This window comes from Cylas formicarius, unplaced genomic scaffold (assembly GCF_029955315.1).
Source record: "Cylas formicarius isolate icCylForm1 unplaced genomic scaffold, icCylForm1.1 PGA_scaffold_1__22_contigs__length_36826433, whole genome shotgun sequence".
Taxonomy (NCBI): domain Eukaryota; kingdom Metazoa; phylum Arthropoda; class Insecta; order Coleoptera; family Brentidae; genus Cylas; species Cylas formicarius.
The window spans coordinates 2,294,209-2,366,297 of record NW_026844264.1 but is presented as its reverse complement, the minus strand read 5'-3'; the positions used below and the strand labels follow the sequence as shown (position 1 = coordinate 2,366,297).

The window sequence follows — 72,089 nt, the reverse complement described above, 5'->3', positions numbered from 1 at the left end:
TAAAAGTATAAATTAATTTAACTTACAGAGTGCACTAGTTGTTCGGCATTTAAAGAAATGAATATATTTTAGAGTTTATACTTTGGGCATTAAATCTCCCCCTTAAGCCGCAGTGGTTCACTGAGGTCAGGTGGTCAAGGAGACACTGTCACCGTGACGTCGGTGATTACGACGAACTGGACAACTCGTAAATCTCCGGGATACACAGCTAAGAATTTATTTTATCATTGATTTTGCTTTTACCCTTGTTTTTCTATCCAGATTTACAATTGCGGATTACGAAACCTATATCCTGTTGTCACGCATGTCCGTATACACAATAGACAAGTAAATATAAATAAGTTGACAAGCGTAAGGCCTACCTGATCACAGCGGCTACATACAACTTTCTATTTTAAATAGAAATGGTTGTCGTATATGATCCTACATACCTTTAGTAAGGAATATATACCCATTTTTCCCTTTTTTTTCCTCCTGAGTTCTACCGCTTCCGTAATGTAAAGACAAGAGCCCGACTCTTGTGACCCGATCTCTACTGTTCATTTTGGGTGTGCTTTGGAGTTAAACTTTTGATCACTTGCTATCTCGCACTCCCTATTTGCCATCGATTACGTTTGCGCTCAAAATAACTTGGCAAAGTGATATTTATATCCAGATAGTTATATCCTCTGTAATTTTTCTCCGTCTACATAGAGGTGTTTTTGCGAGGCGTTGTTTTTTGTTATAAAGATATAATTGGTCTCTATTGTGTTAGGTGTTAAAACAAAATGTGGCAGTGTGTCACAGTGGCGTAGTGTCGTCTGCATAGCGCAAGTTATTAATTGTCTTGCCATTTACTGCGAATATTTCTTCAGATTAGATGTTGAATAAATGCGGCGAGATAACCCAAACCTATTTTACTCTTCATTTGATTTCTTGCCGCGGCCGGCCTTTTGTTAAAGGTAAGGTTGACAATTATCCTGATATCTCGCAAGTCTCGGTTTTTCTTGTATATCAATTTTACCAGCTGGTCATCCGTCACTTTATTAAAAGCCTTAAAAGCAGTTGCCAATTTCCTGATTGACATCGCGACTGCGTTGCATGAGCATATATGCAAATAATGTGTCCCAGGTGTTGTATTCGTTTCTACAACGGAACTGGGTATCCGAGATATTATTTTCCATGTTCTGAAGTACTTAGCGGTGTATACTTTCCAGAATACTTCCAGTGTGTGACTCATCAAGCTGATTCCACGACATTCATAAAATTGCTTCGCATTTTTCTTTTTGGGTAAGTTACATATATTCTGTTAAATAAGGCTGTTATAGTCGATGTCTCAAAAATTATTACACGGGCAACATCATCATCATAAAATTACTTACATAAATTAAGAATAGGTACATCCAAAGACGTCAACTCCAACGCACACAGTCACAAATTGGAATCCGTTTGATTTTAGCCATATCTAAAAAATGAAATAAGAAAATAAAAGAATTAAAAAAAAATAAGAACACCAAACAGGTTTTGATTATTTCTAATTTCTCCTGAAGATCAAGTTTTTGACTTTTTGGGCACTCATGTAAAACACTGACATTTTAATTCGGGAAAAAGTTAGGCCGTGAAAACAGATTTGGTTTCTGCCTCCTGGTCCTTGTATTTTTTCACCATACTGCGATTTTCGCGAACCCCGATGGATATCTTCCTGCCAGACTAACCCACAGTTCAAAGAATATACTCCTGATATAGAAAAATAATCTAGTGGAACGTTAACTTTTATTATAAATTGTTCTAATGTATTGCTTGTTTTAAATGTAATTTAGCTAGGTGTAACGAAATATTACCGAAATAGGTCAAGAATTAGAATTTACGTTCTGGAGATTTAGATTTTATAATAATTTCTATTTCTTGACAAATTTGTAAAATAATTTGTTGATTGAACACAGATCACCTTTATTCACATAGTCGTCTCAATCCCTTATTAAGTGCTTCTCTTTTTAGATAGTATTAGATAGTTTTAAGATAACTAGTTCTTAGATGAAAAAGAAAGATTGAATGCTGAGAACCTGAAGAAGATATGTATATCAAAAATAATCAGATTCTTTCACCAAATGGTTTGCAGAAAAGGAAACCATCACTTTTGACCTAGCAAAAGTGCACGTTCAGGAGCACTTTAGTTAAGCATAGCACTCAAGTACAAGTGTTGTCTGAAATCAGAAAATTAATTAATCTTAATGCATTGTTACATCACTATCCGGCCCAATAATCATAGGTTACTAACTCTCTTGTTTACAAAGCCGTAAAACTATATGAATCCGAATCACTGAACTAAGAATTGTATCCGTTTTTCGCTCTAATAATTTTCATATTAGAGATATTAAGCGTTCCATCATAAAATACACTGAACCATAACCTTCCAAAGAAAATGAATCCGAAAGCAACCCGCACTTGCCACTGGGTATTTCCTTACATCACTTAACACATTTCAAAAGTTCTTACGAAATATAACGTCAAAACCAAATTTAGCACTTGTGCAAAAATATCTTCAATCCGTCAAAGACAAAATTTCGTCTGAGATACCAGGAGTTTACAGCATTCCATGCATAAGCGGCAAAGAATACATTGGAGATACCGGACGAAAAATATCAACTAGGCTCAAAGAACATGAAAGAGCATTAAGTCTAAGACAAATAAACTCATCAGCAGTTGCCAAAACCGGACATCAATTTTATTCTACAAAGCTAAAATGTTTGCATGTAATAAATTCTACCAACAAGAAACTAAACAAACTTAACCTTTCACCAACATAGGAATCCGAGACAATGTTTATGTGCTCGGTAAGCTCGGATAATAAAATAAAAAGCAATTTCTGGAGAAATTACAGTAAAATTCCACAGAAATTTTCCAGTTTCCCCACAAGATCTCAAAAAAATTTTACAAAACACTTGATAATTATAATCCTGGAGTTTTTGAACTCGCCTACTCATATTCTCTTGCAACACAATATCAAAGTATTCAGTCAATATTACTTGTCCATGTGACATAAAACGAGTTATTGGAAGGTGAGGATATTTCCAGGTACTATAGCAAATTTATCGATACCAGAAATACCACAAGTTTTATGCTATTTAATAAATAATTCCATGAAGGAAATCTAAACGATTTAGAAAACTGTCCCTCAACTTTTGCCCAGTTTTTCTAAGCTGTCCAAATGTCAAAACTAGCACCGCCATTTTCTAATTTACTAAAACTATTTTGGAACAATTTTAGAAAAAAACGTAGCAATTGGTTTGGCTAGACCAAGAAATTGTATTGCATAAAATTGAGACATATAGCACCGGAAGTAAAGCATTCAATTAGAAAAGCTGTACCTTTCCAATAGAAAGCGGGATGTCATTGTCCAACATAAAAGCAAAGCTATGAAATCTGAAATTTTAGAAAAGAGGGTAGGAACACCACAGATACTGGGAACAATTTTATTCATTCCTTATTTGACCGACCTACCAATGAGTAGAGATAATTTATGGTTACAAACATTGCGAATGACAAAAACATCCTAGTACCTGGAGAAAACCTATCCGACGTAACAAAGAAAACTAAAAAACCTCTTAACGATATAGTTTTGCAGTTTTGGCAAAACAAACTTATGGTAAATAGCAAGAAAACGAAAATAATTTTATTTCGAACAAAACAAAGTGTATGCAATCTATATAATACATAATAATAATAATACACGATCCCAGAACATCATGGTACCTAATCACACACTTTCGATAAATAAGAAAGGATTTTATTAAGTGTCAATCAAATGCTTTAAGAAAGCTGTCAAGGAAATGTTAGTGAAACCAGAACCATATTTACTTGAAGGTTAATTATATAGATTAATCGTTCTTGTCAACGTTTTTTCATTTTTACTTTTTTTTGTAAAAGCGAAATGAAATTAAAAAAATTATTAATTTTTTTATTGTTATTATTTTTATTATTATTATTTTTATATAATAACCATAAAAATGATGACTTTGGGATGACGAAATTAGAGGTTGTGGATGCATTAGATGTTTTTTAGAATAAACAAGAAAGCAACGACTCAAACAGAAATACGGTAACTCTTATGTTGTTTCTGTCCACATCAATTTAGAAAAGTTAGGAAAAAACTATAAAACGTTGAGATAATTGTTTTTTTTGTATCACTTCAAATAATAAATAAAGTTAAGAAGGGTATCGAAATTTGAGGAAGCACCCAGTACAATCAAATAACGACAAATCTTTACTTTTTAACTCATCCAGCAATATTTGCTGTTTTCCAAGGGAGTACAGGGAGACTTGATAAGCGGTGGGTAGCTTCAAAAACGTAAAGTAAAACAATGCCAAATTGAAATATGCAAAAAGTGGCATTGGCATTGGTAATTTTTGGAGCAATTTTTCTAACAATTTCAATAACACCCTGTATAAACTCACTCACTACTTTGCCCAACCGTCGATTGTTTATGGGATACCAATTGGATTCGTTTCTTCTTCCAATGAAAAAAAAACGAAAGCGTAAGGCAGAGAATTTTTGGGAGGTCAACGAACGGTTGAAACGGAATGCATTGACTCGTTGCACAACACGAAGGCCTATGTGTTTATTTAGGACTCAAGCCTAGTGTAGCCATTGTTATTGCGACTTAAAAATAAACATTTTTCACAAACATTTTGTCAGCTGGTTTAAAGATAGCGTCGTTACTACAATCCAATTCGATGGTTTTTGAAAAGTAAATGCAAATAAAAGAGGTCTCACATATTTGCGTGCTATAATCTTTTTCGCCGTTCTCCTTCTTTTGAAAGGTACAGCAAATTCGGAATATAGAAAAGTTAGTTCAGAAATATAGAAAAGTTAGTTCATTAACAATCATTTACAAGAAGTTATTCGTTTCATATAAAATAGATAATATATATCGCCAAAAGGATCAATATATATGTATACACCTATACACTAAGGTGTTCGAAAAATTGGCGGAGATCTTTGAAAAAATGGTTTTATTTAGATCTAAATCAATATTCACTCGATTTTTGTAATTTTTTTGGCAAAAAAATACACGTCACTTCCTTTTTAGTAACTTTAATATTCATTGCTTGATTGGGCATCTAAAACTACAACTTCTTTGCTTCTTGTATTTTTTTTGCATATCATTCCGTTTTCAAAAAAAAAAAGTTCTATCACTGGACAAAATTGGTTAATTATTTTTTCATAAAAAAAAATCTTTTCTTCATAGACGTTAGACAGTTTCAAGTCAGCTCTTTATGTCGAAAAGGATTACTCGCGTAATTTATTTTGAGAAATTGCGTTTGCATTGCGAATGATGCGTTTTCGTTTATCACCTCATTTTTTGCTCACGACTGTGTGTGGCCAAGAAATTGGTGTAATTTTGTTAGTCTCTATAAGGTTTTTTTGGTAAACCTTGTCTTCTACACTAATATCAATGTTGTCGTTAGCCTTTCGTTTTGTTTTCTTTCTTTCAATTTTTCAATTTTTCAATTTCAATCTTTGTTTCGCACAATGTTGTATGTTATTTAATAATCAAGTAAGCCCTGTTGCCAATCAGATTTTTGTGATTAATTGCTGCTCAGGAAACCTTTTAAGAGATTTATCGAATTTTCGAATTTTGATCTCTTTATATCTAATAAAATAATAAATAATGGTACAACCGGCCTTCCTTTAATGAGGTGATGTGCAGATGTGGAAGGTACCAAAGTGCAGACTCAAAGGCCTTTTATGTCTCTTTTTAGAGGGATTGCAATTTGACTTCATTTTAATAAAATACCATTATTAAAGCAAAATTTGTCTTGAAAGATACTACAATTTTCAACAGTGTCCTTCCAGTTGTTCTTTATATCATCCGTTCACTATTCGCGCATATTATATTAATTGTCCTGGAACAAAGACTTCTCATTAAAAATGAGAGCATTCGTGGATAGTTTTTCCATGCTGATAAACAACTTTATAATTAATATATTGTGACCTTAAAACCCAGCTTTCTAGGTGAGCAATCTTGGTCCAAAAATGGGTTCTAACGGTTCATACAAGTACCAGCGTTTCTTTCTCCTTTTGACAATAATCTTTACATCCATTAAGCTTTTATATCCAAAAGCAGTTCTTCGTGTTCATTTACTTACTAGTAAATTTTAGCCTCCAATCGTTTTAAATGATAGTAATTATGTCTTAGGACTAGTAAATATGAAGACATTTAATTAATTTCGCAATATTGACAGTACCAATAATAAATTTCGTTTTATATCTCAGTTTGGAAATAAAGGAGTTATTAAAATTCCGGATGAATCTTACGAAATGAATGACATTAGCGATATTTTAAAGAGAAGACTGAAACAACACGCGATTAACGAAATTGAGATCTTTACGAAAACTGAAAATTTTGCTAAAAAGGGTAAGCTGGTCAATGTACCAACGGTTCTAAAAATGTCTGGAAATAATAACACTTTCAAAACTTCCATTAAATATTGATTCTTCCAAACCAAATTCATTTGGTAGCATATTCGGCTTCAAACCAAGAATACTAACAGCAATGTGACATTTCTGACAACAACAAAATTTTTGAAAGTAAATTCGTTGTTCCTTGAATGTAATATTGTAGCAGACTCATATACTGTACCACCTGCTTTTCGAATAGTTGAAACACCTTGCAACGTTATATATTTACCAATTAACACCCAGCAAATTGATGAAATAGTACTTAAAATAACGGATCAAGAAGGAAATCTGGATAATTTTGGAAGTGGTACCGGCAAGACTACATTTGAAAAAAATTGTCTAATGGGAATAATATTTAAAAAGAAAGTATTTAATGATCCGTATATAACTAGAGTGAAACAAACTAATAAAAAAAAGTTTCTTCCTTGGTTTTACAATTTTAGTATAAAATAAATAATGAATTTTGAGATTTTGAATGTTAATGAAAAACCCGTATTTGACAATTTCCATTATCTATGTCGAAAAACGTACTTATTAACCGTATGCTTAAACTTCGTTTAACAATAACAATAAAACTAGAATACCTATTCAACAGCAACACGCTTCTTTGTACATAGAAGGCAAAGTTAATGTGTACGATGGAAAAGAACCAGTACAATCTCCAGATGTTAGATTTGCAAATAACGGAATTGATGGTTTAAGAAATCCTGGTTTTCCGAGTGTCCCAACCAAAGTAAAGCGCTTCAAAATTCTGGTTATTTTCCCAAAGAAAATTCTAATTATATATAAAATTTCAAGTTCATTTAATGTAAGTACCTTTAAAAATGAGTCTAGGACTTTTTGAAGATTTTAGGAAAATTATATTAAATATTAGGTAAGAATTGGTTTTAATTAGAAGTAACACGGACTCAAATGCAGTCATATTATCTGATCCTACGGTAACCGTTAAGGCCGAAATATATAACATTAATTAGAAAATACCTCTGTATCTTTAATCTGATGTGGTCAGATTAAAGTTGCTTGACTCCGTTGCTAGCGGTCGAGAATTGGATATACCATTCAGAAGTCGCGAATTTCATGAGAATCCTTTTCTTCTACAAACTCAACGTCATACGTAGTCAATTAAAACTTCGGTAGAAAAACCCCATTATATATTCTTTGGTATACATTTATCGAAGAAAATTATTATATAAAGATTATAGTCGTTTCGATCACTGCAATTTGAGTAATTTTAAAGTATACTTAAAAGATGAGTGCTATCCTTACGAAAATATGAATTTAAATTAAGAAAAGAATCAATTTGTTACAGCTTACAGACTTTCCGTGCTCATTTTTGGACAAAGAGAGTGAACCGATTTTTACTCCTGACGAATACGAAACTGTTGCGCCTATTATCACCATTGACTGTACGAAATAGAATGAAGCTTTAAAACGGTTGTGGTGCGGTTTGTCTCATACTTCAGGATAGGGTTGGTAAATATCTCTCTCTTCAAAATATTGTTCGATTAGTATAAGAGCAATAAAATTTTAATATCCATTTATGTTTAATAATGTTTAGGGTAGTAGGTACATTTTATAAATAAAAGCCATTAAAAAAATAGTTTGCAAAAGAGTTTATTGTTAATTTTTCTAAGAAACTTCCACAGGCTACTGTAATACTTTTTACAAAACTTCTGGATTCCTCCTGCGTCGGTGTCGAAATTGCTGACGTTTTGCCAATCATCCTGTTGGCTTCTTCAGACCTTGACTGAAACTGGGTCATACACAGTACAATATATTGTTTACCTTTTTTTTCATTGCAGGGTTTGTATATATATATATATATATATATATATATATATATATATATATATATATATATATATATATACAAACCCTGCAATGAAAAAAAAGGTAAACAATATATTGTATATATTGTAAACGGAAATCTGGAAACATCTGTTAAAAACAATAGAATGTGGGAGCGCGAAATCTACTGCTCATTATATTTTGAAAAAACAAAAATTTCACCCGTTCAAATTTAGAATTTGTCAAGCGCTCAGACCTGGTGACGAAGAAATGCGAAGGACATTTAGTGAATGGTATCCTGGGAAGATGAAAACTTTTCCCATAATATTATTTGGTCAGGCGAAAGTATAATAACAAATAATGGAATAAAACCGGCGAAGTTATCATTGCTGGGCATCCTCGAGTACACCCAATATCGTTTTGGTTTTAATATGTGGGTTGCAATTTTTGGAAAACATTTAATAGGCCCTTTTTTAGAATGGTTCTCTTAACTCTCGGCTTTACCACGACTTCCTGGAGCATGACATTAAAAAAGATTTGGACAACTTACCGTTTGAGAAAGTTAGAAATTGTTCGTTTAAACAAGACGACGCACCTGCGCACAAATCCGTAATCATGCACAAGTAACCATCGAACCCATTTCCGGAAAAATGAATAAGTACCTACCCAAATTGCAGAAATTCTTTTTTTCTACTCCCTTCCGTAGTGCACCGATCTCGTGTTCGGAAAGAGTCATTTTACCAAGTCAGTTTCATTTCCCACGGATCCGAGTCAATCCGAATCAAATAAGAGTTTGGGTATTTCTTCTAATTCCCACATTTTTTTAAATAGATTTTACAGTAAAATTGTATCGCCTTTCCAATCGATGAGAAAAATTCATGTGTTTTGTAATTCGGAGGTGATGCAATTTTTCCAGAAAGAATGCAACCAAAGGCGGTCAGAATGGCGACTGGCTTGTTTGGTTTACCAATTACACGACCGTCTTTTATATGTAGGGGAATAAATCTGCACCAACAATAATGTCGATCCTTGCAGACTTATGCCAGTTATTGTATGACAACGAGATATGGGCAATATGCGACCAAGAGACTTTTTTAGTACTTATGTGAAGGAAATCAGGGCACAGTGTTTTGAGAACAATTGCATCCACCGTAAAAGTAGTTAAACCGGTTTAAGGGTGCATGTCACACCACCTTTAGAAGTGGCTTCCATCATACCGCCTAAACCGTAGATTGAGAGAGAAGCAGTCAAATCTTTTTAAATTAAGTTTTTTAATGTATTTTTCCGAAATATGTCAATTGGCTTTCGCAATCTAGTAGTATTCGGACTTTATGAAAAAACCCGTTGGTATCAGAGACCTCAGCAATAGCAGTTGACAATAGATATTAGCAATGCTAGCACTAGTACCGCAATACGTAGGACGGAATTTTGGTTTTGTGATTGATTCTGAGTTTGGACATTAGAGCTGACTGGCCTAGACGAAATATTTGTCGGATTTCGAATGATATGGATTAAACTATGAAGCTTTTGGCAACAATAACGGCAAGTATGAGTAGAATTGCAATTTTTAAAACGATGTTGCGAACTTAAACATTTAAAGCATAAACCATTTTGTTTTACGTGATTAAACATATCTGAGGGAGTTATATAAAAAACTTTGGTTATTTGTAAATCACATGATTCTCGTTGCAGTATAAACAGACAACCGTACTTATAGAAGGATTTTCACGTTTCGAACCCAATTTGATTTGATTTGATTTTTTATAAGTCTGAATAGGATTTTACTTTGTTTTTTCCAAAATTCGATAGCATCGAAAGCGTCACATTATTCAAGGATAAAGGTTTTTAATCGTTAAATTTTGGAACAATATTACGGCAATTTTGATTTTCCATTTCAAACCTGCTTAGAGTTTGGATAACATATACACTGTTAAAAAATCAAATACTTTCACAGGAAAAGCTAGATTTTCAGACAAGCGCCAAGATCAGCGTCAGCCGCGAGTGCCAATGATGTCAATAGATTGATGATTTTTGCGGAAATCCGATTCGATGACATCGAAGTGTTTATACATTACTTGAAACTACACCTTTTCTCGTTCTCCTTTTAAAGAACAATCGGCAAATGCTTTAAGTTCTGTCATTTGATTTAATAGAATTTGACGTAAGGCTTTATATTGTTTAATTTTACTAGCGTTGAAACTCATGTTGACAAATAGTATATAAGGCTCAGATTTAAAAGACAGTTAGTTTACAGCTATTTCGAAGAATAAATAGAATTGTTTAATTTCGAAAGCGATGGCGACACAAATGTAGAGAAACAGAAAAACGTTAAACAGAAAAAACATTTAAACTTTGCAAAGCGACCTTGAATTTTTGCTGCGACTTAAATCGCGTTTGAACAAGAATCGACAATAGACATGGAAAAAGTGAAGTTTGAAAGTGAAGTTTTAATTAATTGAGTAATATTTAAGTATCCTCGGCTCGATTCGACCAGGTGTTGGAGGCTTTACCTCTGTTTTTGGTTGTTCGGTATGCGAAGGGTGAGTTTTGAACACAACACTTACCGATGGTGGTGGAGCGGTAATCTAAAATTTTGAAGAGCGTCAAATGAGGCAGGTTTTCTTTAGCACGCGCGCGTTCACTTTGTTGCCACAAGTCGTGAGGTAGGCGGCCGCCTAACCAGACGCGAGCTCATCAAGAAGAAGAATTCGTGAAGTATCGGTCGTACTGCCGAAACTTTTTCTCCACAAAAACGTGCTTCGGTGCTGGCTCAGAAACAAAAAAAAATAGCACGCGAGAATATCATCGAGAATCATCGCGAAAATAAATTTCCTTGCATAAAATACCCAGAAAGAAAATAAATACATATTATGGAATTATCTACCTACAATTTCCAACATAATATTCTTACTTTGATTTAAATAATCCAATTTTAAATAACGCCATATATACCCTATGAACTATGAGGGAGAATCCCGAACACGAATTTTTTCGGAGTTATTACTTAAATTTTGACGTTTGTCAGTTCTGGAGCTCATGTCAGTCAATGTGTTCATGTTGTTTTGCAAAAATGTACTCGAAAACTACGGTCCTACCAGCACAAGAGAATACTCGCTTTGCATTACATCCTATGTCGCTCTTAGATTTAATATTTGCCAACTTAAAGGAGGTGTCTGATGAAGGGTTGATAATAACCTTGTTGATCACTTTGTAACATACATCAAATTTAGTTTGGACTTGCCAAATGATAAACCTGTAAGTTTCTATTATAGATCATTAAAAAATATTAATCTTCAGAAGTTAGAGACACATACCTTATTAATATGATATTAAGAAAAAGTTAAACATCATACACAACTACATTTTGGAATTGTTCAATAAGCACGCTGCCTCAAAACGATTTAGAGAAAATAGAAACTATAACTATCCGTCTCGGATTATAGACAATATAAAACTGTTACAAAAATTGAGAGATAAAGCCCTAAAAAATTTAAACAACCTAAGGTTCCTGCACATTACGATTATTATAAATAATTGCCACTCAGTCATAAGATCAGAAAAAAAAGCTGGCTTAAGAACAAAATTTCGTAACTTTAATGCCAAAGTTATTGGACCGAATTAAGGAAACTTAATGTTATAAAACGTAACAAGGGTTAATGATTTCTTCATAAATAGTGTCGAAAATAAAGATAGCCACGAATCAGAAGCTGTTAAATTCTTATACTGATAATAATTTGGAACTACACAACGGGACTACTTTAACTTTGTCCTGTCTACGGAAGATGAAATTATCAACATTTAAAAAAATCTAAAATCCAAAGTTGCTGAGCAATTTGTACCATATATTACCATATATAATATATGAGTGGATCTGAAATTCGTCCTTTTAGTCGAACTGCAAGTGAGCACAAGTTATCCCCCTCCCTAAAATAAATAATCCAAGCGCATGTAGTTAATGATCATATTATCTGATTTATCTTGAAAGGATTGTGCACAAACAAATGGTAAGCTTCTACCTGAAAAACAATCAGGTTTTAGGCCTGATCAATGTGAGAAGGTAATATTTTTGGACCTCATTATCCATTTTTTCCGCAAGAAAAAGCTGTCGCTGAAGACATCGTTAATATTCATTTATCAATTTTTACAACGAAACATCTCCTAAAGCTAAACTCTAATCAGTAATTCTCTTTGGCCACGACCATCTAATAAATCGAATCGAATCGAAACAGCTAACCCATGCAACGAAAAGCATAACAATTAAACAATAACATGAATTTGCCATTTTCTGATTCATATAAAAGATTGAGACTCACTCTTAATTTAGAGTTCAGAGAACACTTTACCAATTTACTGAGGTTGGCTATGCTAACTTAAAATTAATTTATGATGATTGACATGGTCTTTGTCAGCAAACTCGCAAGCTATTGTGTAAATTAGTTGTTCTGTCACAGTTTAATCAATGAAGTAGTTTGTATGGACCATGTTTGTATGCTGCCAATCGTTACCAGAAAGTTCTCGTGCTTAAGGCTAATTTATGGAATATCATATCTCCTCGTACCTTGCAGCATCAAGTTGACTCAATATGTACTTTATATGTATCTGTACTGTAATTTCTCCTATTTTAAGATAAGTAAAACAAAAAAGCCAGTTTATCTTTATAGAAAAAATACTTTTCATATAACAATACTCAATTTGAATCTGCTTGGAAAACAGTGACTTGAAGTACTCCGTCGTCGTAAAGAATATTCCGATAATATAGCCGTTTGCATGAACTCTATAGCAAATTTTAATAATAATCAGTCTAACTCAACGTTTAGAAATAATCTCAAAAAGCAGTTGTTGCGATCCCATTAATATTAAACTCTTACAATTTATGTGCCCGTTTCAATTCCCTCGCCTTCTTCTTTTTTATATCCTTAGAAGACTAACTAATTTTTATTTGGTTATTTGATAATATGTAATATTGATGGTTGTAACAAAAAAGGCATTATCATTATTATTATTATTATTTTGTTATTAATATTATTATTATTATTTAATCAAGCCTGTTGCGGGTTGTCACTTAAGAGCCGCCAGGCGGTCGCCTGCAAAGCGCTTAATATGTATTGGTCGATCAAGTTAATGATTGAAACATTTCTCATGATGTTGCATGAAGACAGAATCACAGCCTTTTGGAGCTGCCGGAACCAGCAAGCCGGTAAATTCAATTTTTCCAGCTGCGGTGTCAGATTTCGGAGAATCCTCTCCAGTGGCTCCTATTATAATTGGGATAGTTCTGATAGCACGCACGCTCCAGGTGATTTTGGCGTCCTCTGCCAGAGGTAAGTATTTTTCAAGTTTCTTTCTGTTTTTTTGCAGGTTTGCAGGTGATGGGACGGCCACGTCAATACGTGTCGATTACGATGTCGGGTCTGTTATGGTGTATGGTGTATTGGTTCATCCGTCAGGACTTCTCTATCCCAGTAAACCCTAAAGCGAACATTCTCCAGAACCGAGTCAGGAGCATATAAGTAATATGGTACCGTTTTTTCCATCTATCCAATTCGATGGCAGATTTTAGAATGGATTATCTTCGCCACGTTGTTATGTCTGGTTGTGTATTCTCGGGACGCCAGAGTCTTGCATCCACTAAGGATGTACTCGATATTCTCATATGCTCCGCCACACACGCGGCACTGTGTATTTATTACTCTGTCATCGTTGACAATATATTTCAAATAGGGTTTGGTTGCCATAACTTAGTCTTAAATGGGGCAGACAAAACCCTCGGTCTCAAGAAGATGTTGCTATCCGCGTGAGCCAAGTCAGAGATGCCGTATTGTCTACCTGGTCGTCATTCAACAGGTTGATGTATATAAGAGCAGGGATATTATAATCTGTATCACATTTATATTCTGGATTGTTTAGCTTTAATGGCGAAAAATTGGTGTCCTGACGGACACATTGCGCTGTGTATTGGTGACGCCGCTGCCTTAGGGAAAAAGTATTCTCGTAGAAATTCAATTTGCGCCTTATGCTGAAGTCGCATATCTGCCACTCCTCTTCCACCTTGGAATGCTGGAATCTCTCTATACAGGCTTTACGGTGGTGTTTAGTTGAGCAAACCCGAACCATACGGTTCAACTCTTCCAAGTATGTCAGAGACCACACGAAAACTAGAGGTGATGGTTGGTACACGTTAGTACCAGCCACGATATTGTGTCCTGAAAGTTTTATTCTCAGAATGGTTCGAACTCTGTCCTGTAGCGTGATTTCCAGTTGACATTTTACCTGCGGCTACTGTATACCTCTGGTGTGAATAAAGCCCAGATATTTATACGTTTCTCCTCTCTCTATACTACTAACAGTTCCAGATCCCGATGCTTTAGTCAGAGGAAAGTATCCCAGATTCTTGCCACACACCCACATTCCGTTCACCTTACATTTGTCGAGGCCAATTTCATCCTGATGTCATTGGAAAATTGTACGACACATCGTAGTTTTTGTTTTATACCTTTCTCAGTTACCGAGAACAGCTTAATATTATCCATGTACATCAGGTGTGTGAATTGCATATCGTTATTAATTTGATAGCCATTATTGTGTTCGTTGAGAGTAGTGGACAGTTGATTTAATTCAATGCGGAACCACAACGCGCTTAGAGCATCACTCTGGAAAATCCCTCCCCGAATTTTTATGTATATGGGTTCTATTTTTGCCACGATGTTTATGCTGACGCCCATTTGTTCATCAAGGTTCTCAATAGGATTACTACTACAGCGGGGTCTATTTTGTAGAGTGTTAGACTGTGTATCAACCACGAGTAAGGGACGCTATCAAAAGTTTTTGGATTGTCGATATATGCACTATATAGATCTTTTCTGTTCTTCACTGCATGCACATTGACGATAGAGTCGATAATCAGCTGCTCTCTACAGCCCTGCGAGTTCTTCCTGCTACCTTTCTGCTCTTCTGCCAAAATGTTATGTTTAGATATATGATCCTAGATCTTGTTACATATAATACCACTTAAGATCTAATATAGTGTAGGTAGGCATGTAATAGATCTCTACTTGGATGGTTTTTGTGTATTGGGAAGTAGATAAATCTATCTCGTTGAGGAGATAGCTGAGTCGTGGCCAAATTATATTGAGTTTCTTATGCCAGAATGTCTGGATCTTGTCAGGTTCTGGCGTTTTCCAGTTAGAAGCTTTCCTGGATGTTGTCAGGACATATCGTTTGTGGAAGCATTACAGTGACTATCCCTGATTCTGGTCTCATGTTTAATCCATGCTGTTCTGTTTCTGTGTTCTGCCGCTACTCCCCATATCTTCGATCAAAAGTCTCTTTGGAAATTCATAACCATTCGCATTTGGTGTACCATTATTGAGCTGCCAGTAAAATGCCCTCTGATTTCTATTGAAAAGAGCATATCTTTCCACCTTTGATGTGGCTCTTTATACTTCCGCAGTCAACTCATTACTTCTGCCAGTTTTTCTGATCTGTGCTGATGTAGATGTAGAACCGCCATTGCTGCAGCATACACGAAATCGTGAAGTTCACTGATTTTTCCATACTCATTCATACGCGTCACTATCGCTTTGTTCATACAAGTCAGAAGCTGTTTTGTATTTTTATTACCCCCAAGTTTTGGTAGGCTAGGTCTTGTAACGGGATACATATCAGAGTAGAGTTCAAGGTTCTCATATAGTGCCTCATGGGCCGCACGGTCTTCAGGCATTACAATCGTAATCCTTGCAGGTCTATCATTGTTTACTAAGATGCTAAAATTCCAAAACTCATTGTCAACCTGTTTCGGAAATCTTACTAAAAAAACATTTTCAGATCCATTCACGACGTACAGAAAGGTGAGGCTTACCTTAGATGTGGAATATGCTATTATAGCTTGGAGTGTTTTTGTAGGGCCATATTTTTGATACTCCTATTCCCCATTTTATTACTCCTCACTTTTCTGAAACAGTTTATACCTACGTATGTGTTTTATAATCTTTGTTAAAGTAGTTTTAATTTTGATTCTCTATTTTTTTGTATATTCATGTGTTGTTAATTCATGCCTATTTTAAAAACACTTTTTATGAACCAAACAAGACAAAACATTTTATCTTTATGTATAGCGTGCAGATAAATCCGATAATTGAGAAACATGTTTTGACATGTCCGATAAGTGCGACAAATACGGCGTTCCTCTGATTTTATAATTTTTCTGAAGTAATGTAATGTCATGGGCAATACGACGTTAACCTGCTCTTACAAAAAGGGTAGCAAGAGACTTGTTTCCACATGATGTTCTCATATTTCTACAAAAAAAGAGTTTCTTGACCTTCATAAAGTAGGTTATTTAAACACCGCACACGTATAGCTTGTCGTCGATGTGCGCAACGTTGCCATATGTAAAGTAGAGAATGCATTTTTTAAAGTACCTTTTGAAGGCCTTCGTTATTTACTTATAAACGTAACAGACTTAAATCCATTTAGTGGAAGCTACTAACCACTGACTACTACTGAAACAACCTAAGAAATACAAGAATAAAATTTAATAATTAATTCCATATTTCAAAGAGTTTAGATTTAAACTTAGTAAATGACACAAATCACACTTTGATGGGATTTGATTACACAATTTACACATAACAATAATTGGTGAATTGCTACAATAGTATCATGGTAAAACTTATGCAATTTTATGTTATATTCGCTAGAGCATGAATATTTTTTTGATTTAACAATTCGGGAGCATTAATCATATTATTTAACAATTTAATGTTATAGTTGTGAGTTTTATAACCAGTATACCATATAAAACAATATAATAATCAAAATAAATAAGAACTAAAAGTTCAGATTTTTTTTGATAAATGGATTTTCATCAAGTAAAAGCCACCTCAGTTCAATTTTTCAATATAATAATATTCAAGTATACTGCTGGCAAATGATGTATACAATATTTTAAGACATACGACGATGCATAATAATAGTCATATAAGGTGATTAAAAAAATTAAGGAGCAAAATCTGTATATAGTGAGTAATTTCGCAATAAAATTGTAGATATACTGCTTTTAGGTATAAAGATTAATTTTTATAATCACTGGAAAGTGTAAAAAAAGAATCTTTGTAAATATATATTCTCTTGATTATCAGCATAGGCACATCTCTGGTAGTTAAAAAAAAGTACACAAAGGCATCCGTGTAAAAAACAATCTCTTGTCCTGCATTGCCATGTGCCTTGAATAGGCGAAAAATTTCGGAAGGGCCCAGGGCGAATCGATATTCCTAATGACTAAAACGGGGTGTTGCTTAGACTACCCCAAACTGGTCAGGTTTTAATAGATTCTTAGGAACTATTTAAATTGAAGTAAATTAAATAATATATAAATATATCGTATAATCGTAATGAAAAAATTTCCTGAACTTTTCATTTCAAATATACATATTGTACGTCCAAAATAAGATTAGTTTTCTATATAAATATATACTCAGAAACGTCCCCTCATATGCCATAAATATTTCAGAAATAGCTTGAGAAACAGTTTTGAAATTCTAACTAAAATATTTTTGGCAAGTTGAATTTCATTATAAAATTATAAATTTCAAATTTTGGTCAGGGGTGTAACTTTTGAGAGCAACAGGTAGCAAAACTGTAATATTTCTTTTTTGTAGTTTGAATTTTAGATTGTTTTCCTATAAAATCAGAAAAGTTGTGTTCTGTTATAGGATAGACCATTTTAGAGAAAAATTAATTTAAAAATACGCTATTTAGAAAGCTCATGATATCTCTCAGCAGAGATCTGCCCAACAAAAAAAATTATCAAAATCTAACCGTAATCCAAGATTTTACAACGAAGTACAGCCTTAAGCGGGGCGTAAACGATATTTCAAACATCCTGCATTAAAACATTATAAAAATTGATATGGCTGTCATCTAAGTACTTCTGAATAAGAATTCGTTGTAAATTTATTTTTCTTTAAATCGCTAATAGTATTTCTCCCTTCTCTCACATTTGTTAAATAGTCTCAGATGGCCATGACTTCAAGTTGAAGCAATAGGCAAACAACGTTTTAGAGCAATTTTTAGAGACCTATCCAACAAAAAAAATCAAAATCGAACCATAAAAAAAGGGTGTGCAGTTCTTAAGTGGGACACACTGTATAAGCAAGTGCACAGCACAATGCCAGCCAGAATCAGCGCAGGAGGAACCAGAAGATTTATAAATAGTATTACGTTGCTGTAGGCCTGACGCATATTCACTGGACCAGCGTGCCCAGAAGTAAATGGTGGGCCTTTGTAATTTTGGAAAGCGAGACAAAATGTTTTCCGTTAACGTAGAATAGTCCACATCGAGTATTGATGTAGGTACTTCTCCAATGATGAATGGGAATAGAGTGGGCGTGAGTTCAAGCTTTAATTTGACACAAAACTGTTCATACATCTCCGTAGAATATAGACTCGTTACCAATCACACGTTTCAAGTAGTACTTGGGCAATTTTGCACCAGTTTTTAGAAAAGAAGTTAAATATCCCTTTAATACTTTTAAATTTTTACCCTTTCGATCGTTTATTCAAATTGGTCCTCAGTAATCTACTGCATAGATGCAAAATGGCTGTTAATATTCCAGGATTTAGGCCTAAAAGTTTGCTCATTTTTTTAACAGGTTACGACTTACGATAGATTTATGGTACTCTTCAGAAAAATATTTACATTGTACAATTCTATTTAAATGTTTGAAATAAAATCAAAGTCGGGAAAAATTTTGAATGAATTGACAAATTTCATTGACTGCCACAATTGTGCTGCTTAACAAAATAACATTTAAACGCTCTAAACTTTTTAATTTTAAATAGGAGTAGCAGTTATTTGTTTTTAGTTAAAAAGTAAATAAATAAATAATAAATAATGAATTTTAGGCCGTCTAAGGACTTTTAGAGATCGTAAATATTTTTGCAAGATATCTAGAAGCAGTCTTAGTCCGTCAGAAGATTCCTTTTGTAGTGATTTTATGGGAATATTTATCAATAATTGTTTATTTTCAAAGTATTCCGCGACCAAGTGAGCATAATTCGCATCTGAAAGTTGTAACGACTTTACTGCTTCGGCTATGTCACTCCTCAATGATAAGTGCAAGTAATGAAACTTTTGCACCTGTGTGCATGATTGACAAAAAAAAAAAAGATTAATTGACTGAAAAACGGCCACTGATCTTATGATCCATCAAAGGACTTAATATAACCTAATTTAGAGTTTCAACGTATATATCTGCAACCGGAGATTTCAAACTTTGATTTCACATTGAGGCCGCTTAACACATGGTAGTTACCTAAAATTGCCAAATTTCAAATTAACGGAAATAAAAAGGAAAAGACTTTGCGTCGCTCGTCTGCGGTTTTATTTGATGTTGTTGTGCTGGACTTTAACCAACACACTTAGATTTTGAGACTTTCGCGTACTTTTAATATTTATTTTTGAACAAAATAGGTGCAACATTTGAGCTATAACATGATTTGCCGCCATCTCGTGGTCGTCACACAGCCCCGTCAGTCCGCGATTGTTCGTCCGCTTAAGGATAGATGTCGCACAAATTCTTATTCAAGAATAAATTTTAATTTTGTCCATATACAGGGCAAGGTCTCGAAGTCTTCTTGTACTGGCGAAGATACGGTCGTCCACGTAGACAAATGTAGTAACTGCTTCTTTTTTGTTTGATTATAAGAAATAAATTTTACGTACCTACGACATCCTTATCCCTTCTCTACACGCAGTTTCAGTCAAGCTCTGAAGCTTTGTAAAAAGTATTAGTATTAGTAGCCTGTGAAAGTTTCTTTGAAAAATTGGCTTTACACAGTATTGGTACAAATAGACTAACGACATCAATGCTAAAATATTGTAGCCTATTTGTTGACCCCTACATCACTAACATCATAAACAGCTATATTAAACAAAACTACTTTAACCAAAGCTGGAAGACCGGCATCGCAAACATCAATAACTGTAATCGATCTGCGCAATGAAAATTAAGGGCTTTCAATTATACACATCTCCAGAACTAACTTCTTTTTTTTTTCTTTCAGTTTTACAATGCTTTGCCTAGATTACAGCTACTGTGATTTTCACATTGCAGAGCTTCTTAAATGTACAACCTCAGGCATTGTGCAAGTACTTTATTGTCATTTTCATTGCACTAATTTTAATACTAACACAGAGGCCATTAGTTCTTATTTAAATCTCCTAAAGGATCGTCTTAAACAATACTCGCTAAAACTTAATGCCTCCAAATCCAAACTGCTACTATTTAGGAAGAAAATAAATAGAGATTTCTTAATGTCATATTTGAGAATCAGTATTGAAGGAAACAATTTAACATTTAGTGATTCGCAACGTAATGGATTCCAATATACTCTTTAGTGAACATATAAAACTTCTTATTCAAAGAGCAAACAACTTTACTCTACTCGACATTTTCTAAGTATCAAAATCAAATTACATGTCTCTCACTTTAATTATGCTAACTATACGTATGGTGCCTGTCTTCGGTATAGAAGGTGCAGTTGTTGTCACTTGATATTTAATGTAAGAAAAACATGTTTTATTGAAGGACTTACCTTTTGGGCTGTTCTGTACAGGCTGTAGAGTAATGTTCATTATGTCATTAGTTTCAAAATTTATGAAAAAATGTTCAATACAAAAGGTGTTAAGTTGTTAGGACGCACAATTTAAAATAATATATCAAAAAAACGTAATGAATAAAACATACGGCCTATTTCTAAATTATGTTTTGAATTCCTTTTAAACCTAATAATTTTTCCAATATTTTTATTTTTCTAATAAAAATCTAGTTTTCACACTTGAATAAAAATTACGATAACGCCATTATTTTTGAAGGTACCTTACAACATATGCAACTTAATTTGAATTACATGGTGCAGTAAACAAACAAAACAAATTATATTATTATATTATTATTAATTTTTTAATACTTTTATTTTTACTTTTTCAATATTTACCCTTTTTTGATTCTACGACTATTGCTATAATATTAGTTGGCATAACAAAATTATTAGAAGTTGATAAAGCAACAGACAGTTATTAGCAATGTTGGTGGATATAACGACGAAATTTTAAATTCATGGAAGAAGTAAATAAATGCCTATTACTACAAATGAAGTCATCTTATTCTTAATTATTATTATGGCGCAATAAATGTTCAAAAATATGCCCTTTCATTTGGATAAACATATTCAGTCTTTTTCGTATATTTTCTTGGATGTTCCTTAGCAAAAACTGTGTTATTCTCCTACAGGGAATCCTATTTTCCATATCTTCTGCTGTTATAGGGGGACTTACATAAACAGGATCTTTAACATATTCCTTCAAAAAGAAATCCAATGTTGTTAAGACACATGATGGAGGGGGCCTTCCAATGAATCCACTTCTACCGATGGTGATACTTAATGAAAGAAGAAAACATGAAATAACCGACACATGGTTCAAGCTGCCACCTAGACGGTGAGCTCGCGGGGATTGCCCAGACAACTTAATTCGCAATAAGATCGATTACATACTAATCAACAAACATCGGGACATCGGTAAAGAGAAAATATGGGTGTCCATGATCCCTGGGCTCATGTTCTCTTGATGGCGGTAATGGAGATTAAAATCATGACTATCACTATATATCACAGCGAAAAATAAATTACGAAAAACTTAAAGATAAAGAAACACAAAGACAGCCAATTTGGATGGCGGACGTATGAGGAGGAAGAAAGGAGCTGAGATACTAGTTTGAAGAACGAAGAAAGTATAAAAACCAAGGGGATGGACTTAAATATAAAAAAATGCAGAAAGTTATTAGAGCGAAGAGAGGGATAGCTAAGAATGAGTGGCTGAAGAATTAGAATACTTACAGGAAATACACGATAGATTTTTATACATAGCAAGAGACGACTAAAGCACATTGAAAGCGACAATTCTCCAATGTAGAAAATAATCAGGGAGCATTAGCGCAGAATGACCAAAAGCTTAAATTCATATGAGAAAACTATATTAGCAACCTTTTGTCGATGAAAATGTCGACGTCAAAAATCTGTCTCGACCTCCCGTCACAAAAGAAGAAATTATAAGAGAGATCTGCACATCCAAAGATGAGAAGACGATGTGACCAGACCTGAGTTGCTTAAGCTATTGGACGACAAAAGTATCACGGTTCTTCAGAAGATATTTAATCAAATCTATAACTCAGGCAAGTTCTCTGCTAAATGAGCAAAATCAGATTTCATCCGCTCATAAGTCAAAATATTCCTTGAGATTATCCAAAATAACATGGGCGTTCCGGTCAAAAACGACTCGGACCTTAATCTTACGGTACCAATATTTTAGGGAAAGAAATGCAGATGTGAGTGTAAAAAGTATTTTATTCTTTATTATTTTCCATTCTATTTCCCAAAGTTTCTCTAATATGTTTTCTACAATGTCTTTATAATTTGGATATTTGTTATTTCCTAGAAAACCTTTTATAACATCAGTAAATGAAACCCACGCAACCTTTTCAGATCATGGTATTCATAAAGTCTTGAGTTTCTATTATTAGCCTTATTAGCTTTATTTGAGGACCTACAAAAATTTTTCCTTTAATTTTGCATCTGAAGGAGCGGGAAATATTCCACATGGGTATTTAAAACATCGTCCATCTTTATTTAAAGCTTTAACGTACTGCTTCATAATTTAATATGCAACGGTGAGAGGAGAACTTTTCGTAGATTCGTAGACCATCATAAAGAATATTTTTTGATCTGGGAGTCAAATTAACATTTTTTGGCCATTTCTTTTTGACCCAATGTTGCGGTCTGTTGCTACTAACTGACACAAAAAACTGGGGTACCTCGTATATCCTGACAGCTAACTTAGTAGAAGTTCTATAATTTTTAGATCACCACAAATCGCCCAACTTAATTACTTACTTGATTTTCTCAAGTAATAGTTCCAAATTTTAGTCGCATTCTTTGATTTGCACAGAATGAGCAACAGATACAGAAGGAAGAACAAAAGGTTTTAAAGTTTCTCTTGGATGAGTCGATAAAAAGAATCCAGTTCTCAGAATCGTAGTCTGTGTCAAATTTCTTAATTATATTAGGAATATCGGTGCAAGTGAACCACTTTGTTCAAAAATTATGTCTTGCGCTTCCTTAAATATGATATTTTAAAGTCTTGTGAGAGTAAATTTTGATTTCTATGTCAAGATGCTAAAATTTCGGAAAGATTAAGTTCTTGTGAAAATAAATGTGGTTGCTGAAAAACACTCCATATATCACCAACATCACTAAGAATATCTTCATCTATTTTTGGTTCGGCAAAACTGGTGGTATCGTCTGCTAAATTGGTTGGATTTCCAGGAACTGGGACATCTAGACCATGTGGTACTGCACTAATTGTAGACTTGATATTCTGATTAACACTGTTTTTCAATTTTTTAGTATTATATCCAATATAAATATGCAAAAATAACAGTCATCGTGGTAATTTCCAAAAGGTAGGGATCCCCTGGTTTACTTATTCCGATATCTTAAACCTTCACATACCATAGAAACAATATGTGGCACCCCAATTTTTACTTTAAAATGGGGGTTGTATTGTTTTTTAAACAAGGGTGTAATTTCTTTTGACCACAAAAGAACACAAGTCGTATCTGGAATATTCAGTAACCTCACGAAACGACTGCTTACAACAAACACAATTACACTCGACCAATGTTTTGGCTACATTTTTTGGGAATCCCAGAAACTATATTTTACTTTCGGGGGATTCCTCGCTAATATTCTGTTAATTTATGAAAATTGTATGCCAGTTATGTAAAGTATCAATTTTTAAAACAATTAATGTGACATTTGAAAAATTAATTCAAGAATGTTCCGTAATAAAAACAAAAAAAATTGTTTTTCTATTAGTTTAGTCCCTTTAACTCCAGAAATATGAACAATACCAAATCACAAAATTTTTGTTGACTTTTGTAATTGAAGGGAAGATTGATGAAAAGAGACGAGGCCCAATGTCAAACAGTGGGCGGGACTAAGGACAATGAAAGAACATACATATATGCTAAACGGAATAAAGAAGAGCGGACAAATGTGATCGAGAACTGGATATGCAACAAAAGAAGAAGTTCCTTTTCTCTAATATCATATTTCATTGAACTTGGAGCACCCTGCATAGATATTTGTACATTTATATTTTGATCATTTGTCAATAAAGTCAATTATTATTACTATTTTTTTTTCTCATCGGAAGATGGAGTCCTCTCATGTCGGCTAGGTGAGTAGCAAAACATGAAATGTGCGCTATTGAAGTTGAGGTTGATTAAGAACTTTTCTAATTATGTTGCAGGTAGCTAGTACCACAGACTTCTGCATTTCAAAGTAGGCGCCTGGTTTTACGGTGAGTGTTGTCAGGTTGGTTCTGAGGGACTTTGGTATTTCTCCCATTGCACCGATCACTATAGGAACAATGTTAACCCTATCGACACGCCATGTCTGTTTTATGTCATCCGCTAACGGTATGTATTTTTCTCTCTTTTCACGTTCTTTCTTCTGCAAGTTGTTAGGTGCGGGAATTGCAACGTCGACGAGGGTCACCACCTTATTTGCCTTGTCATAAATAAGAATATCTGGCCTGTTGTGATGGACAGTGCGATCGGTCTGAACAGTTCTGTCCCAATATATCCGAAATCCCTCATTTTCAAGCACGGATTCTGGTATCAGTAGTACGGACACTTCTCTCTTAGAAGTTTAAGGTTGAACGCTATTTTCTGATGGACTATCTTGGCTACGTTGTCGTGTCTTGTGGTGTACTCCTTCGGGGCCAGTATCCGGCAACCACTGATGAGGTGCTCAACATTCTCATGGTCCTCTCCACATATGCGATAATTCGTTGTTGTTACTGTCGGGTCCTTGATTATGTGTTTAAGATAAGACCGAGTGGGTAAGACCTGATCCTGAATTGCACACATGAAACCCTCAGTCTCGGGAAAAAGGTTTCCGTTCGTTAGCCAGCCAACCGATGCGGGCTTGTCAAGGTCAGCACTGTCAAGCAAGTTTGGGTATCTGCCTTGTAGTTCCTTTCCCCGCTACTGGGTCTCGAGCTCGAAAATTGAATACTTAGGGTCGCACTGATAGTGTGTGACCTGCAACATGAGGGGTGTAAGTGATCTATCTAGACCTGTCACTCCTCGGTGGAGCGCTGAGCTTTCGCTTTTTTGATGGAAGTATTTCTGCAGCCGCTCCACCTGGGTCTTGTGGCATATTCGCAAATCCGAGAAACCCCTGCCTCCGATGTTTCGAGGTAGATGTACCCTCTCTCTGCCAGCTCGTGGGTGGTGAGCGCGGAATTTAGTTAGACTTGTCCTTAAGGTTCTATTCAGATCATCAAGCTCTGTCGGCGTCCAATCGACGATGCCGAAGCTGTACACCACTGCAGGGACGGCGTAGGAATTGATTGCAGTTGCCATGTTACGGCCTGCCAATCTTGTTTTTAAGATGTGCTTGACTCTCTCTTTAAATCTCTCGGTGAGCAGCGTCTTGACACTTTTAGAGTCTATTCCTCGCGACTGGGCAAGACCTAGGTATTTATAGGTTTCAAATTTATCCAGCGTCGTTATTTTTCCACCACCACTATGTTGTGTAAGCTGATGGCCGTCCATCTGACGCCACTCTCCTCTATGAAGTCTGCCTACTTTACACTTCTCCAGACCGAAACTCATTCGAATATCATTTGAAAAGTTCTCGATGCATCTGAGCTGCCGTTTTAGTCCCTTCTCGGTGTCCGAAAATATCTTGAGGTCGTCCATGTACATTAAGTGGGAGAGCTTAAGTTCTTTATTTATTAAGTGGATATCCTTGTTTGAGATTATTGAGAGCGGAGGAGAGTGGGTTTAACGCTATGCAGAACCAGAGCGCACTCAGAGCATCGCCCTGGAAAATACCTCGTTGGATTTTTATGCTGATCGGCTTTTCTTGCGTCCCCTGGTCTCTCGGAATTATTTGCGTCTCCCACTGGTTGATGATTTTGGGGTCAATTGCAAGTTGTTCCTTACACCCCTGTGCATGCCGCCTGCACCCCTTCTGCTCTTCAGCCAAAAGATTGTTATCATCCATGTGTTGGTAGAGTTTGTTAGCTATTATTCCATTGAGAATTTTGTATATCGTAGGCAGGCACGTTATGGGTCTGTATTTTGAGGGATTTTTAATTGGGTAATCTGTCTTTGGGAGAAGGTAGGTCATCCCTTTCGTCAGAAAGGGTGGCGCAGACTGAGGGTTGTTCAGTATCAGGCTCAAGGTGTCAGCAAGTCTGGACTTTACAGCGGTGAATTTCTTGTACCAGAAGTTCTGTATCCTATCCGGTCCGGGGGCTTTCCAGTTTTTAGCTTTCGCCAGGGCTTCATTTAGGTCCTCTACGACGATCACTTGAGGCAGCATGAGTTTTATTCTTTCGGTCTTCTTTTGTTAGCACTTTATCCACTCAGCCGAAATTTTGTGATTGAGAAGCACCAGGGCTCCGGTTAAAGAGGTTATTATCGCCATGATTGCTGGTATCTGCGCAGTCTATTTGCGTATACCCGCAGTTTCTGCTTTAGCAGATCCAACATGTCGACCACAGTATGGTTTCCAGAGTCTCCGTATTTTTTTGCACGTTATCGGCATGCTTTTTGACCCGTTTGCTTGGTTTTCTGGGTTCAAGGGTTTCAGTGAGTATACCGATCTCTCTCCTCATGGGGGGGAATTTAAGCGTTTTCTTTGGTGAGTTAGTGCTAGAGGGAGAGAATTTCTGTCTATGGAGCAGGATGGTTGCCACAGGGGCGGAGTACACCAGATCATGAACAACAGTGAGGTCATGACAGTTATTATTTTTTAAAGACAGTATGTTGTTAATTGATTTAAGTATGTTCTTGGTGTCCCGATTTGTTCTTAGTCTGGGTATCCTAGGTCTACTAAGCGGGTCCAGGCCCGCGTACCTTTCAAGACATTCCTGAATTGTCTCATGTGCAGACTGGGATATCAACCCGTTGTTCGGTTGTAGCATCCACTGCGTCATCGACTGTCCACCTCAGCTCTAGAGCCACCTCTTTTCTCATAGTCTGAATCACTTCAGGTTTAAGCCGGTGTTTTACAAATAGTTGCCTTCTTTGGTCTAGAATGTTCTGGATGGTTTTTCCCTGTAGAGCGGGAAATCTTTGAATCATTGCTTCATGTAGTCTGTGGCCGTATGGGTTCTTATTGGTCTCCATTTCGGTTATGCGTAGGTAGGTACGATAAAGGTAAGTGTTCATGTCCTCTGACCATTTAAATCGTACCGTCCTAATATTGTCCCCGATCATGGGAAGACGCTGAGTGTCTTCAACATTTAGCGGGGTCGCAACTTGTTCTTCAAGGGAGTTGTTTCGGTCGTTCCTGTTGCTTGTGTTGGTGGATTCCGTTCGCAGGTCAGTGCCACTCGTTCCACTGGGGCCTGCGCCAGACTGGGGGTCTTCAGGACGCTTCCGAACAGAGGTAGTCTGGTCCTCTGCCACGCCCGAGTACCTGTTACGCCTTGTTCTGACAGCGATCGCGGTTCACGCGAGTTGAGCTGCTACCACAACTCGCGGTGTGCTGATTTTTGTCCACCTCGGGTATTTTATTTCCCCGATACTCTTCAGTCCAAAAAAAACTGACGAGCGTACCCCATCGCCAGGGGCGGCCCCCGATAGCAGTTCAGCTTCAGCCACGGGTTATTATTATTATTATTATTATTATTTTTGTTGTTGTTATTATTGTTGTTGTTATTATTATTATTATTATTATTATTATTATTATTATTGTTGTTGTTGTTGGTATTATTGTTGTTATTATTATTATTATTATTATTATTATATTATAACAATTATAACCGCTTGTATAAAGCTAACGCTTAGCAATTTACGATAAGAAAATTTAAGTTATCGGTTAGAAGCTATCTTTCCAGTTATAGTTTTTACTCAGTTGAGGAATTTCTATCACATATCCCAAGAATATAGTGTATACTGTTAACTCAAGCAAATATTTTTATTTATAATTTTTTTTTCTATAAACATATGTTTATACATATTATTTTTTCTATTTCTTGTTAAATTTATCAAATTGTTGTTGTATTTATATTTTCTTCTTTTTGTTATTGTTGCTGTTATTTCTATTTTGTTATATTACTGAGTTTCGACTTCACAAATACATGTATTTATAGGTGGTCAATAAACGATATCTATCTATCTATCTATTATTATTATTATTATTACAAACGGTAAATGCGTATAGTGTAACGATAACATCACGAATGACAAAGTAAACGCAGCGGATACATAACCACTTTCAACCGGAAAAATAGGTTTACGAATGTAGAGCATGAAACGGGGGTGTTGTGTCGGCGTTCGATCGCTATGGCAACGAGGAAAATCGTATTTCCAAGAGCCGAGTCGGCGACTGCGTTATACAGAGATTGTTTTTCATTCCAATTAAACTCGAAATTGTTGCCTGATCTGAAAAATAACATTTTAGATGATTGTTAAATCCAAAAATTATGAATGAAGGGTAATTCAATAAAACTCTCGGTGAGTATCAAAAATCCGTTGCGCAAATTTGTAAAATCAATTTAAGGTTAACCTTATTTTAACATGACATCGATTTTTAAGGAATATGTTTTCATTTGATATTAAGCTTAACCTTTGTTATAATTATGTTTATTCATTTTAGAATATAACTACCAATTTGTAACTGTAAATATAAATATATGGAAATCTCTTTTAGATAATCACTCTGTTGATGTTGTCCTTAATACCATGGCCTGGGCCAACAATATTCAAAATATCTTGCCCGAGAGATAGGGCTAGAATAGTAAGAAAAGTTGTCCAGGCTAAGTGGATTCCCATTCTCGCCAAATATAAGTTGCATTTACCGTTAGAATGTCCTTTTCACCATCAAAGGGATATTTTTGGACCGCAACAGCTCGCTAAAAAACAACACAGGCCTTCACAATGGACTTGCGGATTCTGTGGGAAATCATTTTTCGAGGAAAGATATTTGGACATGCATTTTGACATTCGACACAAAACCCACATAAATATGGTAGACTTCACTAACAAAAATTTTCGATTGATTATTCTGTATGTAATTTCAGGCAGAGGATGCAGTATGTCTAGCAGATTACTGTGATATAATGCGTTGTGAGGTATTGAACACTCAAGATCTCAGAACAATCTTGGACCACAAGAATACCGACGTAGAAATTTGGCACAAAACTACATTACACTCCAAAGCGCTTATTTCACCTGGATCTCGGGATGTGGCAAATTACGACATCAAATCTGAATCTTTTAAATATTTACAAAAGAAAAATGATCTACTTAATGGAAAGCAGCAGTGTCAGAGGAGTAAGAATGTTGCAAGAAACAATGGTAAAGAATTTTATTCTTTTTTAAAATAATCGGGATGTATTCGAAATCGCGCAGTTTTAATGCATTTAATTTAATCAGAGTGATCATCATTTAAAGAATTAAAAAGTATTTCAATAACCATGCTCCAACGCTAGACTGAGGGCCTGAGGGTTCGTAAAAAAAAAGTTAAATATTTTAGGAAAACTTTTTTGCCATACATTATAGTATATTATGCAACAAGTCATTTGAGTCACGAGTTTATTTGGTACGAGCGGAGCGAGTGGTTAATATACGAGCGACTTAAAAAATTTGCCAAACGTGTTGCATACTATACTTTTTCTACGACCGTTAGCTTTTGAGTACATTCTTGTAAAACAACGCTAGTACATTCACTGAAATGACCGTCAGAATTGACAATCGTCAAAATTCAAGCTGTTTAGTGAAATATCCGAAAACATCCGATTGCTCGCAAACGCTTGCGGTAATATCCCGGAATTGTCCGAAGTGGCTTGGATCCGTGGGAAAAGAAACTCAAATGGTAAAGTGACACTTCCTGCACGCTAGGTCGGTGTATAATTGGGAATTTTACAGAAGCGAATAGAAAAAATATTTTTTGAACAATTTTGTTGAAATTTGGCACGATAAAGGGCGGATTTTGCGTTAAGTAGATTAAAATTGTAAAATCCAGTGCTATTCTATGCTAAAGGATAGTATTGAAAAAAAAAGCAGTTCGAGACTAACTATTTTGCATTTGCTGTTATTTACTTTTGCCTTGAAATGGTAAAAATTTGCCATATTTTTGTAAACATTTTTTTTTGTCAATTTTGATCAAATTTAACTAAAAAAAAAATATTATTAAAGAAAAAGAGGAAAACGGACACTATTGCCTTCAACACACACATTCAGTAACAATTTAATAATTTGACTGATGAACAGATATCCATCTACATTAACACAAGGTTGGCCAATTTCAATTTTCAAATTCAAAAATTACTTTTTTTTATTTGGTACACCGCAGTTTTTAAGCACGTTGGATCACATAATTATACGGACAATGATTCTAATATAATAATAATAATAAAAATAATAATAATAATAATAACATCTATTTTCAACTTTTTCATCTTACAATTTTGTCTACAATATTACTTATTGAAAGAAAACAAAGAAGAACGTTTCACAGAAACTATGTCAATAGTATATTATGGAACAAGTGCGGTAAACGAAATTTTAATCACGGGTTTATTTGACACGAGCGGAGCGAGTGATTAATAAACGAGTGACTTAAATAGTTTACCGAACGTGTTAGTTAAGGATTTCGAACAACGGGTCCCGTTTTTAAAAACACTTGTTTTACAAGCAGAGCTACGAGCTTTACATTAAGGTGCTACAAGGAAAATTGAATTCACAGTACATTGTACACATATTTATAACGTTCTTATGCGAACGTCGCGTCGCAGATACTGGAAATACTGCAGCTAGCATTTGTTGTAGTCATCAGGATATTCTGTCACATAATTCCTCCCTCCGTAGTGGAAAACAACAGGGACGAAGGGTTGTGTCCAGGAGACTGCCCGTGCTTGGTTTTCTTGGAATCATGCAGCAAACGGGTCTTGCAAATTTTCCATTAGCAAGAAGTGCGGTAAACGGCATTTGACTTACGAGTTTATTTGACACTAGCGGAGCGTACTGGAGCGCAGCGGGGCGAGTGTTTAATAAACGAGTGACTTAAAAAGTTTACCGAACGTGTTGCATGCTATACTTTTTCTACGACCGTTAGTTTTTGGGTACATTTTCGCAAAACAACGCGAATACATTCACTGCCATGACCGTCAAAATTGACAAACGTCGAAATTCAAAGCGTGGGAAATATCTCCGAAAACATCCGATTGCTCCCTTGTTAACTTAAGACAAAAACAAAATGAAACTCCCTATCAATTTCACGAAAAAGTTATTCACTTATTAAATACTATTTGCAACCATATTGATATAAATTGTCCAGATGAACTAAAAGAAAGTAAGAGAGATTTCTTTGTTAAACAAGCCTTAAAAACATTCTAAGCAGGACTTAAGGATCCTCTAGGTCCAACTATTCGGGCAATGAGACCAACTTCTTTAAGTCAGGCCTTGCAATACATAACTGAGGAAGACAACATTAAGTATTATCAGAGATCTAACCACACCAACATTTTATATCAATTCCGACAACATAAACCACCAACCCCAAGGCTACAACAACCAACCCGTAACAGATATCAAAACTTCCAGCAACCTCATTTTAGACCAATAACATGGCCACAAAATCCACCCCAATTTCATCAGCCACAATTCCCTCGTGGCCCAATTAATGTTCAAAGACACCCCAATCCACCAATGCAGAGATTCCCCACTAACTCACAAGTTTTTGGAAAAATTTCTGCAGGACCGAGTACCTCACGGGATAAACCTACCCCTATGAGTGTATCCACCAGGAATACTTCGACTCATTTAAGGAAACCTTTCCAAAGCAATAATCATTTCCAAAATTTCGGACAAAAACCCAATTTTATTTCTGAAGAATTATTCAACACGGAACACTTCGACGAACAAACTGACTATGACGAATACCCACCAGATGATCAACAAAACTACGAACCCGACTTTGACAACCAAAATGAAGAACAAGGCGAAAATTTTCGCGAAAGCCCGAACCTCGAACAGGAAACGTGATAGAATATCACATGTCCTCGGATAAAAATGAATTACCGTATATGCAAATCACAAAACCACCCTTAAAACTTTTAATTGACACAGGTTCGACAAAATCTTTCATTAACCCGGAAATCGCCTCTAAATATTATTATAATCGCATTTTCCATGAACCTTTTACAGTTTCGACCATCTTTCAAACCTCATCACACGATTATTGTTGCGAAATTCCAATATTTCCTGAGTTCAACCAAAAAGAAACATTGAAATTTTATCTTTTTAACTTCCACAATGTGTATGACGGATTAATTGGATTAGATAACCTAAAACTGTTAAATGCGCAACTCGATTTCGTTAACTCAATCCTAACTACACGTTGTTCAAAGATACCAATAAAGTATCAAAACTCAAATCAAAATATTTCATTTAAACTAATAATAAAACCCCATACACGAGTCGTTACGAAAGTACCAGTAAATAAAACAGGTGGTGATGTCATCATCCCAAATCAAAATATTCAAAACTGCGAAATACCTGAAACATTATCTGTTGTAAAGAATAGATTAGCTTTAGTCGAAATATTAAATAAAACGGACAAGGAAGTGACAATTATATTGACAAGCCCCTTAAAAGTGATTCCTTTTGACGAAAATAACTACGAACTTTACCACGTTGATGTCACATCTTTTAATGAAAAACAGAGATTAGATATTGAAAAAATTATACGGACTGACCACATGAACGCGGAAGAAAAAGATCATGTTATTAAATTATGTAAAATATTTTCGGATATTTTTCACACTAAAAATCAGTCGTTGACCTTTACGAATCAAATAAAACATTCCATTCGGATAAAAGATGAAATCCCGGTTTATAGTAAATCATATAGGTACCCGTTCGTCCACAAGGACGAAGTTCAACGTCAAATTGGTTCAATGTTAAACCAAGGAATCATAAGACCCAGCAATTCACCCTGGTCATCACCGATATGGATTGTACCAAAACCGGACGCCTCCGGTAAAAAGAAATGGCGAATCGTCGTGGACTACCGGAAACTTAACGAAAAGACGATAGAAGATAGGTACCCGTTACCTAATATGTCTGATGTCCTAGACAAATTAGGAAGGTGCACCTATTTTACAACCCTCGATTTGGCCAGTGGTTTCCATCAAATAGAGATGAACCCGGAAGACGTCGCCAAAACAGCTTTCAACGTGGAGAATGGCCACTACGAGTATCTACGGATGCCGTTCGGACTCCGAAACGCCCCTGCGACATTCCAGCGAGTTATGGACAACATACTCAGAGGGCTACAAAATGAGATATGTTTGGTGTACCTAGATGACATCATTATATTTTCAACTTCACTCCAGGAGCACCTTGTCAACTTAAAAAAAGTATTTCAGCGTCTAAGAGACACCAACTTCAAAATACAGCTTGACAAATCGGAATTCCTGAAAAAAGAAGTGGCATATCTAGGCCACATCGTGACACCTGACGGAGTAAAACCCAATCCCGACAAAATTTTGGCAATAAGGAAGTATCCATTACCGAAATCAACAAAGGAAATAAAAGGATTTCTAGGACTCTTGGGATATTACCGAAAATTTATACGAGACTTTGCAAAAATTACTAAGCCTTTGACGATGTGTTTAAAAAAGGACGCCAAAATAGAACACATCCCGGAATTCATCGCTTGTATTGAACGCTGCAAAAACCTACTAACAAATGAACCGATACTGCAATACCCAGACTTTACCAAGGATTTTGTCCTTACGACAGATGCCAGTAACGTAGCCGTCGGAGCCATATTATCTCAAGGACCGATAGGTAACGACAAACCTGTCTCCTTTGCATCAAGAACACTGAACGAATCGGATCAAAATTACTCAACAACCGAGAAATAGCTCCTCGCGATAGTTTGGGCGACAAAATATTTTCGGCCATATTTATATGGGCGAAAATTTCTAAATCGTTACAGACCACAAACCACTCCAGTGGCTTATGTCACTAAAGGAACCGAACTCACGGTTAGTCCGCTGGAGATTAAAACTGGAAGAATACGATCACGAAGTGGTGTATAAAAAAGGCAAAAACAATACCAATGCGGATGCACTATCCCGTATTGAAATACACACCAAGGAATTATTTAAGTACATGGAAGATTTTAACGATAAGATGTCCAAAAAACCCGATCGAGATAACGAATCAATCGTAGGCAATATTGACGAAGCACCCTGTATAGAAGACGTAAGAGAAAGCGAAAATAATGACCCGACCAATCAAAATCCACTTAACATAGAATTCACGCCCAATACCGAAGAAGACAACTCACAGGATGACAACACCAGACATACCAGCCACGAAGAGCCAATTCTAGGCATACCAATTTCAGAAAAACCACTCAATATGTTCGATCATCAAATAGTTATTGATTTTGTCCACCATTCACCGGCCAATCCGAAAAAGAAGCAGATTTTCCCGACAAAAATTCGACACTTCGTGCAAATATCGGAAATGAATCTAGAAAACGATATTATACAATTTTTCAAAAACTTTATTCAACCAAAATATCCCTGAAATTTGTAATATTCTAAAAAATACCTTTAAAAATTCTGCTTTCAAACTTGTGAAATGTAACGCCGTTTTAGAAGACGTTGTTGAGAAAGATGCCCAAACAGAAACTATTCAAAAATTCCATGAAGGCAAAACAAACCATCGTGGAGTTGTTGAAACCGAAACTCGAATTAGACGGACATATTATTGGCCAGGAATTAAAAACGATGTTAATGAATACGTAAACTCTTGCGAAATATGACAAATTAATAAATATGATCGCAATCCCCCCAAAAAAAAGCTTATGGTGACTCCGACCCCATCGGTCAAAAATTTCTAACGATTATCGATACCTTCTCCAAATACGCCCAGGCTTATCCTTTAGTTGGGTTATCCGGCATAGAAGTAGTCCGTGCATTTCTAACTTTCATGACTCATCACGGTCTACCATCCCTAGTTGTTATGGATAACGGTACTGAATTGAAAAATTCCGTTGTTCAAGAATTTTTTAAAACACATGATATTAATATCCATTATGTAACACCTAAATTCCGTTGTTCAAGAATTTTTTAAAACACATGATATTAATGTCCATTATGTAACACCTAGTAACCCTCAATCAAATGGACCAATCGAAAGATTTCATTCTACTATCATCGAACACTTAAGAATAATTATAACCAAAAATAAAGGCAAAGCCGACATTTTAAACCAGATGCCCTATGCAATATTAGGATACAATAATTCTATGCACTCCGTGACAAAACAAAAACCAATTGACGTAATAAACGGTCATTTAAATTCCAAAGACCCATTCAAAATAAATCTAAACGAAAAACTAGTTAATAATTATGTACAGGAACATCGCGAGTTGACTAAAGAAATTTACAAAAAAAATAATGAACAATTAATTAATCATAAAGAACGCGTGATCGAAAAACAGAACGAAAATAGACAAGACCCCCTTCCGTACAAACCGGACGCGGACGTTTACAAAAAACTAACCTCCAATATTCGTAACAAGTTAACACCAAAATTCGTTAAAGACAAAGTCCTCCAGGACCGAAAAATAAAAATTAAAACTAGTAAGAAAGTATTTCATAAGCAATCCCTAAAGAGACCAAAGGCTAATCAGAAAAAAATGTTACAGGTGCAACCTGATAGGAACAATGACAGCCAAGGAACTGACGATAACGAACCTAGACAAAAACCCGGGAATTCTTCCCTATAAGATAGAAACCGCAAGAATAAAAATAAAACAACATTCCTTTATTCACTATTACGATCTTGACCCAGTTAAATTAGAAATTGAAAAAATAAGAAATATTTATGACAATATTTCTATCAGCATGCAAAAACATGAATACCTTTTCGAACTTTCAAACTTCGTTCAAACAGTAAACTTTCAATTAATTTCGGCAGAACAAAAACTAAACTCTCTCCGCCCACATTATAAAGAAAAACGTGGTATAATTAACGGCTTAGGTACGATAATAAAAAGTATTACGGGAAACCTAGACGCAAACGACGCAATTTTCTACAATAAAGCAATATCTGACCTGCAAAATGGACAAATTGAAGTTATTAGTAAGTTAAACAAGGAAATCTCTATCACCACAAAAGTAATTCAAAATTATAATCGAACTGTTTCATTGATAAAACATAATCAAGAAGTAATATATAAGGAAATGAATTTAGTGATTCAAACACTCAATGCGACTATTGTTAATTTTAACGATTTCCTAAAAGCTCGAAATGTTTTAGATCAAATTAACTTTACATTAAACACCGTTTTGCAACTGCTTTCTGATATCGAAAACGCTATAACATTTGCTCGATTAAAAACTGTTCACAGTAGTATCTTAAAGATCGAAGAGCTCGAATCAATAATTAAAACTATATTAAAGTATTATCCACCAGATAACTTACTTTTTACAGACTATACGAAAAACCTTTATAAATACTATGAAATTTTAGAAGTGGAAGCGTATTTTTCAGATAACAAAATCGTTTTCGTTTTACACTTCCCAATTATTCACCCCCAAGATTTCGACTACTATCCATATATCACCTATATTCCATCCCTACCAAAAATTCCACAACGATTATTCCAAGTAATACCTATCTGATAATGAACGAAAACATCTACCAATATATGTCCACGCCATGCAGAAAGCTGCACCCCAACTTCTACTGTTCCAAAGTAGAATTGATAAATGGAAACAACCCAGAAGACTGCATTCATCAAATCCTAAGATTAAAATCGACTTACATCAATTGTAAACAAACGTCTATCGAAATTACGGAACGCATTATTCAGCAAATCGATGATGCGAATTATATATTGATACTCTTAAACCATACTAAAATAAAAACAATTTGCCAAAAAACGGACTTCACAACCATAAAAGGAAATTATCTAATCCACCTGCCACCCGGATGCCGATTTGAAACCGATAATCGTTTCTATATTAACGAGAAACAAAACATCGATGGTCAACTCCTGCTGTTGCCTGAAATCAATATTCCTTCAAAGGGTATAATCAAAGATGTGTCATTGGACGAAATCCACCAGCATCAGAAACAGCAATCAAGCCTCCGACCAGTTGACCTGTCACCGATCGAAGATCGATCAACAAATCATTATTGGACAATACCGATTTACATCGTGCTGTCCCTAGTAGCAGTTTATCTGGTTTTCAAAAAAATCAGAAAGGAACGATCCACCAGAAGAAGAAGACCTTCCGAAGAGAAGCGAGACCCCAAGCCTGACGCCTTTTTCACTCCCTAGAGATAGAAGCCCCCGTTAGGGATGGAGGAGTTATACATCCCAACGTGACGCTAATCTATTTAATTAGCCCTGAGTTAGCACAAACCCAACGGCAAGATGCGCTTATCAGTGTCGCGTCTACAATTACATCCCATTCTTTAACGTAATATTTTCTATTGTAAAACAGTCAGTCTTGTCGACTAATTAAGTCATTAAAATACAATTGTTGAAATTTTGGTGTTTTTTTAAAAACGGTTTTCGGCATCCGAGGTACGTAAGTCACGCTAGATCGGTGTGTAACTACTTATTTTACAGACGGGAATAGAAAAAAACAACCTTCCCATTGAAGTGGCGAGACTCCAAGTCAATTTCATAACCAATATCGGAGATCGATGATTTCGCAGCTTCTCTTAGTTTTTTGATCGTATTGAAATCAATCGATTGTATTTGGAGTGGCTGGTACTTTACATCGTGATGTTCCATATTTTCACTTTTAATGGATGGCAGTGAGAATGGGTTTTCTTTAAAAAGTTCTGCTTTATTCCAAAGCTCAGAATTTGGGGTACTTATACCACAATTATATTGAACATGGAGTAGCTAAACTTCTTCAATAAAAGCTATTTCTTTATCTCGACAATTAATTTGTTATTTAACTTTCTGTTCCGATGGTATTATAAAAACAAATCTACTAGTGATCGGTCGTATTATATGCGGTGAAATATTTACATTGACTAAGTGACAATTTTTGTTTGCTAAGTTGATTTTCGCGAACCTATCTGTCTTCAATGATTGGACAGATTGCTTGTTGATATTGTTGCATGTCAACATTTCAAATTTTTTTAAAGAAATATCGGAATATGGACGGCAATTTTTTTTTATCTTTTGCAAATTTAACTTGTAAGTTTGCTAACTGATTAATTATTTTGATTTTCAAAAAATTTGATCACCATAGGGAATAGCAAATTTAAGAATTATTTGTTCTAATTCAGCAGCCAATAGTACTGCAGGGTGTAATGTGTTTAATTTCGCAAATGGAATTTCATGTTATGTTATAAAAATTTCGCAATTTAGAATTACATATTTGCGCATTATTCGTTTTGAGCTTTAATAAAAGTAGTAATGTCATTAATAGTTTTATTTGAATTATATTCCAAAACGTATAAATGTTTTTTAATAGTTTCTTGATTTTTCTGTAGAAGTGTTATAGTGTCATTATAGTAGTGCATCAGCTGCTGAATCAACGAGGTTTGCTTTTTTAGTTGGATTTCAGATGAATGTTTACTACGGACAAGTCCTGCGATAATTCCATCATATTTTTGTCCATCCTCAGCATTTATTGAACCTCTTTTATATGGTTATTAGGTATTATATTTGCCGAGTTTGAATTTTACTTGTGTGATTAAAAATCGAGCATTAATTACTTCCATTAATATAGTGTACATTTTGACCATTAGGTTTATTTGTAGAGTTTAAATGCAAAAATGTATGTTGATGTTGAATAATTCGAGCATTTCCTAAGCGGAAGGGTAGAAATGGTTTTTGGAATGGGATAAGTTCAATATCATTATTCGCTATCACTAAAAACAGGGTAGCTGCAATAAGGGACTGCGTAGTCCGCTTCATTAACCTGCGAAGAAGAAAAAGCTTTAGGGTTTTGAATCTGAGATTTGTGAATTATTTTCTTGTTTTTTGTGATAATTTTATTCCCAATATCTTGATCTATAACAACAGGTTTTCTTCGGTGTTTATCTTTACTGCGTATTGCTGTTTTGTCACTAGCGGAAACCTTTGTATTTTGTTCCATTTCAGATGGGTTTCCTAGTTTTTCGTTTTGTTTTTCATTTAAACGCATTTTTGTTGCTAACAATGTTTCGTAAATTTGTTGATAAATAGTTTTTAATTTTTCGCATCTATCTGCAATGTAATTAATTGCAATGATTTCATCCGTTAAATCGAAAGGATCTGAACCGTTTACTTTTCCATTTACGATATCAAAAGGTTTTTATTTTGTTACGCTATGCATTGATGAATTGTAACCCATAATTGCGTGTTTTATTAAATTTTTAGGGACTTCTTTAGGTTCTTTTAATTTTAGTACCGTTTATAGTCCAATAACAGTAGAGTGAAATATCTCTATTGGACTGTTACTATTAAAATTGCCAGGAGTTGTAAAATGAATATCAATTTTATGCAATTTACAGAAATCTAAAAGCAAAGACGTTTTAAATTCCGTGCCATTATCACACGTTATTTTTTGAGTCATCACTTATGAAGGTCGCTAAACCGTCTAAAATAGCAATTGCTGTACAAGCCGGTTCTAACGGATAAGCTTGGGCGTACCGTGAAAATACGTCTATAATTGTAATATTTGATTGGATTCTAATGGTTCAGAAATGGTTGGTGTCAACTCAAACATTAAATTTGATGGATGACTATCATATTTTGTTTGTTGGTATGTGTCACAATTATTAATATATTCTGTTAGGTCAGTTTTCATATTTGGCCAATGGTGGAGCCTTTTTAATGCTATTAGGCTTTCGATGCCAGGTTTTTTCATGATGATATGAAATTAGATCTTTTTGTTTTGTCCTGTCAGAGAAGTCAGTTAAAAAAGTTTTCGATATTACCAATTTATAAGCATGGTTTTTCAATATATTTGGCAACAAAACAAGGAGTTCCCTATTTAAATCTATTTCAGTGTTTTGTACATAAAGGCAGTACATTTTTGTCGGATCCAAATAATGTAAAAAGAATTTAATTATTTAATTTTGATAGTTTTGGCTCAAATAAACAGAAAATCTATTTTGGAATGGGTAACTCCTAATAACGTGATAATGGCCGGTTATTTTATGGTTAAATATTATTTGATTCGAATAAGTATTTAAAATATTTTCGGTAATCTTTATATTTAAAATAGGATCTTCAGCTGCTGAGTGTACTTTCTCAACAGTGTTAGGAATACTTGGCGGTCTAATTTAAATGTCCGAGATGATATTAATTTTTTAGTGTTTACATTTTCTCGTTTGTTAAACATAAATTTGTTCAAATTTTGATCTTCTTCATAAATGTATTTATTTATGTCTTCATTAATATCTCCAGGATTTCAGAAAAATAACTTTATCTATCACATTTTGGTCAATGCGTGACAGGGCATCAGCGTTGGTGGTCTGTTTTCCCTTCTTATAATAAACTTAGTAATCAAACTCTTCTGAATTTATTTGTTCGCAACGAATTATTTTGGAAATGTCGCATTTACTAAATTGTTCCTTATGATTTGGCAAGACGTATCCTAAATAAAAAAGTTAAAAATTTAATAAAAGTCCGGAAAAGATAAAACGTTTAGAGGTTGTGGGAAAATTTAATTTTTTTAAAAATTTAATTGCGGATTCCTTAATCTGGATATACGGTGAACTATTATTAATTTCGGTATACATTTTTAATGTCATCTCGTTGGCTCGTTATTGTAACATTTTGAAAGATTTGATTTTCAGGATGTTTGTAAAAGTTTTGAGTGTCAAGTATTCAATTGGATTTGAGAATTCCATATTTTCAAAGTATGCCTCTTGGTTAATATTTTCATTTTCAAATTTTGCAGATGTTTCATCTGTTTGTACCGCGTTCCTTTCGTCAATTTGGTATAATTCTTGAGAAAGGAAATTTCTAAGACCAGTATGTTTAAAATGGTTAATTTTATTATTTTGACGTGGTATGATATAGTTTGTTCTCGTTGACATAGATTCGGGTTTATTGTTAGGTACCTGACCTATCTGTTTAAATACGTTTTTAGGTGGGTCAAAAACTTGCCTATTTGTAGGAAAATATCTTGGAACTTCGGGTGGTTAAGGCATATTAATTGGACCTTTGGGAAAATTATTAATTTCAGGATTTTGATCATACCTAATTCTAAAATTTTTATTATGGTGATTATTGTTTTAAAAATAATTTGTGAGGCGAATAGGTTGAACGTGATTAAAATTTTGGTTACTAAAATAATTTAAATTTTGTGAAAATTGTTTAGCGGATTCGACAGAAGTATTAGACAAAATTTTTGATTTAATTGTAGTTCTGAAAAGATTTTGTGTATATTGAAAATGTCATTCTCCAATAATTTGGGTCATAGCTAATTCTATACAACTTATACAGCTGGAAATCCTCTAATAAACGCCCTTAAACAAATTTGATCGTATTGATGTAAATGAATTACTTTGCTTGCATTGTCCATGGTATCGGTAATTCTTAAAATTTGTAATCTTTTCCCAAAATCTAAAAGATGTTCATTTTTAATAGGAGTGACCATAAATAAATCCTGTTCGAAATATTCCAAGTTTCGTCTATAGCAAAACAATTTAACAAAGCTGCTTTAATATTTTCCACGTTACTAACTGCATTTTACAGCCTACTAGAATTTGTGGGAGATCTTTTCCCAAAATCTAAAATATGTTCATTTTTAATAGGAGTGACCATAAACAAATCCTGTTCGAAACATTCCAAGTTTCATCTATAGCAAAATAATTTAACAAAGCTGCTTTAATATTTTCTACGTTACTAACTGCATTTTACAGCCTACTAGAATTTGTGGGCGATCAAAAAGTTTTATTCTTATACTCTTTTTCCTAAATAACTTTTCCGTTTTGTTTATGTCTTTAAATTAATCTATTTCCAAACTGTTTTTTTTCTCTTTATTGGTGGCAACGGGGGTTCCAATACACAAACATTTTTTTTCCTTCGGGTTATTGCAGTACTTTGTTAACTTTAAACATAAGTAGCGTACAGAACTGATCTCAGGGATCCGGTGCTAATCTCACGCCGACGCGGAAGTACGGAACGGCAGACGCAAACGACGCACCAAGCGTAGTGGTCCGGGTTTTATTGGTCGCGATAGTTTCCCTGGTTCCTATTTTCCTCTCGTCGGAAAACATGCTTTCCGGCCTTTTTCTTCCGTTGAACGTGCGCGAAGTAAAGGCATAACCCAGATCAATCCGCCGGCTGAACAACGGAACCGCGTGGACTGCAGGTAGGATCCACTGCGTGTTAATCTTTCCTGTACGTTTTTTTTTGAATAGGTAAATTTCGGGTTACAATTTTCTTCGAAGGCTTATAAGAATTTAATCAGGATATAATTCTCCCGACAACATTTTTCATAGTTTCTGCGTTTACATTTTGGTCCTCATCGACCAGATGAAGGCTTTCCTTTAAAACATCAGGAATATTTATAATTGGGCTTATCGTTGTCGCCATTAATTGTGACCGTTGGACTTTTTTTTGTATTCCGCCGCTCGCAATCGTCAACAGACAATAGAACACGTCATACCTTTTTTTTATGAATAAATCGACAGCTGATTTGGTTTGTTTCTTTTTCCTTTTTTTTACCGCACAGCTGTATTTAACATGTATGTTTATGTTTTGACGGCAATAAATGAGAAATAAATCTAACTTACGTCATATATCGCAGTGATTTGAGCCCACTTGAGACTATTTCAATAATTATTCAGTATTTGTTTAATTGGCTTGCGGATTCTTCCTACTGTGTTGGCACCGTACACACAGAAGTCACAAATTGAGGGTGTCCTTGTTTTTACGACAGGGTCGCATTCCCTTTTAATTACATCGGTCTTGGTCTCGGTCTTTACAAGAAATAAACTGATTTCTATTCGAATTGGACGATCTTATGCGGATTTTCGATTTGTAGAAAATTGGTAAAACATATTAAGTAGCGTTTTGTTTTAGTAGAATTTACAATGGGGGATAAATTAACTAGAACTAACTAAAAACGGATTTGGCTTACAACCGTCTCAAGGAAGCGTATGACGTTGGAAGGACATTTACTAGGGAGGAATCGTGACGATCTTCATTTTTGGCAAGGGCTGACATGATCGATACTATTTACCAGGAGTTTCAGGCGGCTCACCATACCATAATTTCTTTGATTACCGACGAAGAATTTTCAAATTATGAATCCATGAGAATAGCAGCCGACGAAGTTTACTATGTGGTTAAATCCATTAAGCATGATTTTTGATTGATATTTCAAATAGTTCTAATCAATGTGGTTCTTCTAAGGTTTTTGCTAAAATGCCAAAAATTTCATTGCCAATTTTTGGGGGTTTATATAAAGACTGGCCGAGTTTTTATGATTTATTCAATAGCTTAATACATAATAACGGGGATTTAAGCGATGTTGAAAAATTTCAATATCTTTTGACTTATTTTGCTTTGGCCTTACTAAAAGGCATTCCGTTAACCGATGCAAATTATCAAATTGCATATGAAACTTTAGAGAAACGTTACCAGAACAAAAGAATTTTGGCTACGCAATACTACAATGAAATTTCTAACACGCCTATCATTCAGAAGGCTACTTCGAAAGATCTTAGGCACCTTTTAAACACTTTTTTTGAACATGTTGCTGCTTTAAGAGTACTTCAATTACCCGTTGACCATTGGGATTTTCTTTGGTTTAATATGATGTTGAATAAACTCGATTCAAAGACTCGAACAGACTTTGAACTGGAAAATAGTTTAAATCAAGATTTACCTACTTATCGTCAGCTTACAACCTTCTTAGAACGCCACTGGCGACCCCCGCAAATGTGTTTTATGCTCCGGTTCACAACCCGTTTTTAAATGCTAGAAATTCTTATCCAAACGTCCTCAGGACCGCATTTCCTTAGCGAAACAAAACAACCTTTGCGTGAATTGTTTAGTTTCTCTTCATTCTATTAAAAATTGCAACTCTTCACATCAATGCCGAGTTTGCAAGTTTTCACATCACACTTCCTTGCATTTTAATAAAGCTCAAACCGCTCCAAATATACAACAAGGTAATTCAGTTTCAGACGAGTTGAATACTAGCCGAACGCAAAAAACTATTAATAAAACTTCTAACACGCAACGTCTAACTAACACCCTATAATCATCTCAATCCACAGCTTTACTTTCTATATGCGAAGTGGATATTAAAAATAGTAGAGATACTTTTCAGAAAATCCGAATCTCTTTGGATACCGCATCGATGGCGAATTTTATTTCCGAACTGTGCGTTCGACGCTTAGGTTTATCTCGTAGGTCGTGTTCAATTCCTGTCGAAGGATTAAACGTTAGGTACAATTCGGCACTAACGGAATCGCTTACCGTTTTGCAACAAAGATAACCCTACATTTACATTTGAAGCAATTGTCATTCCTCAGGTGTGCTCTAACCAACCCAAGATTACGATCAAGCCTCGTGATATCAACTGCATTAAAGGTTTAAAGCCGGCAGATCCCAACTTTTTTAAGCCAGGTCCTGTGGACATGCTTATTGGAGATGAGTTAGTTCCTCTGTTTTGAAGCCAGGTCGAATAGTCGGTGATGTCAACCAACCCGTGGCTTTGGACACAACTTTTGGATACATTCTACAGGGAAAAGCAAGCATAACAAATAATATATTCTTACCGCTTGCTAGTTGTCACGCTTCTTCGCAATGTCGATACTCTGTTACAAAAATTTTGGGAAATTGATCAAATCACTAAACCAACTGCTTTAGCTCCGGAAGATAAAAAATGTAAGGAAATGTTTAAGGCTCTAACATTCAGAAAACCCTCAGGACGATTTTCTGTACCATTGCCATTTCGACACTCAAATCCAAGCTTCGTAGATACTATTCTCCAGCATACCGCCGTTTTAATTTATTAGAAAGACGTTTTCTTAAAAATCCCGAACTGCATAACATATTGCGAATTTATGCAGGATTACCTAGATCAAGGTCACATGTCCTTGATTCCTTTCCAGGACCATAGATCACCCGCAGCTTACTACATACCTCATCACGCCATTTTTAAGAATCAAATCATGGGTTCCACAACGTCCTCGAAAATTCGAGTCGTTTTTGATGCCAGCGTACGAGATTTTCAAGGGTTGTCGTTAAACGATACATTACTCGTGGGTCCTAAACTACAACAAAATATATTTTCTCTGCTTTTGACTTTTCGTACGTGTCCGTTTGTGACATCAAACAGATGTACAAGCAAATCAATATACAGCCCCAATTCTGGGATTTTCAACAAATTCTGTGGCGTTTTTCTACCGCACAACCACTTCAGGAATACTTTTTGCGTACTGTGATTTCATCCTCTCCCTATTTAGCGCTTCGAACATTGCAGGAGCTCGCTTACCAAAAAAAATCGTCTTTACCGGAGGCATGCGATACAATTAGTAAACAAATTTACATCGAGGATGTCTTGGCTGTTAGTTCTTCCCTAAATTCCGCCCTGGCACTCCAATCTGACCTCATTCAAGTCATGAATGGGGCAGGCTTCGAGATAGGCAAATGGGCTAGTAACCATCCAAACCTTTTAGAACACATTCCGGTATTCGAAGTCCAGGATTCACGCGCTTTTGACAAGGGTGAACCTTCGTTCATAAAAATACTGGGGTTGCGATGGGACCCTCGTCTGGACATTTTTTCTTATTCTTGCGTGCCATTGAATCGTATTTGTACGAAACATACCATCTTATCCGAAATAAGCCGAATTTTCGATCAGATCGGATTCATTTCTCCTTGTGTGCTATTTACTAAATACATTCTACAACGTCTTTGGGAATCGAACCTCTCATGGGATGACACACTACCTAGAGACATTTGCGATGCCTGCTCAAAATTTAAAGCCGAAATTTCTAATTTAGCAAGGTTAAAAATTTCTCGGTTCATAAATTGTATTTCTGTGAAACGACTCGAGCTCCACGGATTTAGCGACGCCTCTCACAAAGCCTATGCAGCAGCAATATATTTTAGGGCTGCCGATTTCTCCGGAAACACAAAGAAAAATGTAAACGCAGAAACTATGAAAAATGTTGTAGGGAGAATTGTATCCCCATTAAATTCTTATAAACCTTCGAAGCAAACTGTAACCCGAAATTTAGCTATTCAGAAAAACATATAGGAAAGATTAAAACGCAGTGAATCCTACCTGCAGACCATGCGGTTCCGTCGTTCCGCCGGCGGATCGATCTGGCTTGTGCCTTTAGGAAGGTTACTCAATTCACCTTCGCAGCTTCGTACCTTCTTGCCTCGCGCACGTTCAACGGAAGAAAACGGCCGGAAAACTTGTTTGCGTTGTTTTAAATCCTGGGTGCAAATTATTTTGATGAATGTGTTCGATGATGAGGGAAGTAAGTCTATGTGATTTTGGAAGAATTAATGTTTTATATCAAAAGGAAGCTGGGAATTGTGGAGTCTTCCTCCAACTCTAAGTAATCCGAGAGAGCTAGTTTTCTAAAAGGTTTAGGTAGCAGCTCGTTTGGGGAAAACTTAGAGTAAATTGTAGAAAATACGTCAATCTGAACGCATTTTACCATGATGACAAAAGAAGTTTCGATTTCGGTAGGCGTCAGATTGCCTGAAAACTTAAACTCGGACTTCGAATTGTGTAAAAACCTAAGGACATAAGCAAAGGTGCACTTGATTTTTCTTAAAGATGAAAAACGGTCCAACAAGACAACAACAATTCACCTCTTTTCTGTCGAAACATTTAAAACTGTCTGTTTTTCTTCAACGAGTGTCTCGGTGTCAAACTCAAGGTTTGGCTGCTTCCACAATTAGCTGGAAACTCTAACAAGAAATTGGGACCCGACCACTAGAAAGCAGTCAAACCGCGGCTGGCGCAATCGGCAGCCCACAAAAGTCTTCCATTTGTGTGGCGAAGAAAATCCCCACGCCAGAATCCGTCCAGGTATAGACAGCGTTCAAAGTCAGTAGTTCAGAGTAACTTTGCTTGACGGTAGATTTGAGATCAGCAAGTAGAACGGCTGCTAAAAGTTCAAGTCTAGCAATAGACTATGTTTTTCGAGCTGAAATTCGACATTTTCCGCAAATTAAAAATGCGTTTGTGTTTCCGGAGATATCGACAGCCCCAAAATATATCGCAAATGTCTCTAGGAGGTGTGTCGTCCCATGAGATATTCGATTCCCAAAGACGTTGTAGAATGTATTTAGTAAATAGTACACAAGGCGAAATAAATCCGAGTGGATCGAAAATTCGGCTTATTTCAAATAAGATGGTACATTTCGTACAAATACGATTCAATGGCACGCAAGAATAAGAAAAAATGTCCAGACGAGGGTCCCATCGCAACCGCAGTGTTTTTATGAAAGAAGGTTCACCCTTGTCAAAAGCGCGTGAATCCTGGACTTCGGATGCCGGAATATCTAAAAGATTTGGGTGGTTACTAGCCCATTTGCAAAACTCGAAGCCTGCCCGTTTCATGACCTGGATGAGGTCAGATTGGAGTGCCAGGGCGGACTCTAGGGAAGAACTCCCAGCCAAGACATCATCGATGTAAATTTGTTTACTAATTGTATCGCATGCTTCTGGTAAAGACGGTAAAGAGGATAAAAAGTCAAAAGCAGCGAGAATATATTTTGCTGTAGTTTAGGACCCACGAGTAATGTATCGTTTAACGACAAACCTTGAACATCTCGTACGCTGGCATCAAAAACGACTCGAATTTTCGAGGACGTGGTGGCACCGATGATTTGTTCCTTAAAAATGGCGTGATGAGGTATGTAGTAAGCTGTGAGTGATCTGTGGTCCTGGAAAGGAATCAAGGACATGTGACCTTGATCTAGGTAATCCTGCATAAATTCGCAATATTTGTTATGCAGTTCGGGATTTTTAAGAAAACTTTCTAATAAATTAAAACGGCGGTATGCTTGAGAATAAATGTCTACGAAGCTTGGATTTGAGTGTCGAAATGGCAATGGTACAGAAAATCGTTCTGAGGGTTTTCTGAATGTTAGAGCCTTAAAAATTTCCTCACATATCGTATAATCCTTCGACATTAATTGAACACGACCTATGAGATAAACCTAAGCGTCGAACGCACGGTTCGGAAATAAAATTCGCCATTGATGCGGTATCCAATAAGATTCTACTATCTTTAATGTCCACTTCGCATGTAGAAAGTAAAACTGTGGATTGAGATGATGATAGGGTGTTAGTTAGACATTGCGTGTTAGAAGTTTGATTAATAGTGTCTTGCGTTAGGCTAGTATTCAACTCATCTGAAACTGAATTACCTTGTATATTTGGAGCGGTTTGAGCTTTATTAAAATGCAAGAAAATGTGATGTGGAAACTTGCAAACTCTGCATTGATGCGTAGAGTTGCAATTTTTAATAAAATGAGGAGAAACTAAACAATTCACTCAAAGGTTGTTTTGTTTCGCTAAGGAAAAACGGTCCTGAGAACTTTTGGAAAATAAAACTTGAAGTTGACCTTTTAGAGGTTTGTTGAAAGTTGAGCTTAGATTTTGGTTTATCGTTAGAAGGAGCGACGAAATTTGAAGTATATTGAATAGATTCAAGGGCTATTCGAGTCTTTGAATCGAGTTTATTGAACAGCATATTAAACCAAAGAAAATCCCAATGGTCAACGGGTAATTGAAGTACTCTTAAAGCAGCAACATGCCTAAGATTTTTCGAAGTAGCCTTCTGAATGATAGGCGTGTTAGAAATTTCATTGTAGTATTGCGTAGCCAAAATTCTTTTGTTCTGGTAACATTTCTCTAAAGTTTCATATGCTACTTAATATGTTTAACCAATTTTTCACAAATAGAAAATCCGGACAAGATGGTCTATTGCTAGACTTGAACTTTTAGTAGCCATTCTACTTGCTGACCTCATATCTACCGTCAAGCAAAGTTACTCTGAACTACCGACTTTGGACCCTGTCTATACCTGGACGGATTCCCAGGTCACGCTGGCTTGGGTGCCTTCTTCGCCACACAAATGGAAGACTTTTGCGGCCAATCGAGTGAGCCATATACAGGACATTGTATCTCGCGAATCTTGGCACCATGTACCTTAGTTTAACACCCGCCCAACTCTTAGAGAGGTGGTCGGGGCCCAATTTCTTCTTAGAGTCTCCAGCTAATTGGCCGGAGCAGCCAAACCTTGAGTTTGACACCGAGACACTTGTTGAAGAAAAACAGCTTTTCCAAAACGAGCTGCTACCTAAACCTCTTAGAAAACTAGCTCCCTTTGTGGATTCTTTCGGATTACTTAGAGTTGGAGGAAGACTCCACAATTCTCAGCTTCCTTTTGACATAAAACATCCATTGCTTCATCCAAAATCACATAGACTTCCTGATTCATCATCGAACACATTCATCAAAATAATTTGCACCCAGGATTTAAAACAATGCGTTACCTCTTGCTGCAACAATTTTGGATATTGTCCCCTCGTAGCGCCATATATCAGTGCCTTTCTAACTGCGTAAGGTGTTTTAAAAGTAAACCAAAATCTTTCAATCCCTTACATGGCGGACTTACCCCCCATGAGAGTCTCACAGCATTTCAGTCGGTTTGTATAGACTTCGCTGGTCCTTTTTCAATCCTAATGAGTAGATATCGAAGCTCCAAAACCTTTAAAGGATACGTCTGTGTGTTTGTATGCACCGCTACTATGCAAAGCTACTAAAGGGATTCACTTATAACACCTACATTCCTGAATCCTTTCTAGCGGCATTTAGACGCTTTGTCGCGCGTCGCGGTAAATGCACCTCGATCATTTCCGATCAAGGTAGCAATTTCAAGGGCGCATATCGAGAGCTTACGAATTTGGCCAAGGCTTGTGCCGAAACTCTTTCCTTAAACTGTTTTTTTAATACTCCTGGCTCTCCACACTTTAACGGTCTTGCTGATGCAGGCGTTAAATCCTTCAAGAGCCACCTCTATTGTACCGTTGGCTCCCGAAACATGACTCTCCTCAGTCAGATTGAAGCAGTTTTAAACTCACGCCCATTATGGAGCATCAGTTCAGACCCTAATGAGTTGCAATCGTTAACTCCCGGGCATTTTTTAGTTCTAGAGCCGTTGTGTAATTCCAGATCTCTCTTTGGACCAACTTTCCCTAAACCGCCTAAGCAGGTGGCAATACATTCAAAAACTTGAAAGTGAGTTTTGGAGACGTTGGTCTCTTAAGTATATTAACCCTTTACAAGAATGCCATAAATAGTCCAACCCTTCACCACCTATTTCAAGGGGGGACTTGGTTCTCGTTAGGGATGAACAACGTCCTCCTCTCCAGTGGTTGTTAGCTCGAGTCACCGACCTACATCCAGGCAAGGATGGTTTAATTCGTGTTGTCTTCGTGTTAATTTTAAACATAAGTAGCGTACAGAGCTGATAGCAGGAATCTTGCGCTAATCTCACGCCGACGCGGAAGTACGGAACGGCGCACCGAGCGTAGTTGTCCGGGTTTTATCGGTCGCGATAGTTTCCCTGGTTCCTATTTTTCTCTCGTCGGAAAACAAGTTTTCCGGCCGTTTTCTTCCGTTGAACGTGCGCGAGGCAACAAGGCGACGAAGCTGCCAAAGCGAATTTAGTAACCTTCCAAACGGCACAAGGCAGATCGATCCGCCAGCGGAACGACTGAACCGCGTGGTATGCAGGTACTATCCACTGCGTTTTAATCTTTCCTGTACGTTTTTCTGAATAGCTAAATTTCAAGTTACAGTTTGCCTCGAAGGTTTATAAGAATTTAATCGGGATATAATTCTCCCTCCAACATTTTTCATAGTTTCTGCGTTTACATTTAATAAATATAGCTTTAAAATTTCGTCGTTTCCTTGCCCATATGTGTCAAAAAGGAAATCTCCAGCTGGGTACATTTTCTCAAAACAACACGAATACTTTCACGGACATGACCGTCAGAATTGACAAATGTCATAATTCAAGACGTGGGAAATATCTCCGAAAACATCCGATTGCTCCGAAACCCGTGCCGTAAAATCCCGGTAATGTCTGAAGTGGCTAAGATCCGTGGGAAATGAAACTGAAGTGGTAAAGCGCATTAGATCGGTATGTAATCAGGCATTTTCCAGACGGGAGTGGAAAAAATTGTTTGTTCGAGCGCTCAGATAAATATATTCTTATAATATACTAGTAACTCATTAAAAATCTCATATTCATTCAATAAATTTTCTATATTTTTTACACTCAATTATTTACTAATTTGACATAATCGTGGATAATTTTTATAGGGGTTGGAAGTATCCAAATCTTTAACTGTCTTTTAAATCTATTTTTAATCTAATTTACAAGATTGCAGATTTTCCGAGCATATGGAAAATATAGTTAACTGGCCGTCGGCCTGATCGTTTTCGAGCTTTTGTTGTTTTTACTTTTCTTTGTTTTTTGTGACTCATTTCATGATGTTGATTCATTTTGGATAAGGCACTTTTGTTCGTTATTATCTTATATGCAGTGGTTGAATGTCCATAATATGTGATTCTTGAAATAAAAAGTCGCAAAAAAAAACGATTTTTCCTATGTAAAATTTTTGGAAAAACTTTCTGTATTGTTTCTAGTTGTTTTAAGTGACTGCACAAAGCTACTGTAGCAATGACTCTACTAGATAGTGATAAACCATTTTCATATTTGTTTTATTTAATAAGTTTTTAGGCTGCTTGAATTTGAATATTACGCGCCTTAGTTTTTTTTTGCAACGTTGAGACATGTGTAGGGTGGCCCGATCATCTTGGGATACTATCTTATCTCAGAAACTATAGCGGATGGAGCCAAAAGTTAAATACAAAAATTAATTGAGGTATTACAAACCTTTAATTTATTTGAATTTTGTATGTACAGCGTGTTTATTTTTTGCACATATTTTGCAACCTCTGCTCTAAAAAGTCGAAGTAAACTTGCGCATTTACTGTATTTTCAAAAACAATGGATGCCACCTTATTTGGTGTTATACCACCCCAAACATTTATGTCATCATAAAGTTCTTTCTTGAGCCTATTCACAAAATGTTAGTCTAATTTGATAAATATTTTCATTAAGTTCTTGATGAAGTTGTACATGACAAAGACGCATCTTATTTTTTCTCAAAATATTTTTCACAGAACTCTTAGAAATTCGTAAATCTTGACACTAAGTGAAACTTGCAGTCTTTCATTCTTTTCATAATCAACACTTCCAGTTCGCGCAAAACGATTTATCAAATTGTCAAGACGTCTTTTAGAGGATTGCCTTCTTTCTGGATACCGTTGCTTGTAAATTCTCGTAGCTAATACCACGTCTGCCACTTCTTCCATCGAAAAATTCATGGTTGAGTTGCAATTTCAACTAACAACAAATTAATTGAGAAAACTAATACAAACTTGAAATAATTATTTATTGACAATCCAAACTTTCATTTGTATGGCCAATTTACTAAAAGACACAATCTGAAAACATTATTTTATAGTTCAATATGATTTTGGGCTTTAAGCAAGGCAGGAATCCTAAATTAATGGAAACATTTTTTTCCCAAAATTAAAAATTTACTTATTTATTTTTCTTTTCTTGACTTATTGCGATATTTTCTCATAATTTGACAAATTTTCGGAGATTTCGTAAATATATGTTTACCGCAAAAAATACTAAGATTAGGTATATGGGATGCTGAGTTAATTGAAAGAGCATTCATAGGAATCACTAAATGAAGTATAATATACATTCTAATTTCTTTTTTTCACGAAAATTAATATTTTTCATTTTGACTCACCCTCTGTAAATGAATCGAACTAACTTAAAGACAAGTATAAGTGACTGTATTACTTTTTAATATTGTTGGAATAATAAAAATGGTGTCACAATATTTTTGTGGAAATTATGTGTTAAAATGAAATGTTAAACTAAAACATTTTCTCGAAACATTTAATTCATAATTCATGAAACATAAAGAGACAATTTATTTAAACATACCAAGTCTTTGTGGTATTTGTATTTAAGCATCTGAATTGCATGTTTTACCATTCGTGTACCATGTCAAATATAGGATGAAAGATATTTTTGATATTAAATGTTTGTTAACGTTTTCATAACTGAATTTAAATAATTGCAATTCCTCTTCCTTTTTTGGTAAGTTAGTGAAATAGTTGCAGTGTGTAATCTGTTGGATATAAGCATTTAAGCTGCTGATGAAATTAAATGCTGCGACTTTCAAGTTTTGAGTTAATTGTTCATTCTACCAGAAAGTGCTTTCATACTAATCTGCTTGTGGGAAGAGTATCCTTATCCATAACACAAATTAGGACTGTTTTCCTATAATAAGCGAATGTGATCATTATTATTATTATTATTATTATTAAGCATCATAGTATTGTTTACATTGGAATATCGGATCTAGGCCTTAAGAGTGTAGCCAAAAAAAGAAGAAGAGTTCACGTTGTGGTATCGTGACTTTAGAAAACTTACATAAACCGCCGTAATATACAGCGCCACATTAAAATGTGTCTTGATAATTTTAATTCGAACATTTTAATTCGTCAAAAATTTTAATCCATCATTCATAAAAATAAGTATTTAAATTTCGTAATAAAAATGTTTGAAAAATATTGATAACAATTTTTATTATTTGAAACTTTGATGTTTGTATAAAACTATATTACAAATATTTAAGTTGGTCTTTATCTTATGTTTCATAAACGAAAATTTCTCTTGAATACCACTGTTTGTTGACAATACGTCTTATTTTATTCAATGTATGCATAACGTTTCAAATTTCAATCGGTTCAATTTAATAGTGAAAGTATACACAAAAATTAAATATACATTGGAATTAACTTTAATAAAGTATTATTTTATTATAATTGTACGAAAATATTTTTTATTTATTAGTAAAATGGCATTCTATAGATGGGACATTTACTTTACTTACCTTCATTCAATTGACAAGGCTATCAAAGTACCTTTGTTTCAATATTTTGCCGTTAATAATCACAGTTTGGATTTCGTGAGAGAAGATCAACAACACAACCTCTCTTGTACTTTGTAGTCAGAGTTTCGAAATTGCTTTAGGGAGCTGAAACTTCTACAGCACTTTTATGCGATTTCGCGAAAGCCCTGGACTGTATGGACGATAACTTCTTAATTAATAAACAAGTGACAGTGATGGTGTTCTACAGGGTTCAGTTCTCGGGCCCCCGTTGTTCCTCATTTACATAAACGATCTTCCCGTTTCCTTGCCGCATAGGCAAGTTTCACTATTTGCGAATGACATTGTTCTCAGCTAAACATCCACAAATGCTACTGGATAAGATTGAAGTCACAACGAGTGCAATACTGAAATGGTTTTCTTCTGACAATCTGGTTTTAAACAATAGAAATAATCAAAAACTGACTCTAGCATGCAACAAGATATTAGATCAGCCCAGTACCATCCTCCTGTTGTTTGTTAAGCTTGACATGATGACAGTCTCTTAAACTTACATTTTCAAAACACTTTGTCAAAAATGCTGATCTGCATAACTGTAACACTAGACTGTCAAGGCTATCGTTATTCCTATTTCCATTATCACGTCATCTCAGATCATGTTAAAATTTTTAACGACCTACCAAAAAATATCCACATTTCAAATTTATAAGGATAATGAAGCAATTTTAGTTAGGTAATGTCATCTACTGACTTACCATTAGCTATTTTGTAAAACTTACATTAATAGTGAATAACCTTCTTTCTTTCATATTTCAGAAAGCAACTTAAATGAAAACGACAAATTAAAACATGGCAAGGAAGCGAATAACGTGTGCCGAATGGATCTCGTCGATTCAGCACTTCCGGCGCCGGACGGCAACCATCAACGCATTGATAATTGGCAAAAAAAGCTGAAAGCGGATTGCAAACCCGAGGAGCTGCAGAAAATCAAAACCAAGTGCGAAATCTTGGTACGCCATTGCATAGCCAATCTGTTGATTCATTTGTCCTTTAAAGACTTTCAAGAGGTCGAAGGTAAAATTCGCCAAATATTACTTACCTTATAAATATTGTCATTTCATTTTAGATGATTTCAACCGAGCCGTGTGTTGGTACTTGACTTGCGATCGTTACTGGGAAGATTCCCAGACAGACATCCGGAGCTTTCCCTGGGGACTGGTTTGCATGATCATTATGGTTTTATCTTTGGGAATTTGTTTGTGCTATTACATAGTATGGGTGTTGTTTGAGTAAGTGTTTTAGCGGAGAATAGTTTTTCTAACCAAAGCACTCAACAATTTTAGTATTTCTAGTACTGACGACATAAGCGTAACCAGTACCAGCCTTACAGACAGGTCAACTCCGTCACCGACGCACCTTCATGGGCAGAATTTGGGCGCTACAGATGGGCACCATATATTTACGGAAGATTTTATTACATCAGACAAAGATAACGAATATATTTATGTGACCTACCCGCCAGAATTAAAAAGAAGATTGTTAGAAAGGTGGGTGTTAAAATGAATTTACATTCATGTCCATGTAGCTTCAAGGACAAAATATAAAGCACAGACACAGTATAAAGTACACGTACAAGGTTTTCAAAACGTTTTACTTCTCAACAATCAAATCAAATTTTTCGGGGTTCTCCATACCTATCTCCTCTGTTTCTTACTCTTATTCTTTTTCTTATGCTTCTTATGACTAATTTCTTTCTATAAAAAATACTGTGATGCAAATTCCCTTGCAATAAACTTAATATAATATAAAATTATATAATCAATACTTTCGCAGTTATTGGAGGATGAATGACAAAAAGTTTTCAATAAAAAAAAGTCGTAATTGACCATTTCGTATGTCACATAACCTAACTAATTATTTGGGTGAGGTTTCATGTAATTCGAACCCGAAAAAAACTGAACATTTTTACCGCTTTTTTATTGCACTACAGGCCGCGTAATGCTTGCCTGCCGTCGGGCGCCAACTTGTAATGCAGATTTCCTTAAAACATAAGCAACTTTATATACATTTATTTTATACTGAAATAAACTAAAAAATAAAATAATTTATTTTACGGTGCAATCGTTCGCCTTGTAAATAATATTTTTGATATATCCCCATAAAAAACAGTAAGGATTTGTTACGTCCGGAGACCTGTCGGACCAGTTCTGTGACCTTTTTGTCCTACCCGTCTATTCGTATATTGTCGATCTAACCGGTTCTAACACTTCTTGCAAAGTGTGTAGGAGCACCATCTAGTTCCAACATTCGCTAACGTAACTACTTTAAACAATGATAATAAAAAGAAATAATAAATTACGTCTCATCTAGGACAAAGCCTACTATAATTGAAAAAATAGTAGGATACAGTGTTTCATTTTTTCATTTTTAAGATAAAGAGATAGGTTTTATAGGAAATCTAATTCTGGGTAAAAACCACTCTGTATACTTTTGAAGTAACACTTTTATTGGATAGTTAACTTTAATGTTTCAGCTAAGCGGTAAAGTTAATTTTGAGCAGCCCCTTATATGTTGTAGGGTGCAAACAAATTAAATTTGTGTTAAAAGGTGTATTTTGAATTCATTCATTTCCCTTTCCATTCAATAAAAGATATGCTTTTCTCAGAACCTGTAATAGTTATCAAGACATTTTAAATAAAAAAGTAATTTGCATTTAAGGAATTTTTAGATTATTTGGATTTTATAGGGTGCCTCAATTCTTCGGTATCCATATCAACTTTGGAATTTTTATTGGCCGTCTTATTTATTAGAATTATTTACTTATTTATTCCTTATTCTTAAATTTGTTGGGTTAAAAAAAATGAAAATCGGAACAGGAAAATTCTTAAAGCAGGAAACTCGAGACGCAAGGGGATATATGTTGTTTCGAATATGTACCGGGTGTCCATTTTTCGATGGGTATTGAGATTAATAGTAAAAATGGAGGGATGCGGTTTTTGCGACACTCCGCTACTTTTTCGAGAAACAAGTTTTCATAGCCCTCTTGATTTTTAAGATACCGGACCCCTCAAATCTCAAATATTCAAAAGCTTATTAGAAATGTATAACGTGGACTTGTTTTCCGTTTTTTACGCAGAATTCAGTGGCCGATTGTTTCTGTCCTTAATTATTTTCGAAAAATATACCAAACTTATTTTTTTTAAATGGGTTTGTCAAGAGTATATCAAAAATATATAAAACTCGATAGTAGTTTTTAATATTAAGCCTAATATTTAAATTTTGAAAAAAAAATATTCGTTTTTGTTAGTTAACCATGGCAGGTTTATTTTTAAAACAAAATATTCATATTCAGAAATTCTTAAGTTTCTGTTAGAATAGTACGGTTTGTGGTTTTTTGTAATTCTTTTACAAATTTTAATTAAAATGTCACAACCAGCCGTGGCAGTCATTATTTAAAAACTTTGAATAATACGAAATGCTAGTGTGTTATTTTTTTAAAGATTAAAACCAAATTTAATCCAACATTCAAAATATTCGCAACAAAGAAAACAAGCAGATTGCTAAAATTAATGTATTCGCTTCATCCTGAATAATTTGAAGTAGTTTTTGCAGGAAAGTAAAAGGTTCTGTCGGTATTTTTAAATTGCTTGGCGCATCGTAATAATTTATATTTGCAACAAGACGGAGCTCCCGCTCATAATGAGCGAATGTTAAGTACCTACCTTAACACTAATTTTCCTAGCCATTGGTTTGGAATAAATTGACCTATAAGATGGCCACCTAGGTCACCGCAGTTATCGATTTCGGATTTGTTTTTGTGGGGATAACTATAAAATCAAATATGTACGGTCATTTAATATTTTAATGCAATAACCTTGTTGGTATCCGGCTCGAAGTGATCCAAATTATGTTGTGATCTTGTCGCAATTTAATTTAATTTTGACCTACCTGGACTGTCCCCGATCTTATACACTAAACTCTCGGTGAAGAAAGGAAAATAGAGGGAGGGAAGAACCAAGGGAAAAGACTCACCGAAGTCTGTTTTTCCTCAAAACCCGATAACTTTGAACTCGCCCATACCGGACTTTAATTTCATGGGTTTGCCTATATCTCTAATGTTACTAATTACGCAAAGGTGTTACTGTAAAGTTATTGGTCTGGAAGAGGGCACAATTTTAAAACCGGACGCACAAAATTCCCTCTCCCAGTCTTCATAGTAACGTTTCTAACAACTCCGTTTTTTCCCGGATAGAGCTCAGGAACCACTGCCAACGGCCAATGAAGAAGCGGGGCGTTATCTATCTTAACAACCACCACTGTTCCCAGTTTAATATTTGGAACGTCTTTATTTGATTTTTCTCTGACTTGCAAACTTGTAAGATATTCCAATCCCCAAGATCTCCAGAAATCCTGCACCTTTCTATCTAACAATTAAAACCTATCCAATTTATATTTAATTCTACAACGTCATCGGCAAGTAACCAACATAAAGGTCTTGAGTTTAATAACGCCTCTATTTGCACTAAAAGAGTGTTAAGTTCCTCATATGTCAAATCGCCGAGTACCTTGTGCAAGTGAAACTATTTACATTCCTTTCCCAAATTCCTCCGTCACTTGGACTCTGGGGACTTATAAACCGCCATTTTACTTCGTTCAAATTTAGTTCTCCTAATATAGCTTTTGTATATTCTTCTGAATTAACAAACTAGTTTATATCCCTTAAAACAGTTTTTGCACAAACAAAAGAAGTCCACTGATCGGAGTACAGTATTTTGCAAGGACCGCTTCTTGCCTAGAGTATTTTAAAATCTTCCAAAAAATGATGACTACTTAAAGACGTTATTAGTTCTTAGCCTTGTTACTTAAATAAACGGCTAACAAACAATATCCCTTACCACTGTATTTCTTTTTTTAGCCAAGGTGTATTCATAGGTCCGAAATAATCAACGCCTATATGTAAGAATGGTTTGGTAGCAGTAACTCTAAGTTTCGGCAAAACCGCCATGAAGGGTGTCAAAGGTTTTGGTTTTGATCTAAAACAGCGGTTGCATTTGAAAATCCTCTTTGTTATTATATTCCTAACGCCGAGAATCCAATATTTTTGAGCAGCAAAGCTAATATAAATATAAAGCGTAAATATGAGCCTCTATGCAAATAAATAATATGATAACAATCAATTATTCTTTCAACTAATGGTTTCTTTCCAGGAAGAATCAAAGGGTGCCTTCCTAAAAAATTAAGGGACGAATTGTTTAGTCTACCTCCGACCATTAGCAATCCCTCTTGCAAAAATGTATGTAACCTTTTTAGATTAGTTTTACAAGGTTTACCTTGCTGGAGCCGTTCCATTTTCGATTCAAAATGCTTAATTTGAATTAGGCAGGCAACATAATTCTGCTCTTCTAAGGGCCAAAGCAGTAACCAATGTTTGTGTAGGATTTATTTTTATAAACATTAAGATTCGTACCGTAATATGTAATATTTTTTGCCAATTCGAAGTGGTTCCCACCTCCACCACCCTCACTCACTCTCAATTGAATCGCGAACAATAAAAATTCGTCTTTCCAAAGTATCTGCTTCTATTGTTGACATAGACGATTCCGATTCCGAAGATTTCAGCCAAATGGGACCCGAAAGCCAGAGATCGTGATTAATTAGTTGTGTAGGCGTTAAACTCCTTGACAACCAATCCGTAGGATTACTTTTTCCGTCGATATGTCGCCAAACCGTATTGAGAATGTACCTTAAACCATTTATCAGCAGAATTATCATTAAAGTTGTTTTAAGAACTCGATTCTTGAGAGCTGGAACTCTGAGTTTGATGAATCGTGGCTACTGGTTTTTACCACACTGTCCACATGGGCTCTTGGAACATTGACATACTCGTGAAACTGCACAAAAAACAAATTTTTGGTTTTGACCAGCTAGTACCGTTAATTGTAAATCATTGCTTTAAACTTTTCACATCTGCTCAAGAAACAACCTCCTATCTTACATAACACACAAAAGGGAGGTTTATTATCTTTATTATCGTTATTGCAGACAAAAAATGTTCGTAAATTTTTATTTTTACTGAACCCGCTAGTTCTAGCTCCCGTCGTTTTTTTAATTTTAGTTAACTCTTTAACAAATTGTATTAAATCCGATTTTCGAACGATTTAACCGTCTCCTCGTCTAGCTTTGACAGCGCGTGGTAAAGCAACATAAAGTCCAATAAATCCGGTATGTCGATTTTTTTTACTGCATTTTCCGAAGCATTAAAATTTTGCAAAAAATAGTTCAATTTTTTTCTGATTCCGTGTGTTATTGTTTAAAATTAACAATTTGGTGTAAGTAAGTGCTGGCGAATAACCTTTTGATGTGAATATTTATCTAAAAGAGACTTCCAAATTATATCGTAATTATCACCCGATACTGCAATATTCACAAAAAAGCCGATCCATTTAAATACAATAAAACATTTCTCAGTTTTTTGGCTTACCGTAAAGATCCGGAATTTCGAATTTTGGCAAAAGACTCGTCACATTACTCATTTAGTTTTATTTTGGTATATTCGTCAACACATTTCATTGGTAATAACTTTATACTCCGGTTTAAAATTTTCATTCATTTCAAAACCTACTTAGTTTATCTGATCTAAAATTTGTAAAATATCGGTCCGAGTTCAATCCATAGATTGGTACACTGATATACAATTTATTAATTTTATTTTACGTTCAAAGATCTTTTGATAAGTCATAAAAGTTTTGAATGATCGAATATATCGCCTTTTTTTGGATGGTTAACATTTTAAATTTTCTATCATTTGAGGTCATTTTTACCGAACCTATCCTTTAAGCACTGAAAATTTGGCAATATATATTTCCTTACTTGGTCCGAAGCAATCTTTTAACTTTCTGAAAAAAAAAACGCGTGCTGGGAAGGTTCAACAAAATACGAAAATCGTTGAACTTTAAATTCGTTCGCAAATCAAAATTTATCTTATTATGATTGCATTTACTAAAGGCATCCAATATTCAACCGTTTTATTATTTCGCCGCTGTAGATATGCCGGGATATATCTTTTTTGCAGATACATGTGCTGCTCCTAATTTAATAATTTTAATGAGTCGAAGATCACTGAAATGAAAGAAAACCCGTCAACACCGTAAGTCACAAAACCGCACAACCGAAAAAAACTGCACTGCAAAAATCAAAATATGTATTACGCTGGCTTATGTATGAACTGCTGGTATCCGGCTCGAAGAGATCAAAATTATGTTGTGACCCTTAGCCAACTTGTCGTTATTAAATTTAATTTTGACTTACCCGGACTGTCCGCGATTTGATACGCTAAACTCTCGGTGAAGAAAGTAAAATAGAGGGAGGCAAGAACCCTGGGGAAAAAACTCACCCAAGTTCGTATTCTCCAAAACCCGATAACTTTGAAGTCACATATACGGGACTTTAAATTCGTGAGTTTACCGACCGATGCTGATTTTCGACTGACTTAGATTGGTTTCAGAAAGATGCAAATAAAACAAATAAATTGAAACTGGCGCAAACAAACATAATGGAGATCAATTTGAGCAACACTTGTGATCTAGCAATAAATTTAAGATTTTTCTTTTGCATAGTTACAATGTTGTTTTTGTTTGAATTTTTTTAATCAATAATCACTAGTTTTATTATATTATATTTTATTATATTAGGGGTCTTTTAGGTGAAATAAAATTTACCAAAATTGTTCTGTTTTGAATAAAATAAGGTTTTTTATAACCTGTCATATCAAACTAACAAAAACGAATATCCACCATAGCATTATGCAAAAACTATATAGGGTGACTCAAAAATATTATGTTTGATTTATTCCTTGAAAAGAATTGAAAATATAAAATCCGAGTATACCGCTGAATTTTGCTAGAAAAAACGGCAAGAAACTCACTTTTGACTTTTCTAATAAGCTTTAGAATAACCGTCAGGTTTCCAAAATGCACGCCGTATCTCAAAAATCAAAAATTCTGTGCATCTTTGGTTTCTAGAAGAAGCACCGTATCCTGAAAACTACATCCCTGTATCAGTACTAATATGCGAGATACACTGTTTTGGATTTTTCACAAAGTTTGACGTGGCCTTCAAGTTAGATCGAGTGCTAATCTGAAGGGCACTTTATACAGAGTGCGCGTACAAAATATTTTCATTTATTATGACTAAGTTACATCATGGTCCGTAGTAACCACGATAGAAAAACAGAAATAGAATAGAATTTTAATACATTGTCGTTTTCTGCTATACAGGAAACTAATACTTATGCTTAAATTTGCAGTTGCTACAACAGAACTACCCGTTTGTAAACTCAGAAGCATATTTCAACGGTCTCGTCGAACGAAGTTTAACAGAACGGTAGAATCAATAATTAAATTCAATTTCAATTCAATTAAATTTATTTTTCGAATTATTTTTCAATTTGACTGTTTTTTGTTATAAAAATAAAACTTGTGCCATGAAGTGAATTTTATTGCCCGTTTTAGGTAGTTAGTAATTAGTAGAAATCCTATTTCGCTGGATCGATTTAAGCATCTTGCAAATCTCGACAAACTGGCCTTGTTGGCACAGCCAATAACGAACAAGTTCATAACTGTTTCCAAACTAGTGGTAAAGTTAGAAAAAAGATATTGTATTGGACTAAAATCCCTGCCATTAATTTATAGCCACCAGTGCACATATGGCAAAATAGGTACTTTATAGGAACAAAACATATCCACTGATTTTATTTCAGTACAAAATTAACCCGTAAATTTTTAGCATAGACCTCATTAGGCTTTTAATTTATGTACAAGGTGTAACAAATTAAAAATTTTCCGATGGCTTTATTTTTGCTCGCATGCTCGATAAATTAGGGAAAACAATTTAAAAAGGCCGGTTTAAAGGTAAAAGTATATTTAAAAATAAAATTTAGAGTTTCAGATTTTTTAAAAATATTTAACTTAGAAAGATTTTTGGTAGTTTTTAACAAAATAAGAAGCAAAACAATAAAACAAAAGTTTCTTTTAATTCATATTGACAGGGTGAAAGAATTTTTTATTTCCTATTTATAAGCATTACATGTTTTGGTTAGTAATTGGCAATTACCGAATCAGATTTAGAGGCAATTGATTTTTTCTGTTTTTGACGCTTTCTTTTGCCTCTTGGCTTCTTGCCTGTCATTCTTTGTTGTCCATTTTCCTAGAAATGTATGTGTTGTAACTCATGATATTTGGGGGTTGTAAATTGCTTTCATGTTCTCTTTTGTTTCTTTTTTTAATTTAAAATTTATAACACGGCAATATCTAGTTGAAGATGGACTTAGTTCTTCCAAAAAATTTGAAGGCAAAGTTTTGCTTGTAAAAGCTGTGACCACCGCTACCGTCAAGACCCCATTTATAAAAAAAAAACATTTATGTTTATGACTTCTGCAACATTCTGCAACAACACTTCAGAATTAATACGTGCTAGCCGACTTATAGTTAAATCCAACAGGTTTTGTAATGGGATCGTAGCCTCTGTCTTTATGGACAACATTTTTTTTTGCATTAGGAATAGTAGGGTATAAAGGATAGATTTTAGCTCCCCTTCTTTTTGCTTCTCTTGGAAGTGTTATATAGTCGTCTTTAGTTAAGTCCAAGGCCGTAAGCTTTTTGCGTGGTATAAACTTCCGTAGTGGGGGTTGAAGATGAAGCATGGGCCTGTTCCATTTTATTTAAGTCTTTTTGGTGTCGAGTACAGTGTATTGGTATAAAAAAGTTACCTCTACTTCCATCCAAAAATTATTACTTTTCAAAAATCTTTTTTCAATTTGATGGCTTTGTTTTCATTTTATTAAAATGTTGGACACACTTTTAGCCCCTTCTCTGATGATTGTTTATAAAAATTAACAGGCTTTAAGACTATAAACAGTTCTTTTCTGCTTACACTAACATTCCTCAAATTAGTCGGACACAGGTATGAGGTATGAGGCATTATCAGCTCTACGGAACATAGTTGTCGGTTCTTCAAATAGGTAACGTAGGCTTCTTTGCACAGGTATTCATTTCCTTGTAGTTCAATACATTTTTGATCCTTAAAGGCATATTTGTTATGACTCAGTATAAGGTGTGGTTTTAGGAATATATTGACATAAAATTGGGAATCTTTTCCGGTCGGGATTGGTAACGATAAGATTTGATAGTATTGATAGATTTCTGCTTCAATTAATGGTACTTCAAGGATAATCGTAACTACTGATTACGGAACAAAAATTAGTAAATTCTCGAGAAATATTTCAAGCGGTAATTGAGCCTGCAGATTTTTATTACAATTTTTAATTTCTTCAAAGGATTAATAATTGAGTTACGAATAGTATTCAATTTTTGAAAACTAATAGCGGCTTCAAGTATTTCATATATTAAATTGTACTTTACATTCAATTGGTTTATTATGACTATGTACTCATTTGAAAGTAGTCAAAATCGTTCATTTGTTGTAATGCAATTTTTTTAACTGTGTCTTCGATTTGCAGCATTGTCGATTTCAGGATAATTTTGGATTTTAGAATATTGGATATTATATTATGAAACGTGTTGATTGTCTCTTCTAATAATATTATTTTGTTAATTGAATTGGTTTTGAGTTTATTTTGGTTTTCTTGCAGTCATTTTGATCTAAATTACCAGTAATACGTGTTATACGGAGTACTTTAATCTGTTTGTTTACAATAATCTCAATGTTAGTAGTAGTAATGCTGACTAAGAAGCGCGTGATTCCTCAACGTTCTAGAACTCTTCGACGCCGACTGTTCAGCTACCGTATAAATACCTGGCATGCCACAGGAACAACGGAATTTGTTATATTTAGTAGAAATTTGTTTTTTAAAATCCAGTTGGTTATTATTCTGTAATTGTTCAGTTTAAAAAAAGTGCTGTTTTAAAATTGCGTTATGTTCTAAGAGAGTAGTTTTAGTACCAATTGGATTCAACAAGCCTCTTTTATTTCTTGATTCATTCATTCAAAGGCTTTATTTCATTAATTTGGGTATTATATTAGTAGTTATTAAGTACAACATAGGCTTCCCCCACTCCTCTCCCTTTTGTGGGCGTGTCCTCCTTCCCCACGACTCTTTAGCTCCTCCCCCTTTACCCATAATCCCTTGAAACTGGCCCCCATTGGATAAGCAAGCACCAATGGGGTTTAATCAATCTCCTCACCTCTAGTTTGCGATGGCGGCGAAGCCAATCAGAGCCCAAATATTTTCCCACCCCTAAGAAAAGCAATGGCGTCAATGAGACTTGATCATATTGTCCGCGTGACCATCTGCACCCTCTAGCGGTTCGAATGTAAACTAGTGTCCCCTCTTGGAATAAGATTTTCTTTAATAAGGTAACCCCACCTAGTGAATATTGACCAAAGCATTTATTTTAAAAACATATAGTTCTGCGAATGTGTACCCTCGCGGGTACAAACTGTACTTTTTTGCGCCCAAAGGACAGAGGAAATAAAGACGAAAAGTGTTGGATTTCTTTTTTCAGAACTGGAAGCTGTGTGGCACCACCATTAATATCTGCAAAACAAAAACCTGGTTAAAATTTTCATTAATAAAGTAGGATATTAGAAACCATATACCTTTTCAATTTACTAAGCCATCTACCGTGCTTTAACTTCATACATATTTCCGCATGCTTCTGTTTTAAGGTATCGTGAAATATTTGACTATTTATCTGGGAAAAATTCATATGTCGAAAATATTATGTGTATGTGGCCGTGGTAGGCTTTCTTTGCTATTATAATTTTATTTTTATTATTTAATATTTACAAAATTAATTTATCTATCTTATTGATGATTCTGATTTTCTTTGCTATTTTATTATTTGTTTTTATTATTTAATATTTTCAAAATTAATTTATCTATCTTATTGATGATTTTAAGATATCGCAGTCAACTTTACTATTTCATCAATTTCTTTTATTTATTGCTGATCTTTGAGGATAGTGTACATACTTTTTTTCGTAACTTATCTGTATCTACCCTTTAATTTCCTATCAAGCCATAAAACAAACTCGAAAGGCATCTTAACTAAAAAGTCATATACTTTAAAGCTGCTGCGACTACTACATGAAAGTGTGTTTCTATGCAATCTCAACAATAATGAAATCTGGACGCTTATATTAAATACTGTAATACTCTTCTCTGCTAACGCGCTAGGAGACGCTATTTGAACCCTGTTCAAAGAAAAACTTCTACAGCCCAAATAACCTCTCTGAACCACACTTAAGCGCATCACTCTTTCACTGTCTTGCAGCCTTCAGATTAATATTCCGCACTAACTACGTATGCCATACACGAAACGTTCTCTTTTCTAATTTTTTTCTATGCGCTACATTAACGAACAGGATCTGAACTTTTCTGTCTGTGTATTTTGTTAGCCACCTTAAAAAAAAATAAAAAAAGGTATGCGAACCTAGAGGATATTTTCCATATTTTTCACAAATGGTGACAACAATTAATGCAAGTATTATTTTTAATAATAATCCATCTTTCGCTATGACACGAAAACATCCATTTTTTAATTCTAACTTTTCTCATAGAGCTTCCCTTTAGTCTCTATCTGTTCTTTAACTAAATCCCCGCCTTTTTGAAAAACCAACCTCTAAAAATAGTTAATTTTCTCTAATATAAATTTGTACGTTTTCCGCAATATGTGTGAATATTTTTGCTAGAGCATTTAGTTACTTAGTACATGTCCTAATCAATATTTTAAAAATATAATTCTAATGATACGTGTTTACGATTTGAAGATAACGAAACATTCCCCAGTTTTATAAACGAGAGCTCACTGCCAAACTACCAAACATCACAGTACAAACTACCGTACTACGCCCCCCCCTTGGACAAAATCAGGTTAGTCAGCGTCATTAATTCTACCTGCGTTAACGAATAGCGAATTGTTAATTAAGGTTTAATACGCAGAAAATTTAAGTAACAAATAATTGCAATGAAACTCAATAACATCATAAATTATTCAAAAAAAAAAATAGAACAGTTGGAATTTACTGGAGTAACCAATTTGGCACTAAAAATGGAAATTTTCGATACTCTACTAGGTGCCTACAATAAATTTTACTATTATTTTTAATGCAGAGACACAACGATTTTCTAGTTCTGAATTTGATCAGGGGTATATGACCATAGTTTACGCCGACTCTAAAAGGCATGCAGTCTATTGTTTTTGAACGCCCCATTTTGTGTATTATGTTCAAAACAGAGACTCTCTGGGCTTACGACTACAGCTACCAGCTACTACTTTCAATAATATTAACACAAAAAAAAGTAGGTGGCATTTCTATAATACGTGCAAAGTTTATGTGAAACTGACTGGAAGACAGAGTAATGCACCAATATGTTACTAAACATATTTCCATAGAATTCCGTAAGAGCTTACCTCCAAGTTTTCTCATTTAGTCAGTCAAAGCATCAAATGGGAAATTCCAATCCAACATATGTAGTGGTGGAAATATATCAATCGCCTACGTTACCGATGGTACCCGACTGAAGCTTCTGCGTCTTCTTTACCCCACATGCCTACTTAAAAAGATACTGGTCTAAGTCTCAATATTCCTGTTAAAAAAAGAGAGGTTCTATATTGCCATAAATATGTGTTTTCAAAATTTTACCTGAATGGTTCGTGATTCCTTATATATGCAGTGTTGGCAGCAATGTGGCGACGACTACGCTGAAACTTTCCATATCTCGTGTCCCCATGACTGGTCTGTTTCATATATGAAAGCTCACCTCGCACGGGTTTGAACCTCCTTTAAAAAAAAAAGGCAAGACTTATACTTATCATATCAAAGTAATATGAGGAACTTATATTTTATGCCAAAACTTATTTCATCACCTCCAAAGGGGAGTAGGGGTTTCTAAAGTATGGTAGGTACATCTCTTTCATTTTTTAATTAAAAAAGTGACACAATTACGCGACGTAACTCGATCCGGATCGTTCACGCGTCTCAAGATGGGGGGTTTAGAGATGCTGAGGTCATTAAATTGATTCACTAATACCAGTACATACTGAAACCCCTTATTTCCAAAATAAAAAATTGTTAACTGTTAACACAAAAAAAAAACTTATTTTCTCACCAATTATATTTCTGGGGTCGTTTTCAGAATTTGTCCAACGTAGAATCCCAAGAGGATAGGGCCGCAATTTCGAAAAATGTTCATGTCTCCCCACTATGCATTTGTACACGAAGCAGGGCCGGATTAACAGCAATTATATTCTTGTCAGTCAACATACAGCCGCCGATTGAATTCTCGGATTCTGCTTTACTAGTTGCCATGGTCTGTCAAATATGTTACTTAAAAAATTGTATATTTTTTTACAAATACCTTTCCTAAAATAATTCTGCCTTTGTCAAGTTGGACAAGGGCACGTCTGTCCGTTTTGAAAAGCGCGGCGTATGTATCTTCCAAAATGATCCAAGCAGGCTCGGATTGCCAGCAAATACACAACTCGCCGATTCAATTCTGAGATGTTGCTTCACGAGTTACCATGATCTGTCAAATATTTTAATTAAAAAAAAAATCTAATATTTAGCAACAATATACCTTTTTAAAAATAATTTCGTCTTTTTCAAGTTCAACAGGACACGTGTGTTCGTTTCAGTTGGACAAGGGCACGTCTGTCCGCTTTGAAAAGCGCGGCGTATGTATCTTCCAAAATGATCCAAATTGTTAACCTTTTTTTGATTCCTCGTTATGCAAATCTAAATGGAGCAGGCTCGGATTGTCAGCAAATACACAACTCGCCGATTCAATTCTGAGATGTTGCTTCACGAGTTACCGTGATCTGTCAAATATTTTAATTAAAAAAAAATCTATTATTTAGCAACAATATACCTTTTTAAAAATAATTTCGTCTTTTTCTAGTTCAACAGGACACGTGTGTTCGTTTCGAAAGGTTTCGTAGTCTGTAGCTCTGTCGAATTCTCCAAAATTCGTTAAACCTTCAGATATTTTCAAAATTTGTCCAACGCGGACTTCCACTCACCCAGTTTCGAAAACTTTCTGGTCTCCCCGCCATGCATTTGTACACGAAGCAGGGCTCGACTATCAGCAAACAGCACCCCCGGTCACTTTTCTTCTCGGATTCTGCTTGACGAGTTACATCGATCTATGGAATATTTAGCGTAAAAAAAAATTATCTATTACTTTTACCAAAAATGAAGTACCTTTTTTCTTTAAAATTTTGTTCCTCCTTTTCGAGTTCGGAATTTTTCGTAGTCTATATCGTCTGCCAATTGTCCAAAATCGTTGGACTTTCAGTAATTTTCAAAATTCGCCCCAACGCAGCCTTCCACGCACGCACGCAGTTTCGAAATCTTTCAGGTCTTCCCGCTATGCAACTGTACACGAAGCAGGGTCGGATTGTCAGCAAACAGCACCCCCGGTCACTTTTCTTCTCGGATTCTGCTTGACGAGTTACATCGATCTGTGGAATATTTAGCGTAAAAAAAAAATTATCTATTACTTTTACCAAAAATGAAGTACCTTTTTTCTTTAAAATAGTTCATCCTTTTCGAGTTTGAAAGGTTTCGTAGCCTATAGCCCTGCCGAAATGTCTTTGCATTTGTACACGAAGCAGGGTCGGATTGTCAGCAAACAGCACAAGCGCCACTTTTCTTCTCGGTTTCTGCTTGACGAATTACATCGATCGGTCAAATATTTAATATAAAAAATATCTATTTTACCAAAAATACGTACTCTTCTAAGATAAATTAGCTCTTTTCGAGTTTAAGAGGACACGTATCGTCAACTGTAGGATGTTATATTATTATATTTTCCAGTGTCTATAAATTAATAAACAACAGAAGCTTCCGAATACAAAAATTTCAACATGAGTTTTTTTTTCTTGAAACTTAAAAAGTTCTAACTCCTAAAACCATATTTTTAATACGCTGGCGGACGTATGACAATCCCCAAAAATTACCATATTTAAATTGTTACTATTGATATATTTCTATTCCGAACTTAACTCAATACATGCAAAAAAAACTAGCGAATGTTAATTATTATCTCCGATGGGTGGATGATTGAGAAAACGTTTAAATAAATCTACCTTTCTGTCTCTCTTTTTCTATATAGGTAACTCATTCTCTCTATCTGTTACTTTCCACAATCCGAATTTACACTTTGTCCCCCAAAAATCTTGTAAAATTTTATCTGCTTAACTTCTTCGCGTTGTTCATAAGGCTGAATTTTTTGGGAGATATATCGTGCGTTATTTCTATTAAAATTCTGTTTCCTTTTTACGTACTTCAAAAACGTAAGCGAGCATTTTTGGTTGTTTTATTAAACAAAAATGGATACTAAAAAAAGATCCGTATCTCCGACCTCAGCCTCCTTTGATCACTCCCCAATTTTTTTTTAATTAACTATAGAAACCTCGTCGAACATATACATAATACTAGGTCAAAATGTTACGCGGTTACTCATTAAAGTCGCAATTCCCAAAGCTTCTTAAATATCTTTTTCCAGTCTTTTTTGTTTTATTTATCCGTATATGAAACACACAATGAACACAAAACTTAAACTCGTTGGCGATTTTGCATTAAGCAACAAACATGGATAACAGAAACGAACCCTTAACACAAACGCTTCTTTAAACTTCGACTGACACGTGAAACAACCCGCATTCCTACGAAAGGCAGGTAAACCAAGCAGGTCAAATTTTAAGCTACCCTCCAGTGTCGTCGTAGGTTGGGGCATAGTAAATAGCGAATACAACAAAGCGGTAATTTATAATAATTTAATTTGCATTTTATTTAACTTAAGTTGTTATGTAGAAAATGAGACATTTCTACAATTGATCAATATACTACGAGTACTTTTCCGCTTAATTACTATTTTGAGAAACAAAAGGAAACGTTAGATTCCATTCAAACTTTTTCAGTTTTCATAATATCTCGCGTTTATTTAGAAGCTAATGGCCTGTGGCCTTAACCAGACGTTTCCAAAGGCTGGTTTGATATTATGTATATAAATCTTAACAAACACGAAAAATAGAGTTATATTGCCACCGAAAATCTGAATTTATGTTTAAAAATGTAACTTCCCGTATTTAAACTATTGCCTGCATTGGCGCCTATATTTTATAGTTTTTTTTTTGTATCCTATTTTTTGTTTTGCTTGCAAATGTGTGTCCATTTTCGGGTACTGAATTTTTGTTCTCAAATTATTACAAATTACTCAAAACGGAGTTAAAAAGAGACGAGGAGAAAAGGGAAGAACCCTTATTTCTTCGACACTGACCTCCGATTTTTATAAAAATTGACGCCTTGACACCCTGCCCGTGAATATTTTGTAAAGGATTTTTAAAATTTAACTTCCAAATAACGCATACTCTCGCCTAGTGTCACAGTTTTGGGCCCCATTTTGCTATGGTTAGACAGGTTTATTCTTGTACATTGTCGGGACAAAAGAAGCATCTCCTTCATCCAAATTGGACTTTTTCATACCTAATACAACAGCTCCCGGGCATCATCTCGCCTTAATTGTTTCTATTGAATTAATTTTAGTTACAAAAAATTAGATGATCGTCAAAATTGGCATAAAAAGATAATCAAGATTTAATTAAACAAGAATATGCACAAAAGAAAAGAGATAAACTCCGACACGGGAAACAAGGAAATATCGCTGAAACGGCAACTGATCTAGCGCGCGCCTTTTTTAAAAATAATAATAATTTTT

At 35.0% G+C, this 72,089-nt stretch overlaps 1 protein-coding gene and 1 long non-coding RNA gene across 3 annotated transcripts; one reads left to right on the top strand and one right to left on the bottom strand.

Moving 5' to 3' along the window:
* The first annotated feature begins 28,680 nt into the window (after positions 1–28,680).
* LOC132696763 (uncharacterized) lies at positions 28,681–62,836 on the top strand. Of its 2 annotated transcripts, none has more exons than XM_060661774.1 (7): positions 28,681–28,830; positions 29,027–29,344; positions 29,397–29,673; positions 55,166–55,423; positions 55,476–55,638; positions 55,702–55,896; positions 62,655–62,836. In XM_060661774.1, exons 1-7 carry the CDS (start codon positions 28,804–28,806, stop codon positions 62,680–62,682), a joined length of 1,266 nt encoding a protein of 421 aa, XP_060517757.1. In that variant the 5' UTR covers positions 28,681–28,803; the 3' UTR covers positions 62,683–62,836. The 2 variants fall into 2 exon arrangements, with proteins under 2 accessions (XP_060517757.1, XP_060517756.1); XM_060661773.1 differs by having other exon boundaries at positions 55,693–55,896.
* A 4,605-nt stretch (positions 62,837–67,441) lies between these two features.
* Positions 67,442–68,650, bottom strand: LOC132697320 (uncharacterized). The gene is made up of 3 exons (XR_009618138.1): positions 68,481–68,650; positions 68,015–68,152; positions 67,442–67,958 (listed from the first exon to the last, which is right to left on the bottom strand). It is a non-coding gene; the product is annotated as an uncharacterized LOC132697320 (long non-coding RNA).
* Positions 68,651–72,089: the final 3,439 nt, after the last annotated feature.

Excerpts from the sequence above, each read along its gene's own strand:
- LOC132696763 (XM_060661773.1), top strand. The coding sequence starts at position 28,804 with ATGAAGGGTAATTCAATAAAACTCTCG. Across the intron at positions 28,831-29,026 it reads GTAATTCAATAAAACTCTCG|ATAATCACTCTGTTGATGTT; the intron begins GTGAGTATCAAA and ends AATCTCTTTTAG. Across the intron at positions 55,897-62,654 it reads AAAAGAAGATTGTTAGAAAG|TTGCTACAACAGAACTACCC; the intron begins GTGGGTGTTAAA and ends TTAAATTTGCAG.